At 48.3% G+C, this 60375-nt stretch overlaps 2 protein-coding genes across 2 annotated transcripts; one reads left to right on the top strand and one right to left on the bottom strand.

The window, feature by feature from the left end:
• Positions 1 to 18108: 18108 nt before the first annotated feature.
• LOC133342220 (transcription initiation factor IIA subunit 1-like) lies at positions 18109 to 32682 on the top strand. The gene is made up of 9 exons (XM_061551224.1): positions 18109 to 18425; positions 20183 to 20339; positions 22409 to 22464; positions 22758 to 22836; positions 23293 to 23501; positions 24441 to 24548; positions 25321 to 25485; positions 26739 to 26828; positions 27463 to 32682. The coding sequence occupies exons 1-9, from the start codon at positions 18345 to 18347 to the stop codon at positions 27568 to 27570; spliced, it is 1053 nt and encodes a 350-aa protein (XP_061407208.1). The 5' UTR covers positions 18109 to 18344; the 3' UTR covers positions 27571 to 32682.
• A 6405-nt stretch (positions 32683 to 39087) lies between these two features.
• Positions 39088 to 60064, bottom strand: NOXRED1 (NADP dependent oxidoreductase domain containing 1). The gene is made up of 7 exons (XM_061551225.1): positions 58818 to 60064; positions 58089 to 58345; positions 55568 to 55740; positions 54817 to 55000; positions 43260 to 43414; positions 42090 to 42312; positions 39088 to 40591 (listed from the first exon to the last, which is right to left on the bottom strand). The coding sequence occupies exons 2-7, from the start codon at positions 58289 to 58291 to the stop codon at positions 40453 to 40455; spliced, it is 1077 nt and encodes a 358-aa protein (XP_061407209.1). The 5' UTR covers positions 58292 to 58345; positions 58818 to 60064; the 3' UTR covers positions 39088 to 40452.
• Positions 60065 to 60375: the final 311 nt, after the last annotated feature.

Raw genomic sequence — 60375 nt, forward strand, 5'->3', positions numbered from 1 at the left:
ACACAGTGACACTACAATTCACTACACACAGTGACTCTACAGTTCACTACACAAAGTGACACTACAGTTCACTACACACAGTGACACTACAGTTCACTACACAGTGACACTACAGTTCACTACACACAGTGACACTACAGTTCACTACACACAGTGACACTACAGTTCACTACACACAGTGACACTACAGTTCACTACACACAGTGACACTACAGTTCACTACACACTGTGACACTACAGTTCACTACACACAGTGACACTACAGTTCACTACACACAGTGACACTACAGTTCACTACACACTGTGACACTACAGTCACCACACACACAGTGATACTACAGTTCACTACACAGTGACACTACAGTTCACTACACACAGTGACACTACAGTTCACCACACACAGTGAAACTACAGTTCACTACACAGTGACACTACAATTCACCACACACAGTGCCACTACAGTTCACTACACACAGTGACACTACAGTTCACTACACACAGTGACACTACAGTTCACTACACACAGTGACACTGCAGTTCACTACACACAGTGACACTACAGTTCACCACACACAGTGACACTACAGTTCACTACACACAGTGACACTACAGTTCACTACACACAGTGACACTACAGTTCACTACACACAGTGACACTACAGTTCACTACACACAGTGACACTACAGTTCACTACACACAGTGACACTACAGTTCACTACACAAAGTGACACTACAGTTCACCACACACAGTGACACTACAGTTCACCACACACAGTGACACTACAGTTCACCACACAGTGACACTACAGTTCACTACACACAGTGACACTACAGTTCACTACACACAGTGACACTACAGTTCACTACACACAGTGACACTACAGTTCACTACACACAGTGACACTACAGTTCACTACACACAGTGACACTACAGTTCACTACACACAGTGACACTACAGTTCACTACACACAGTGACACTACAGTTCACCACACACAGTGACACTACAGTTCACCACACAGTGACACTACAGTTCACTACACACAGTGACACTACAGTTCACCACACAGTGACACTACAGTTCACTACACACAGTGACACTACAGTTCACTACACACAGTGACACTACAGTTCACTACACACAGTGACACTATAGTTCACCACACACAGTGACACTACAGTTCACTACACACAGTGACACTACAGTTCACTACACAGTGACACTACAGTTCACTACACACAGTGACACTACAGTTCACCACACAGTGACACTACAGTTCACTACACACAGTGACACTACAGTTCACTACACACTGTGACACTACAGTTCACTACACACAGTGACACTACAGTTCACTACACACAGTGACACTACAGTTCACCACACAGTGACACTACAGTTCACCACACACAGTGACACTACAGTTCACCACACACAGTGACACTACAGTTCACTACACAGTGACACTACAGTTCACTACACACAGTGACACTACAGTTCACCACACAGTGACACTACAGTTCACTACACACAGTGACACTACAGTTCACTACACACAGTGACACTACAGTTCACTACACACAGTGACACTACAGTTCAAACAGTGACACTACAGTTCACTACACACAGTGACACTACAGTTCACACAGTGACACTACAGTTCACTACACAGTGACACTACAGTTCACTACACAGTGACACTACAGTTCACTACACACAGTGACACTACAGTTCACCACACAGTGACACTACAGTTCACTACACACAGTGACACTACAGTTCACTACACACAGTGACACTACAGTTCACTACACACAGTGACACTACAGTTCACTACACACAGTGACACTACAGTTCACTACACACAGTGACACTACAGTTCACTACACACAGTGACACTACAGTTCACTACACACTGTGACACTACTGTCACCACACACAGTGATACTATAGTTCACTACACACAGTGACACTACAGTTCACTACACACAGTGACACTACAGTTCACTACACACAGTGACACTACAGTTCACCACACAGTGACACTACAGTTCACTACACACAGTGACACTACAGTTCACTACACACAGTGACACTACAGTTCACTACACACTGTGACACTACAGTCACCACACACAGTGATACTACAGTTCACTACACAGTGACACTACAGTTCACTACACACAGTGACACTACAGTTCACCACACACAGTGACACTACAGTTCACTACACACAGTGACACTACAATTCACCACACACAGTGACACTACAGTTCACTACACACAGTGACACTACAGTTCACTACACACAGTGACACTACAGTTCACTACACACAGTGACACTGCAGTTCACTACACACAGTGACACTACAGTTCACCACACACAGTGACACTACAGTTCACTACACACAGTGACACTACAGTTCACTACACACAGTGACACTACAGTTCACTACACACAGTGACACTACAGTTCACTACACACAGTGACACTACAGTTCACTACACACAGTGACACTACAGTTCACTACACACAGTGACACTACAGTTCACCACACACAGTGACACTACAGTTCACCACACACAGTGACACTACAGTTCACCACACACAGTGACACGACAGTTCACTACACAGTGACACTACAGTTCACCACACACAGTGACACGACAGTTCACTACACACAGTGACACTACAGTTCACTACACACAGTGACACTACAGTTCACTACACAGTGACACTACAGTTCACCACACACAGTGACACTACAGTTCACCACACACAGTGACACCACAGTTCACTACACAGTGACACTACAGTTCACCACACACAGTGACACGACAGTTCACTACACACAGTGACACTACAGTTCACTACACACAGTGACACTACAGTTCACTACACACAGTGACACTACAGTTTACTACACACAGTGACACTACAGTTCACTACACACAGTGACACTACAGTTCACTACACACAGTGACACTACAGTTCACCACACAGTGACACTACAGTTCACTACACACAGTGACACTACAGTTCACTACACAGTGACACTACAGTTCACTACACACAGTGACACTACAGTTCACTACACACAGTGACACTACAGTTCACTACACACAGTGACACTACAGTTCACTACACACAGTGACACTACAGTTCACTACACACAGTGACACTACAGTTCACTACACACAGTGACACTACAGTTCACTACACACAGTGACACTACAGTTCACTACACACAGTGACACTACAGTTGACCACACACAGTGACACTACAGTTCACCACACACAGTGACACTACAGTTCACCACACAGTGACACTACAGTTCACTACACAGTGACACTACAGTTCACTACACACAGTGACACTACAGTTCACTACACACAGTGACACTACAGTTCACTACACACAGTGACACTACATTTCACTAAGCACAGTGACACTACAGTTCACTACACACAGTGACACTACAGTTCACCACACACAGTGACACTACAGTTCACCACACACAGTGACACTACAGTTCACCACACAGTGACACTACAGTTCACTACACAGTGACACTACAGTTCACTACACACAGTGACACTACAGTTCACTACACACAGTGACACTACATTTCACTAAGCACAGTGACACTACAGTTCACTACGCACAGTGACACTACAGTTCACTACGCACAGTGACACTACAGTTCACTACACACAGTGACACTACAGTTCACTACACACAGTGACACTACAGTTCACCACACATAGTGACACTACAGTTCACCACACACAGTGACACTACAGTTCACCACACACAGTGACACTACAGTTCACTACACACAGTGACACTACAGTTCACCACACACAGTGACACTACAGTTCACCACACACAGTGACACTACAGTTCACTACACACAGTGACACTACAGTTCACTACACACAGTGACACTACAGTTCACTACACACAGTGACACTACAGTTCACTACACACAGTGACACTACAGTTCACTACACACAGTGACACTATAGTTCACCACACACAGTGACACTACAGTTCACTACACAGTGACACTACAGTTCACCACACAGTGACACTACAGTTCACTACACACAGTGACACTACAGTTCACTACACACAGTGACACTACAGTTCACTACACACTGTGACACTACAGTTCACTACACACTGTGACACTACAGTTCACTACACACAGTGACACTACAGTTCACTACACACAGTGACACTACAGTTCACTACACACAGTGACACTACAGTTCACTACACACAGTGACACTACAGTTCACCACACAGTGACACTACAGTTCACTACACACAGTGACACTACAGTTCACCACACAGTGACACTACAGTTCACTACACACAGTGACACTACAGTTCACTACACACAGTGACACTACAGTTCACTACACACAGTGACACTACAGTTCACTACACAGTGACACTACAGTTCACTACACAGTGACACTACAGTTCACTACACACAGTGACACTACAGTTCACCACACAGTGACACTACAGTTCACTACACACAGTGACACTACAGTTCACTACACACAGTGACACTACAGTTCACTACACACAGTGACACTACAGTTCACTACACACAGTGACACTACAGTTCAAACAGTGACACTACAGTTCACTACACACAGTGACACTACAGTTCACACAGTGACACTACAGTTCACTACACACAGTGACACTACAGTTCACTACACACAGTGACACTACAGTTCACTACACACAGTGACACTACAGTTCACTACACACAGTGACACTACAGTTCACACAGTGACACTACAGTTCACTACACAGTGACACTACAGTTCACTACACAGTGACACTACAGTTCACTACACACAGTGACACTACAGTTCACTACACACAGTGACACTACAGTTCACTACACACAGTGACACTACAGTTCACTACACACAGTGACACTACAGTTCAAACAGTGACACTACAGTTCACTACACACAGTGACACTACAGTTCACACAGTGACACTACAGTTCACTACACACAGTGACACTACAGTTCACTACACACAGTGACACTACAGTTCACCACACAGTGACACTACAGTTCACTACACACAGTGACACTACAGTTCACTACACACACCACACAGTGACAATGACTCGAGAGCAGCAGTCGCAGAAGTGTTCTGTATTGCCAGCACGCCTGCATTGTAAACTGTACACGCATGTGTATGTCCACATGACCGTGTGGGTGGTAATCTGATCACCATGGCATCCAAAGCAGCTACCTTGAGGTCTGAGCCGCAGCAGCGGAAGTTGTAGCGGTGACGCGTGAGTGTTCGACACCCACCCCAGGTGTTTCATTCGCCTCGCACTCGTGCGAGTCAGTGGCACTCACGTGGATAGAGGACTAGCCCGTACTGTAGTTGTTTAAATAAATTACTAGCCCGTACCGTAGTTGGTTAAATAATGGAATGACTGGTACTGTAGTTGGTTAAATAAGACATGGCTGTTACTGTAATTGGTTAAATAATGGGCTGGCTGGTACTGTCGTTGGTTAAATAATGGAATGACTGGTATTGTAGTTGGTTAAATAAAGGGATGGCTGGTACTGTAGTTGGTAATAATGGGCTGGCTGGAATTCTAGTTGGTAAAATAAAGGACTGGCTGGTACTGTAGTTGGTTAAATGAAGGTGTTGCTTTGGCTCTTATGTAGTGTGAGGTGCTGGGTAACGGGAATTAGAGTTCACTTTGAATTCCGCATGGAGGCTTCGAGGATAACCTAGTACAGTAATTGCACCTTGTGATGTTTCTATGTATCCATTGTGTTACTTTGGCAAATTCAGCGAAATGCTTCACCGGGAAAAGCAGTCGAGTGGAAATTCAGTGGAAATTCTTCAATGTCAATTCATTGGAAATTATTTATTGGAAAATCCATTGCAACTTCAGTGTCATTGGTGCTGTACTTTTAGTCTAAGTTCTCTGTTGGTCAGTGGCAGTGCTGTTATATTTTTTGGTGGGCGAGGCATTTGCCGTTGGGGGGTTGAGCCCAAATTTCCAGCATATCAGAGGGGTTATGGGTTCCCTTACAGGCACAGATCAGCGGTGGCTAGGAAATGTTAACTCCCTCTCCTGGTATGCAGGAGGTCGTTGGTTCGATTCCGACCTGATGCCTGTTGTATATTTAGAGTTTGCGGTGTGTTTCTCCCCGTGGTTGCTTGGATTTTTCTCTGGGTACTCCGTTTTCCCCCCTCCGCAATTGGAATCAGCCTCACGCGTTTAAAGTATTTGGCTGCTATAAATTTCCACATGATGATAAGCTACTTGGTTGAGGCTAGCATTTGTGATGGCCAAGTCGCTTCTGAAAAAGAGTTATGCAGCTCAGTGGGCCCTTACTTGGCAAACTAAATAAAAAATAGAGTCTCCGTAGAGAGACGCCTTATTCAAGATCTCTCTGCCTTCATTCACCTGGCCCGGCATAAATGGTGATTGCGTCGGTGATAAGAAGTTGTGATGACTCCACACATGGATTATGTTGACGTGTTTTAAATATTGTTGTTTTTTTAACACCGAGTTTGAAAGTCTAATTTCAACCTGTTTTACTCAAGCAGTACTGTGTGTGTTTTGTTCAGTTCGTGTCAATGACTGTGAAGTGAATGTTAAAAAACCCCTCTGGCTCATCTGCAAGAGTGGACGATTGTGAGCCTCTGGTATCAGCTATGAATCGTACATGTTGAAAACAAGCAACTAAGTTATGTACCCTTTAGTTCAAAGACATAATGTCTTGACGATGACATGATAAGAGATTGGTGCTAAAAAGACGTGGCACTACTTGAGCATATTGGCACAAGACAGAGGAAAGTGAAATCAAATGATGAAATGTGCATTGGACACCTACGAGATATCAACCCATGGATCATGATGATGAGTTCAAAGACAGTGCTCTGGAAGCAGGGTTAGTGGATTGAGATTGTTGTGTGAGATTCGTCTGGGCACTCCAGATTTTTCTAATTCGATGTGCCGCGGCTCAAGCAACCATTGGTGCAGTCCAAGTCTCCATTAATGATGCCAGTGGACCAGTGATGGAAAGTCAGTTTTCTCGCCAGGGAAAGCAGTATGTGCGCCGAGGATGGTCTCGTCAACTTTACGGAGCATTGTAACTGCACTAATTACACCGTAACTAGCTACAACGGACCGGACCACAGCTTGGGTCCAGGTTCACGTGTTGGTGACTTCGTGTTGGACGTAGAACGCATATTCTTGAGGATGAACAACAGCAGCCAGTCCCTCTGGGGGACCTGGCTTATATCCTCAGCGGCGTGGCTGGCTCCTCCCTTGGCCACGACCACCTTCGAGAATCCTCGAGCAGGCCCTGACACGTGACCACCCCTAGCCCCCACTTGGGGGCCCCGTGTAGACTTCACCGGTCACGTGTCCTCTGGCGTCAACAAGAGTGCCACGGCCTATAGTCACTCCATTCCCGTGGCCGGCACTCTCACACCCTATCCTGTAGGGGCCGGCACTGCACGCAGAGCGTGGTGCCATCCAGCACTGTCAGTCGGCGCTCACCAAGCCCCTCCAGGGCTGGTACTGCACTCACATATAAGTGATGTCCTCGATGTCAATACATTGCACGCCGTGCCTCTCGGTCCGGCATTACACAGTGATATCCGCGATGTCACTACACTTGTAAAAAACATGGGCTTAAACTCAATGAGTTTCAAGTTTATTTAGTTGAACAAAGTGACAAACTCAAGATGCCAGGAGAGTCCCATTGGCAAGAGTGTCTGGGACATTAGTCTACCAACATACGGTGAGAAAGACGTTCAACGTGCATACTGTTGTATACTAACCCTTCTTCCAAAATTGAGATTAATAATATTTGATGATATTTTTATATATTATCTTTTTACTTGTTTTTTTAATGAATGAAACACCAAAGCGCAGCAAACTGCAAAACACCAGGTGTTGTTAAGTAATGAACTGGAGGAGGGCTAGGATGGCAGAATTTGCAACCTTGCTTCAAGGAAAGATAAGGCCTGATGAACGGGCACATGTCACCCGTGCAGGCGGCAGAGACAGTGGGAGTGTCAGCCAGACATAGTTAAGGCAAAAAGCCCAACCATCCTGCATGGTTTTAAAGTAACGTCAAAATTCGAAATTCAACAACAGAGTAGGCTAAATTATCGATCCTCGCGCTCGCTCAAATTGGAGACCAGGCTGCGAGCTACATCAATGAACCATTGCCCATTTGCTAATCCAATACTGAATGTTAATATTACTGAAGTCAAAACGAATTCTATGACCTCAGCACATGGGCAAATAATAGGGCAGTGTCGACTCAAAGGCAATGGAAGAAAGCAGAGGCGCCTTTGTCTAAATCACAACCACAGAAAGCCAGGAATCATCACTGATTGTGTGTTTAGGGATTCCGAGCTAGTTGGAACACGTGCACAGGGGAGGGAGCTGATTTAAACAACCCTGCACGTCTGAACGTGAGGGGGCCTTTGACCTGAAATTAAGAATAACACTCCCAGAGCAGAAGGTTGGATGGCCACAGTGAGAGGAGAATAAGAGTGGTGTATATCTCTCAAGGAGGCAGACCCAGCTGAACAACAAGGCTGCGGGGGTCACCAGAAGTTCGCGTTCGCCTAGTTAAGACAAAAAGCTAAATTATTCTGTATTGCTATTAAAGTAACGTTAAAGTCGGAATTTAACAACAGGGTAGGCTAAAGTTATTGATATTCACACCCACTCCAATTAAACCAGGCCACAAGTTACGCCTACTGAACCATCACCATCATTAAGTCAATATGAAATGTTATTTCCATACTTTAATACTTTCTATACAACTCGACCCGAAGCATATGACAATCAGAACCTTCCTAAGTCAGAATTGAATCGCACCCAGACAGGAGCGAATAGTCGATATAAGGTTGAAGAGGGAAGGAAATTAAGAGCACGGCGAACTGCAAACGTAAGCAAAAAGCCGGGAACGACACCAGCCCAGCAACAGCGAGTCGGGCTTCGACAGGCCATAAAAGTAGAAATAATAACTCCCGGGGTCAGGGGACACAAGAAGAAGCAGGCAGACAAAAACCAGAACTGACTCCAAGGTTCAACCGCCCTCACACACAAGGAGTGACGGAAATTAATGAGGCCTTGAGTTAACGGCGTCAGCTGGACAGCAACAACCACGGCGAGCAGAGATAGGGTGGGGCAAAGACTGCGGGGCTATGGAATGCAACTTCGTGTCAGTAAAGCCCTGACAAACAAGTTAAGTTAAAGACATCACAATACATAATATCGTACATAACATCAATGTTAACGCTATTCACCGTAAACTATATTCCGCTTATATAACCATGCAGACACCAAGGAATACGAATTCCTAGGATCAAGAAACTTACCCCTTAACCTAAGATATCGGAAATAAATTAATAGTAATAAGCATATGCATGAAAAGACAAAAGTAAAACTTATGGAAAAGCCAGGATAACGGGATGAATCACCACCAGGTCGAATATAAATACATAATAAAAAAAAAACGATGTTAAACCCAGGGTCGGAGAGAAAGGGAGATCCCGGCCGTCTTTGTATCCCCGCAGCGCGGGATAGGAGTGTGTATACGCTCGGGGAAACACCTCCACTTGAGTCAAGCACCACGATGGGAAACGACAGACCTTAGGTTACATACAGAATCATAACTGTGAAATAGTAAGGGACAAATGTTAACTTAAAACTTCTTAACCATTTCTTTGTGCGCCGGGTCGGAGAGAGTGTTGCCCCTCCCTCCAGGTTGTGCAACACGAACAAAGACGCCTATGAGACGATTTGTAACGTCTGTGTTTTGGGTTCATGAAGAAGGCCAGACAAGAGATAATATTGCACCCAGACAGAGAGACGACTTCGAGGCAATTTGTAACATCTGATTGTTTGCTCGTGGGTTTTATGGAGGGAGTGTGACAACGGAAATACCGTGGGTGATGCACACAAGGACATACGGACGTACGGACACACACATGGACACACCTGCCTACGGACAGATCCTGACACAGCAAAAATCGAAAGAAGCCCCGCCTTGTGGGCGGGATCCAGGGGGATTTTTCGGCATAAAGGAAAGGATCCTGAGCATTGGAAACTAGTGCGACCAGCGGGTCGGCTCACGTGGGGGGTGCGACCAGCGGGTCGGCTCAGGAGCGAGCTCGACCGGGAGGGTCGGCTCAGGAGCGAGTGCGACCAGCGGGTCGGCTCGACTCATCTTCAGCTCGTCTGGGACTCAGCCGAGTTCGATCGGCTTACCAAAGCCGGCTCTCGGGGCTCGACTCAAGCGGCTCCCCATCTCCTCTGCAGGCGGGCAAGACCCGCTTGACAGCTCAACTCGGCCTGCGTGGGTCAACCTCTGCCGAGTCGGAGGTCTCTGCTGCCGCCGGAGTGGTGAGGGTCGCGGTTTGGCGACGAGGCTCCGTGCACACAACGACCCAACACTGCACGCTGCGAGCGAGTTGTGGGCGCCACCTACCGACCGGGTTCCGAACTGCGACAGCGTATCAACGGGCATCCGAACCAGTTCACCACGGTGACAGGGGAGCGACTGATACGTATGACGCGCACCGCCCCCTCACCACACGACCACCAGGCGTCTGTTTGACATAAAGAATCGACTCCGAACACTGACTATTCAAGACAACTCTTACCACTCAAACACACTCGAACCCATAAGCCATCTGTGGCTGGGAAGGCATCACAACGAGACCGAGTGATGGCCATCCGTCGTTTATAAAAGTATTCGTAATTTTTATCTTTAATATTTAGTGGGCTGTACTCTTAATCGCATAAATTCCCAACAGATCCATCAATACGAACTGATTCTTGGCACCTCCTTCCGCCGAGCCACGCTCACGTGGGGAGTGGTGGCCCACCGGATCCTTATCAGGTGATCTGGTCCCCAATTAGTAAACTTGGTATAAGATAACGATCTTCGGAAAAGGAGCACCGTCGCAGGCCTTACTCCGAGCCGTTCTGTTGTCAGATAACCTGCCGATGTATCTGTTGAGATTGATGCCTTTAAGAATAATAACTGTTTTTGATTGTGTTTTGTTTATCGCCGTATAATCTTTCAAGTATCTTTCAGTCATAATCGCCGCACGTACTCGCATCCTCTACAGAATATTCAACTGTCCCGTGACCCAAGGTGCTAACAACGTCATAAGGGTTGCGTATGATCAATAAGGAGTGCGGTACTGCGTGAACAATATTGAGTATAATCATTCATTAACGTTAAGGTTTTCTTAGCATAGTATTTGCATATTTTAACGACTCTCTCACTAACAACCATCGCGTTATGCGGGATCCATGTGCCGTTGTCAAAGTGAAATCAGACAATCGTTGATGATACTGTATTGATGCCGTGTTGACGTTCCGGGATTGAGAGTTCGCATACTATATCATAGTTAAGGTTGAATTAGTAATAAATTGATCAATACAGAAGTGGTTGTGTGATTCTTTCCTGAAATCTATGCATAAGATCTGCTTCTGCGTTGAGATCTGAACTTGGTGACCTTAATAAACACACTAATACATACTCAGTAAATGTTAAAGCGATAACGGGGTGAACCGGGGACCTAAAATATAACCACGAATACACACTCTGGGAATGTTAAAGCGAGAATGAGACGAACCTAGACAACGATGCCGAGTTAATCTAAGTTAATCTTGCATACTTACACCACACCTGCATAACTGCATACGATTAATTGCCTTATTCCGATCGATAACCCACCCTCGTCACCGAGGCGGGGTCTGGTTATCATAACGACTTGCATTATCATAATTACACCCACTCGCATAATTAATACGATTACCTCTCGAATTGGCATAATTAAAATGTGCATAATTACATAAATTAACATATTTCCGGATAATTACACATTTGGCCAAATTTCATTTAATTATTATTATTTTCACTGAATATTCATAACCCACATATACAACATAATAATTTCACCCACGCACGCATACAACATAACAAATTTTGATAACCAACATATACAACAATACACATACAATAGGGCGCATTGATTGTTATGTATAACCCGCATTGATACATTTTTAGGTTATATTCGAATTTGGTAAATTTACATCCAGTCGTCGGCACACAAATTGCCGACAATTGGGGATCACGTCAGAGGATCTGTAAGGTCCACTGTGAAGCAGATTGCGCATGTTATTGTTATTATACTCGCAATAATAATAATTGGGCTGGCCACTGAATTTGAACCGCAAAAGCTGTGAAGGTGCTATCGCTGTGTCATGTCACTGCCTGTCATCTGAGGCCATCTTGCGTAAATAATTTCTGTACTTCCCTTTTGTACAAATGGTTTCAAGCTCTTTTGTAAAATCTCATGAATTACATTGAGCTCCCACTTGGTTAAATACAGGTCTAAGAGCCAAAAGTAAAGTCTCTTTGAAACCCAAATTAATGCTTGTTCTTGAATGGGTATCGTGAGTGTATTTATCCAGCCAGCAGCACTGGCAGAGAGCACCACACCCTCAGGTGTCAATAGTAAAAATCTGAGACATGTACTATGTTGAACTTTTTTCGCACCGTACGTAGCCAACTGATTTGACCGACCTTCCCTAGTAAGTTGAGAAAATGAGCACAGCTGTGTAGGAATTAAACAGTGTCTATTATCTCTACTTGTGGCAATATGTTCAGGAGCTTAATGGCAACATCAAGGTTTGCTAACCATGGCTTCAGGAGAGAGTTTGTGTGGTTTTGTCTATTTGTAATAAAGGACTCTTTCACTGGGTTTGTCTCCGTTGTCCTTTATTGTGGTTCGTACAACTTTGCCCGCACGTAGTCTCGCTCAGAGTCTCCTCCGTCTCCCGCTCGGCAGCCCCACTGCTGCCGTCGCTCTTGCAGACTTGCTGCTTGCTCACTATGCAGCCCCGCTGCTGGCTCTTCCCTCAGCCTCTCTGTCCCCGACCTGCAGCCCCACGGCTGCTCTCTATGCAGCCCCGCTGCTGGCTCTCCGCCTCCTCCGCGCCCGGACACCGCTGGCCAACAGTGCCGAGTCCCGACCTGTGGCGATCACGCCACTTTCCACCTCCTGCCCTGCGTGGCCTCCTCCTGTCTTTATCCCACACTTTCCTCCAGCCCTTCCGGTTCCTGCCCTTAAAAGCTCTCCTCTCCCCCCACGTGACCCAACTCCTCCCCCCTGTTACGTCATATCCGCGAAGCCGTTTACGCTTGCATTACATATTCAATTGAAGGAGCACAGAAGAGTACGGAGGATTACGATGTGATCCATAGTTGGGCTTGTATGGCCACAATTTCACTGCAGCTTGTTAACTTTCCATTCATGAAGGAGATGTGCCCATTGGCCTGTTGATGTTCTGATGCTGTTACATCGGTGTCTTTAAGAAATGTCAAAGCCAGGAGATGTGATGTTAGGGTCTCGAATGAGGTTTATTCTGGATGTGCGCATTTGTTCCACTGTTCGCCGGTAGTTTTCCAGATCTGGGTGAGATTCTAGGATGGTGACAGCGGGATCCCAGAAAGGGGAATCGGGACTTGAGTCGGAGGTGGTGATGTCCATTGTTGAGTTCTTGGTTGATGAGTAGGTTGTCAAGAAAACATGTAATCTCCCTTGCAGTTTGCATCTCTCTTCGGATGTTTGGTGGCAAAATGTTTGCGAGAACAGGGAGCCATGGGATTGGTGTAGGTTTCCTTGTTCCAGTTATGATGCACATTGCATTTACTGTATTTAACTGTGCATCTAGCAGTGTTGTGTCCCAGCTCACGAACCAGGCTGGAGCGTCGTACTCTTCCAGTGGCTGCACTTTTCAGGAATGTGACAATGACATTATTCTCATTGGCTGAAGAGCACCAATGAAAGATGAGTAATATGCATACTTGTTTGACCATGAAGACGTGTTTAAGTTGTTCGTGATATTTACGCAAGTAATGTGCATTTATTTTGGGATTTTCCTCTTATAAGGACTGAAAGAAACATCCCCATTAAAAAAATGGTTTAAGCCTACGTGTTAAACTATGCCAAAGCTGATGCTAAGGTCATCCTTATGGAACAAAGTTGTGTGTACCACCCCTCCCTTGATGTAGTGGAACGCTCCACTTTTAACAGGTGCCAGACATTGATTTTAACGCAGTCTCTTGAGTGTTCTCTGCACTGCACTGCACATGCTGTGCTTTCATTTGCAGTTTATAGACTGGTGCTACTGTCGGTGAAACAATGAGGTGGCAGGCGGACACTAGAAGCTCATTATGGTAAAATAAGAGCCACTAAGCTAATTTTGCAGATGTGTGTATAAGCAAATGACATCAACCATGGACTCTGAACTCTTACCTGGTTATAAAAAAAAAAATCTGCCTGTCAAACTTAAGCCCAATCACTCACACAATCCAATTCAACCAGGTTTACATATTTATATTTAATTTGATGGTTACAACCAGGTGGCTAACATTGGATCTTAATGTGATTTAAGATTTTTTCCCTTCATAATTTGGTCTATCCCAGTTTGTGAAGGATTATATTATTATACAATGTTTCTATATATGTAGCTTTCAGAGGCAGTCTGGTGGATAGCGACGTGCTGAAGTGACTCCGACCGAAGTGGTTCTATGGTGACATGCTGTGATGTCATGACATGAGGTGTTACTGCCTGTATGGCATTACAGCCACCCATGGGATTGGCATTATATTGTGTACATTTTGTCAAGGGACATTCGCTATTATTTTATAATTCTAACCAGCCGTGCAATTTTCCCGAGCCCTTCTTTTACTGGGGAAAGCTGTAGTTTAAGAAAATTATTTGCATATATTTTAGCTCCATTTGAAAAAAAAATCAACAAGATTTTGCTTAAATATCCTCACAATATCCAAATTACACGCGATTTTCTGTTTGCGATTATCTATATTTACGACGTTTGTGTAATACCACTATGGATAGATTTACGATGCAGACACTTGATTTACGACACATTTTCGCACATGGCTCCAAACATTTGAACAGAGGCAGCCTGGTTTCCGATGTGACTTGGCATGGAGCTTTTGTTATTCACAAGTGTTTTTGTGAAATTTTACCTATTAAACCCTGTTAAATATAGCTGATACCTATTAAATCCTGTTAAATATAGCTGATACCTATTAAACCCTGTTAAATATAGCTGATACCTATTAAACCCTGTTAAATATAGCTGATACCTATTAAACCCTGTTAAATATAGCTGATACCTTTAAACCCTGTTAAATATAGCTGATACCTATTAAACCCTGTTAAATATAGCTGATACCTATTAAACCCTGTTAAATATAGCTGATACCTATTAAACCCTGTTAAATATAGCTGATACCTATTAAACCCTGTTAAATATAGCTGATACCTATTAAACCCTGTTAAATATAGCTGATACCTATTAAACCCTGTTAAATATAGCTGATACCTATTAAACCCTGTTAAATATAGCTGATACCTATTAAACCCTGTTAAATATAGCTGATACCTATTAAACCCTGTTAAATATAGCTGATACCTATTAAACCCTGTTAAATATAGCTGATACCTATTAAACCCTGTTAAATATAGCTGATACCTATTAAACCCTGTTAAATATAGCTGATACCTATTAAACCCTGTTAAATATAGCTGATACCTATTAAACCCTGTTAAATATAGCTGATACCTATTAAACCCTGTTAAATATAGCTGATAAAAGGAAAACACCGGCCGGCAAGTGATATGTTTAATGCTTCTACTTTCTGGGAAAATCGGGTAAGATTTACGAAGATTTTTGACGGGGTTTCCAGGAATGCATTGTGTTGTAAAAGGGTCTGTATTTTGCTTCGTAATTTACATATTTTGTGCTATTATTTGTGATTGGGCTGAAATTGTTAAACCAAACCGGAGCACCATTTTAGTTTCACTGTGGTGTTAATTGGGCAAGAATAGTGCTTCAGGGTGCCCTCAGACACAGCCATGAGTTAGTGGCTCTGACTCAGCTGCAATGAGCCTCGTGCTGATGAAGCATGAGAAATAACTTGTTTTGTCTGGGCAGCAGTGATGCTTTATCTCTCAAATCATAGCTCTCCGCTTCATGCAAGCCAACATGACACACCTCGAGTCCATTCACATTGTGTCTAGAGGTCCCACTATGCACCGGGTGCCGTGTCCTCTACAATGCAAGTCGCTCTGACTTGTGGCCCACGGAATGACGTCAAGTGCGGATGAGACTCGGCTGCGTGCACGTCACGCTTGCTGTGCGGCTGTGGGGCATGTGAATGGGGGAGCAGTGGTGCTGTTGCGCTATGATCCTCGTAATCCGGGTTCCATCCCTGGCACTAACTCGATTCCTGTGCTCGTGGCTGTGTTTACATGCCTGTCATCCAGCTCTTTGGAGGGAAGGGTGGGTGGATAACACAAATTCGTGAAAGTCCCTGCCCTCAAGGGTACCGAGGTTCCCATCTGGCTTTTCCTGGATATGGTAATGCTGCACGTGGTTTTATTTCCATTCGTATTCTGTCTGTACGTGGATTGAGTGTTACCCCCCTCCCTTCGCAATCGTGTGTTTTCCCTCGGTACTCTGGTTTCCTCCCAGATGTTTTAACTCATTAATGGAGTTGGCCAAACATCCCAAAATATAGGACGACAGAACTTTGGCGATTGTTGGCGCTGGTCCCGGCTGCCTTACTCCTCGTCTGGTTTCCCGTGCCTGCGTGCAAAACTGTACATGTTTACATTCTACGAATGCGTTTTGAGATGAAATTCTCACGAATGATAGAACATTAAAAAACAATCATCTTGCTGGTGGAAATTACCTAAATCAGGCCTGCCTTAACCATAGATGTACTGAGGCTAAAGTGACAACATGCTGCAGTGTGAATATTATCATTGGCATGACAAATGTGGTCAGTCAAAAGTGTGTTGCTGACTCTACCACTCCCTTGTGTGCTATACCAATGTTGATAAGTGCTTGTCAGCAGAACTTACCACCAATAGTCTGTTCATGTTAATACGAACCCTGCGACCCGAGTTCGACTCCCGCTCACGGCCAACACCAGTGACAATTACCTGAACTGGTCCTGGGCCCTCCCGTAGGTCGACTCAGTCTCAAATGAGTACCTGGTGCGGTGTATAAACATCGCCGCTGGGGAGACAAAGGCGACCGGGCGTGGTGTTGGCCACCCACCCCCTCGTGTGCCGTTCCAGCCTTCATAGGTGCTCACTAATAGCACTTGCCCCAACAAGTCTGTTAAGGCTATATGGGGAATCTTTGTATTTGTGTGTACAGTGTAGACGTTTCCGTACCTGGGTAGTGTGCTTAGGAACAACTCTGGTTTGGCAGCAGAGGTCCCACTCCGAATCTCCAGAGAGACATCTTTTCGTCAGCTGCATAATGCTGTGTGGAAGCTACCTGGTCTGTCGCTCCACACAAAGCCCCGAATCTTCTCGGTCACAGTCATGCCCTCCCTTCTCTTTGCTTGCAAAACGTGGACCCCTCGAATAGACTTTGCGCCGGTTTTAAATTTTCAGGTTTGCGTGCCTATGATCCGTCAGGCTGGATTGTGTGAGGAGCTCACAAATCGTTGAAAGATCCTGACACATGGCACCTGGGTCTGTCCCGTGACCTCTGTCAGCTAGCCTTCGACACTGCACGTGGCGTTGGAGTGCACGTGGCATGGTATAAGTGCCGTTGTGACGTCACCGTCACTTAGTGGTGAATGTTGTTATGTGTACAATAATGGTGTGGAATTGTGTTTGTATAACTGTTCATTAGTCTCATAAGCAGATGTAGAAAATTCCTTGGTGATGAGGGAAAATTGGTATTTCATTTATATTTCCCAAAGAAAATACGTTGAATGTTTTATTAATAAGAGTGATGTAGGGCTCTATTTAATAAGCTTGAAATGTTAGGACCCTTGCCCACCTTGTTTGGATTTGCTACTGATGTGTGTATATCCGTTTATGTAGTGTAGCGTAGTGTAGTGGTTAGCGCACTGCGTTACGAACCCAGCGACCAGAGTTCGATTCCCGCTCACGGCCAATACCAGTGAAGATGATCTAAACCTTCCCTGGGCCGCTCCTGGGTTGACTCAACCTCAAATGAGTACCTGGTGCGGTATTTAAAAATATCGCCACTGGGCAGACAAAGGCGGTCGGGCGTGGTGTTGGCCACCCACCCCGTGTACCGTACCGGCCTTTATACGTGCACGTTAATAGCACTTTCCCCAACAGTCGGTGAAGGCTATACGGGGGTTCTTTGTCTTTGATCTTTTGTGTGCGTGTTTGTCCTCAGCCCAAGCTGTACCGCTCGGTGATGGAGGACGTGATTAACAACGTTCGGGAGGTGTTTCTAGACGAGGGAGTGGAGGAGCAGGTGCTGCAGGAGCTCAAACAGGTGCTCCACTGCCCTCGTCACCCACAGGCTCCTAGTGGGGACTGTGGACAGGGGATAGATAAGTCGATGTTAAACTGTGGCTTATGGCTCCCATAAGCTTAGTCGCCTCACTATCTTTCACTTCGGCACATTTCTAACAACACTAGGGGGCAGCCTGTCCTATGGATGGGGTGAACCTTCCTCGCTGGCCATACCCACTAATCGTACGACACTCACCAGACACCCACCACTCACATGACACATTGCAGTCACCAGGCACTCACGTGTGAATTACAAATGAAGTGTAATACATCATTTGGGCGTATTGGCGGTACACCGGTGCAGTATAACAACACACTGGTGCAGCATGACAACAGACCGGTGCAGCATGACAACACACCGGTGCAGCATAACAACACATCGGTCCTCATAACACAGTCTGACGATGTCGCTGTTGCCCTTGAGTGAGCTGCAGATTCTCTCCATCAGAAGTTTCCTTAGATTCAGCAGCCGCTTTCCCATTTGAACATATGGTGACACCACGAGTCGTAATCTTTTGATGCCACCGTCCACTAAGAAATGATTCCGGAAATGAATCGAGGAGTAAAATCTGCCGTTGGAACACGGAACATCGCTTTAAATATATCCTTGGTTCCTCTCCTAACTTAAACTATCTTAATCAAAATTTGATGCTAAACTGTCAATTCTTTATAACCTCACTTGCAATTGCATTTGATACATGTCCTCTTTGTTTAAATATATGTACTATAGTCAAGCTATACCTGTTTCTGTCGCGTAGTTGTGTAAGTTTTGCTGTGTTCAATCTGGAGGTAATCTGCACCGAGCCCATTTGCACTGTAGATAATTAGTTTGCAGTCTTTGCAATCCTCATGTGGTCCAGTTATTTTTGTTATTGTGCTGATTTTTCATTTCCTCTCATCACTTTAGTGACCCAGGGCAATCTTGAAAATGAGACTATCCTGGTTTCTTAACGAGTTTCACCTCGTGAAACAAAATAAACTCGTCTTGTTTTTAGGCCCTAAAAGATGCTTGTTAATATTACTTGTCCCTCCAGTCTATAAAACGAAATGGGAGTTGTATTTTTGTATGTGCATGCGTATGTGTGTACATGTTATTCTAGTACACTTATGTGTAGACACATAAGTGTACTAGAATAACATCTGGCTTGACCATACGAAAGAAGGTTTCTACGCATTCACTGCATTTATATGTGTATTTGTTTTCGTACTTGTGGGGAGCAGTGGTGCAGCGGTTATCGTGCTGCGCTATGAACCTGGCAACCCAAGTTCGATTCCCGCTGACAACCAACACCAGTGACAATTATCTGAACCGGTCCTGGCGTCCCCTAGGTAGACTTAGCTGTAAATGAGTACCTAGTGCAGAGTATAAACCTCAGCACTGGGGAGACAAAGGCGGCCAGGTGTGGTGTTGGCCATGCACCCCGTCGTGTGCCGTGCCGACCTTCATAGGCGTTCGCTAACCACTTTCCCTTGCGGTCTGCTAAGGCTTAGTCGGGGATCTTTGTGTGTAGGGAGTGGTTTTATAGAAGTTTGCATTCTATGTTATGATTCGCTTGATTTATGACTAGATTCACAGTACCTGTGCCAATTGGTATCTGAACCTGGCCTCCCGTAGCTGAGGCTCCTGACAGTCCCCATCATCATCGTGATCCGTGGGTAGATAGCCCCGTAGTAGGCGTCCACTGCACATTTTGTTACTTGTTTCCAATTTGCTCAAGAAGACCTTTGTGTGCGCAGATCTGGGAGAGCAAACTGCAGCAGGCGAAGACGGTGGACGGCTTCCACTCGGAGGAGCAGCAGCTGCTGCTGCAGGCGGCCCAGGGTCAGCAGGGGAAGGGCATGGCCCTGCAGAAACAACCCCACGTCATCCAGATCCCAAACATCCCAGCTGGAGGTAATGCACATGCACCGCAGCAGTATGCTGCACTTACTGCACACGACTTGTAGTTATTATGACGACGCTCGTTTACCCAGGAAGGCTTCACTGAAGCCTCAAGACTATCTGTCGAGAGAGCCCTGCCAAGTTTTCAGAGTAGGGGGTGATGTTGCTGCTGTATGATCCTAATCGAGTCCTTTTCAAGGTAATCTTTCAGCATTGGGATGTTTTGACTCGGGCCATTTATATTCTGTGGGGGTGGGTGGGGGGCAGAGTTTGCAAAGAGAGCAAACCAGATAACCCTGAGGAAACTCATGCACAATCAGAGAACATAATAACAACAACACAGCAATATGCCCAAGTCGTGAATCGACCCCTGGCCCTTCTTGCTGTGAGGCGTGAGAGTTACCACTCCGAGAGTTACCACTCCGCTGCCACCCTGCCGCCCTACTTCACACATTTCTGATCTTGTGTTACATACGACTATTTGACTTATATTATGGTGTTATCAGTATTTTTGTTCATCTATGGGACCTTTTTGCCACTATCAAAGTTATGAATTTTTTTTAATATGCTTCACCCTTTCTAGCAATAAAACAGGAGGTGTTAAGATGTTTGAACACCAAATAGATAGCTATTACAAGGCATCAGGTGTGCATTAACCACACATACTTGTGGAAAAACATGCAAACAAACATACTCTGATAATAGTATTTTTTATTTCATATTTAGAATCTATACATAAATGAGTATTTATACATAGGCACCCACTGCATGTAAATGTGTATAAGCTGTACATGTATGCATCATGTGTCGCGATAACGCAGCGCTGAACTAAAGATCCATAAGGTTCAGTGTTACTGCTCGATGCTTGCAGTCAGTGGCACCGCTAGGGTTATCAGTGGGTAAAGTTGTAGTGTCTGAAACGAAGAAAGCCTGTCAGGTGTGGCATAGCTAGGAAACCACCTAGGACTGCACAATGTCCACGCTCACTAGACATGCCACTACCAGTCTACTACACGACACACTCCACACACACACTATGTACTACACACACACTGAATATTATACACATGCATAGTGTATCACACACTACATACTACACATACTGCATACTATACACACTACCAGTGTAGTACACATGTACTGCACGTAAATACTGAACACTATACACTACAAATGTACCACATGTTGCACACATACTGAAAACTATCCACATGCACATTACCATTATGCTACACCCTAATTTCTACATGCTATATACAAAAAATGAAAGATCCCCGATTCAGACTACTGGGTCAAGTGCTGTTTGTGAATGCCTATTCAGGCTGGAATGGCACACCAGGTGGTGGTCTGGTCAGCAGATGTCCCCAGCACCAAGTACTCATGACCTAGGGCATGCCTTGGACTGTTTCAAATATCAATTGTCGCAGATAATAGCCGTGGCTGGGAATCGAACTCGGGTTGCCAGGTTTTGTAGCACATTGTGCTAACCACTGTGCCACTGCTCCCCACAACACACCACACTACAGTGCACACACCACCGCTATGCCACGCACTCTACACAAGCCACAGGATGGATGCACACTGCGTGCAGCACACGACCACCGCACAACAGTTGATGTACACTGTGTGGTGCTTGGTGTCTAGTGGAGCACCGTCAAGTAGCTATGTTTTCCCCAGTGTCTATCATGAGCAAGATTAATTTAGACCCATTTGTTCGCCAAGCGAGCAAAATGTTCGCTTATCGAGCGGGGACTGGTCAAATTTTGGTTGGGTGTTAACTCAGCCCATAATGCCTCTATTGTTGCTAAAAATGAGTACCACTATGTGAGGAAGTTAGTGGTTAATTTATGGTGTGGCTTATTCCCACCAGATGAATGTGGAATTTTTACCACTGGCTCAGGGCTGCAAACAGGAGATGATCTCCACCTCAATATAGGAATTCACTTTTACTTTTTTTGGCGAGCTTTACTGACTGTAAAAGCTGCCTGTCTCAAGCCTGTCTGTAGCCTGTCCCTCGGAGAGATACCGTACTGACTGAAGATGGGCGTGTGCCTCCCTATCTCCTCTCGTCGCCGCTGCAGCTCAGATCGTGGTACAAGATGGACGCTCCATTCAGCACATCTCAACAACGAACATGGTGAGCAGTGAGACCACATGCATACGAAGACAAATGTCTCTTGTATAGCCTGCACAGGTTGTCAGGGCAAGTGCGGTTATCCAGTACCTATGAAGGCCGACACGGCACACGAGGGGGTGGGTGGCCAAAATCACTTTTGACCACCTTAGTCTCTCGACTGGCGATGTTTACACAGCATCAGGCACTCATTCGATGCCGAGTCGACCATATTCAACAATAACAACCGTCATTTGCCACTAAGTGGCAGGGCAACACGTGATGTTGATGGTGATTTTTATATTGATGTGATACAGACGGCATCCGCAACAGCAGCAACCATGGCTCTGCCGCAGGGCGTGGTTCCGCCTTACCAGATTACAGGGGGACTGCCCGGTAAGACACGGACACACACACACACGAGCGCGTGTGCGCATGCACATAGATGCATATGCACAGACGCAGGGACACACCTGCCCACATATACGCACATTACCATCCCGAGTATAAACATGCATGAAGATTATTTAGATTACTATAAATTTCCAGATGATAAGCCACTTGGTTGAGATATCATTTGTGGTCAGGTTGCTTCTGAGAAATAAGCGAATACCTCAGTGGGCTTTGCCTGGTAGGGTAGGGGTGGTTTTGTTTTGTTTGTATGTTTTTGGGTGATTTGTTTGCCTTTCCTGTACTTTGCACGACTATCATTTTTTTATACTGTTTGCTGTTGTAACATTCTTACCCACCCCTACTGGACATCTGTAAAAACAAGAACTTTATAGCTCATTGGATTCCTCCAGGATAAATAAATATTCCGATTGATTCTGATTTGGGTCCGTGCTTGTGCAGGCCAAATGATCCAGACATACAAGCACGTGATGGTGACGCCGCAGGGCCAGCAGATCATCCTGCAGCAGCCGACCACCATGCTGGCGTCAGTTGGAGGGCAGCAGCTGCTGGTGCAGACGAGCCAGGCCGGGGCGAGTGGCACCGTCGGCCAGCCTGGCGGGGCGGCCAGCCAGGGCACGGTCATCCAGCAGGGCCAGGGCACGCAACACGTGAGGGCGGCAGCGGCGGCGCCGGTGGTCTGCGTACACACAGACATGTACAACTAAGGGCCTCCCCCCCCCACCCCGTGTAGCCCACACAGGCTGTTGGGGCAAATGCTGTTGGCGAGGAACTCTTGAGGGCAGCCTATGGTGCAACCTGCGAGAGGACAGATGTTGCCAGAAGCGGATAGAGTTCTGGCTGTCTCCCTGGGGGTGATGTTTACACACCGCACCAGGTGCTTGTTTTAAGGCCGGGTTGATCTAGGGGACGCACAGGAACATTTCAGGTATTGGTCACTTATATTGGCTGTGAGCGGGAATCGATCTCCGGTCGCTGGGTTAACAGCACAGTGCTTTAATCACTACACTACACTATCACTCACATAAACTTGCATATATACAAAGATAAAGATCCCCCGTATAGTATTAACATACTGTTGTGGCAAGAGCTGTCAGTGAGCACCTAGGGAGGCCAGTAAAGTACACGAGGGGGTGGGTGACCAGTACCACGCCCGACCGTCTTTGTCTTCTCAGCGGCGATGTTTACACACCACACCAGGTACTCATTTAAGGCTGAATCGCCCTAGGGGAGGCCCAGGACCGGTTCAAATTATCGTCACTAGTGTTGGCCGTGAGTGAGAATCAAACTGGTGAACCGGATTCGCAGCGCAGCGCGTTAACCACATCACTACTTCCCCCCTCACTACATGTTTGCATATCTACAAAGACAAAAGATCCGCCGTATAGCCTTAACAGACTGTGGGGGAAATTTCTGCATATATATACACACACATGCGTACACACGCACACATACATGTACGGGCATCTAATTTATGCAGCTCCATAAATAGGAAGGTAACATTTTCTTCATCATTTTTATTAAGTGAGGCTCACGGGATTGTGGACCTGGGGTTTGTGCAGGGTGCTGAACTAAAACTTATCGTGCAGGTGCTGACCCAGCTGGGCACGGGGACGCTTCCCTCGGGCGTGGTGCTGCAGCACGCCGCACCACAGCACCAGGTGGTGCTGGGAAAGCCGCCCTCCTCAACCGCCTCGGTGAGTCCCAGCAACCCCGCTACCTCTGCTACCCCCCCGCCATGACCCCCACGGCTGCTGCGACCCCGTGACCCGAAGCGGCTCGAGATGAAGTTGGTGGCGTTTGAGTGTCACTGTCCGTAACGGACAGTGGTGGGGAGCGGTAGTGCAACGGTTGGTGCGTTGCGCTACGAACCTGGTGACCAGAGTTAAATTCCCGCTCACGGGCCAACACCAGTGATTATCTGAATTGGTTTTGGGCCTCCCCTAGGTCGACTCGGCCCTAAATGAGTACATGACATGATGTGTAAAGATTGCTACTGGGGAGGAAAAGAGAGCATGGCGCGATGCTGGCCTTCATAGGTGCTCACTAACAGCACTTGCCCCAAAAGTCTTTGTGACGGACAGAATGAATTCCATGGAAAAGCAGGATGAGCAACAAAATAAGTGCGGAAGAGAACGTGGCAGGTGTTGTAGATGTGATGAGACGTGAATGTGCACACTGGCTTAGCCGTGTTTGCAGGATGGGGGGCGAGGCCAATTGCCGAGACGGGCACTGGAGTGGTCTCCACGAGTCCGGCGACCAAGGGGAAGACCTGAGAACAGACGGTGGGAGACTGTCAACGCAGTGCTTAGAGGTAGTTCGTCGACTGTGCAGCAGCTGTGAGATCTAGAAGGGAGGGGGCGGAAATGTGTTGGCAATGAGACGTGGGATGGTATCGGTGGTTTTGGGCATGGTGACACCTTCACCCGAGGACCCCCACGTGACCTGTTGTGTGACCTCCGCCCCGAGGCTGCGACGACGAGTGGGGGCTCGGGGTCGACGGGGCCGTCACCGCTCGTCATCCAGGTGGATGGCGCCGGGGACACGTCGTCGGACGAGGACGAGGATGACGCCAACGACGACGACAAGGACAAGGACGACGAGCTTGGGGACGAGGACGACGCCGTCGAGGAGGTGCGGCCACCCCCGGGGAGGGCTAACGTGGTGACCACGGGGGAGAAACATGCAAATTCCAAATATACAGCAAGTGTTAGGGTCAGGATCGAACCCACGACCTCCTGTATATCGGGCGAGATAGTTAACATCTCGTTACCGTGACTTTGTACGTTTCTACTGAGGCGGATACCTCTTCATCATCTAGAGAGGCCTGGCACAATGGGGCAAGGATCGGGAGAGATGGTGGCGGCTTGGGAAGAATTTTCATCCAGCGGTGGATAGATCATGGCTGATGTTGAGGTTGGATTTAGGGTGGAAGCAGAATGGTGTTGGGGCTATTAGGGGCAGCAGTGGGCCGGTGTACGATGGGATGGTGCTATGCGGGCTGATGCTGTGAAACAGTGCTGCTCAGGCGGATGCTGAGAGGATGTACTGTTGAGGTATTGCTGTAGGGAGGGATACTGTATGGAAAGGTTATATCAGGGGCAGTACTGGGCTATGCAGTCCAATGAGGGGTGGTACTATCGGAGACGGTACTATCAGTTTAATGAGGGGATTCTCCATGTTGGGTGGGACGAGGAGCCGGTGTCCTTTGTGGGAGACTACTTTTGGAGTAGGTACTGAGGGAATATAGGATGGGGTTAACACTATGGGGATCAGCACTCTGAGGGATGTACTTTGGAGGATGGTATTATTGTTGGTGGTACAATGACAGACAGTAGTATGATTGGATGTACTATAGATGTTCAACTAATAGGATGGTACTAAGGAGGCCAGTACCATGTGGTGGACGACTAAAGATAGTTGCACGTTATGAGTGGAGACGCCAAGGGCGGTGCAAATGTTGGAGGCAGTACTCCAGGGTACTGTCATGGGGATAAGGGCAGTACTAATGGGGGCAGCGTACTATGGGTGGCAATGCTATCGGGTGGCAGAGCTGTGGAATGAGAGGCGTAGGGATGGATGTAGATCTATGGTGGGGGGTGCTACTGCTGGTTGGGATGCCACCATTGTGGGGCAGAACTGTAAGTGGCATGCTTGCGGACTTACGGGGGTGGTGGGCCTGTAGGAGCCCCCGCTTTGAGCCCGTGTCGGCATGAGCGCACCGACCACAGCTACAGGCGGCGCTGCAGCAGCCCACACAAGCAGAGAGCGCCTCTGTCGTGGGGGACAGCTTGCACGTTGGGGCTGCGAGGCTCTGGGTTAAACGAGTGAAATCCTCACGGGAGCCTCCATGTGCCCCCCCCCTCTCCCCACCCACCACCGATCAGGACCCCTTGAACTCGGAGGACGACGTGAGCGAGGACGACCCCTCGGACCTCTTCGACACCGACAACGTGGTGGTGTGTCAGTACGACAAGGTGGGCTGCTGAAGCGTGGTCGGGCGACTTGGCCGGGGGGGAGAGGATCGTGGGGGGCTGATGCCCCCATGTCAGCATGGCGGTGCCACTGAGCCGGCACCGCCAAGGTCCGCGGCTTAGGATCCTGGGCTCCCCACCCATGATGTGAAGGATGAATCAGGTCCTCTATAAATATTACCATTTTGTTCACCAATTATATATAGTTTGGGGTGGCATAGTGGTTATCGCACTGTACTAAGAACCTGGTGATCTGAGTGAGATCTGAACCAGTCTTGGGCACGCACTCCTTTAAATCTGCACCGACCAGCGTGGTGAAGTGGGGTTATGAAAAATACGCGCAGCCAGTGTGGCAAGGGGAGGCCTTCAACTTGCTGGACGTGTGTAAAAAAGAGCTTCTTTGCTCATCGGATTCGTCCAGTCTGAATAAATATTCTTATTTTGATTCAATCACCAGTGGATTAAGGGATGTAAATACCGAAAGAACCAAAGAGTATGCATGTAAATAAAGTTATTTTACATCCTATTTGTGCTTTTATCAGTTTTAGCAAGAGACATTTACACGTCTGTTTATATCTCTCTGTCTGTTCCCTCAATCTCTCTCCGTTTATGTCTCCGTCTCGCTCCCTCCCACCAGATTCACAGAAGCAAAAACCGATGGAAGTTCCACCTCAAGGATGGCATCATGAACCTCAACGGCAAGGATTACGTTTTCTCCAAAGCGGTCGGAGACGCCGAGTGGTAGGGCGGGATTTGGAGCTGCGTGCGGTGCGTTTGTGTCAAGTGACCGGGTTCGGCAGCGGGGGAACAGAGGGACGGAGGGATGAGGGAGGCCCAAGGGGCGTGTGCTTTGATGCCGCCCATGGGCTCAGTGCAGCAGCAGTGGCATCGACAGCAGCGGCAGCAGCAGCAGCGGCGGTGGTGGCGAGGGCTCGTGGAGCTTCGAGTCACCGTGTCTCTGATACACGGGCCTCCCCGACGCTTTCGTGTGCGACACTGCCAGCTGCGTGGACGCTGGAAGGTGGGGCTGAGAGGCACGAGTTTTTTTCCACGAGGCCTCATTGATCGAGAGCCCGAAATCGACCAAACGAGAGGTGGGGGGGTGGGGGGGAGTGTGACGTGGGAAAACGGGGGTAGGGGGAGAGGGTGCCGGTTTTACTCTCGGTAGCCGAGGAGGCAGCGTGCACAGACGCGGCTTTGTATATTGTGTCCGGTCACTGTTCAGTCATGTTCATTATTGTAATGTTTCTTTATTTATGTATATATTTGGCTTCAGTTTTAATTTGGGTAGCTAGTCAGTGCAGTGCTTAGAGAAAAGACAAAGCATCTCTTTTTTCAGTCAGTTGGTGGTTCTTAGCCACTCATGGAAATTATTTCCTATACTGGGAGCCAGGCTTCTGTACCACAACTACTGTCGTTTGTATCACAGTGGTTCTGAAGGGAGCCAGGTTTCCGTAACACAACTACTGTCGTTTGTATCAGTGGTTCTGAAGGGAGCCAGGCTTCCGTAACACAACTACGGTCATTTCGCCACAGTGGTTCTGATGGGAGCCAGGCTTCCCTACCACAATTATTGTCATTTTGCCACCGTGGTTTCTGATGGGAGCCAAACTTCTGTAACACAACTACTGTCGTTTTTGTCACAGTGGTTCTGATTTTATTGGTTATGGGAGGCGCACAAATGCCGAGTTGCTTACCGAGTGACATTTTAATTGATATTTTCTGATTGTTAGCCCCCTGACCACTGCACCACCTGGTTGAGTAAAGTAAGTGCACATTCACATTATATGTTCATGCCAAATGGGATAGATGAAGTCAGTGTGTTTGAAAATAAAAGATGTTTTTACTCCGTATTAAAACTCCTGGCTTCCGTGCATTTGTCTGCCAAAGACCAGTCTGTTCCAAGAACAGTCACTGATGACTTGCCACAGAGCAATACTCATTGTATCCGTGCCTGAGGGGAGATTATTTATTTTGACCCCGACCTGGATTAGATCTCGCTACCTTTTGATCGTAATAAACCTCAATCACAGCCAGACAAAACGAGATAAATTAGCCTCTAAATTAACACTGAACTCAGCTGATTGGACAAATGTCTCTGTCAGGTCACAATTGAGAATGGCCGTGTGTAACCTGTTATTTAAGAATAATATGCTTCTGAAATTAAGGCATCAAGGCACCGATGGGAGATGTGCATGTTTAGCATGGGGGATACGTTGAGAAGAGGGCTATTGCCACTTCATTTTGCTTTCAAAGTTTTCCAGAACTAAAAGTGGGTGAATACTGAACCACCCTCATAGTCGGTTCACTCCATGGAGAAGCATAATTTCAAACCCAAAAGTGTGAAGACGGACGCAGTTTGTGAGCTGAGTTTTTGACGAGTCAAGAACCTCCCCTAGTTCTTCAAAGGTTTACAATGGCGTCATCTCTGACTGGGATGGAACACAGTCACGGGTCCACACGATTCCACTTGCCGGGCCCTGAAAACCCCAGCCTCCACACAAGGAAACTCGTGCTTTCAAGACGCAGAGTGCCTCCTTGTTGTCATTGGCAACCACTCGCATTTTAAGATCAGCTGATGTGGATCACGAGACTCATAATGGCCATGTTAGAACACCGAGCCACCACTTTGGAAATCCTGGGTATGAATCTAGGTAGCCAGCCATGATGAATAAAAATGGATTAAAAATTTCAGAGGGGTTTGGTTTTTAACCCTTTCCCGTTCCGATGACATACATGCACGTCATAAGTTTCTCTTCCGATTCTGTTCCGATGACGTACGTGTACGACAAAATAACTTTATCGGTACCGAGGTTCCCGCAACGCCATGCAGGAGGGCGTGTGGCACAGTTTGGCGGCAGCTATTGTAGAATGCAGTCGTGTTGTATCGGTTCTCTGCGGTGAGTGCAATATCTTTCAAAACAATGGCGCTACTACGCCTCTAAAAGTAAAGTTAACGCTCAGTCGCTTGCGCGTTCCGAGATTCAACGGTGGCCAGGGACCCCCCCCCCCAACCCTGCAACTTGCAGTCATCTTGGAACGGGAAAGGTGTTAACTTAATGTGGCCCAGCTTTGAGGGATAAAGTATAAAAACCAAATGGACTAACCCTGGAAGAACCCGTGTATTCACTCGAGGTAGATTTCCACTGAAGCCGTCCAGTGTAGATGTTATTTCAAGTGACTCGTCGAAGTGGTTCTGTGGTGTCTGGGACTTCACTGATGTGGCGGCGTGTGGCTCCGCCACCTGTGGGAGTTCTTTCCTGGACGTTTCCTCGCTCCGCTGCTTAACGACATTGACAGCACAGTCGGTATTTGGGTGGTGATAACAATTCAACATGTACGGTAATGTAATTGCAAGCGAGTTAATTATGCCCGCTTGTAAATTTCCCTTCATGCCGTAGCGTTGATGGTCTTAAATTGGTGAAATATTTGAGTATTTTATCATTTCAATGGCTTGAGTGTTGCAGGAGCAAGTGAGTTGAAACAAATATAGCAGAGCATTTGTTATTTCTAGCTTCTATTAATATACGTAACATGTTACCCGTATACCATATAATTGTGTGAGGGATGTAAAGACAAGTGTGCCTTAGACATGATTGGCATTCCTGCCATCGTTTGTGATGTACACTTTGCTTCCCCTGTATGTACAACACATGGTCACGCCACGTCTGTCCTTCAAAACACTGCCTGGTCATTTCAGTTGTTAAGATACGGTGTGCAGAGTTTAGATGCAGTTACATCTGAAAGTGCTTGGCAGTTGTATGTGTTCAGCATGGTGGGGGGGGGGGGGATCGGAGCTAATTTAACCCACACCCGCAAACTTACAGAACCGATCTACAACCTTCAAAGGTTCATAGCCTTCGCTATTCCTGATGGGGTGAGTGTTGTCAGACGGCAACGTTGTTACTCTGGGGGTGATGGGACCACAGTTGTCTGTCCATTGCTGATGTTTTCAGCTGGTGCATCTGCTATTAATTTTTGAGGCTGAGTCCACGTAGAGGAGACCCACGGTGGTGGATTTAGATGTCAAGTGACCACTGATGTTTTGTGCACAACTGTCACAAATCGAGGTTCTACGGCTGGGATTATAGCACAGTGCACAAGCCCCTCCAAACGCGCACAATGCGTTGTCCATACAGAGTAGAGGCTGTCATTGCAATGTTGTTAGCGAGCACCTGTTAAGCACATACAACATGCACGCGCGAGCAAGCTTGCTAGATAAGTTATTTATTTTTCATGTTAAATAAATTACCAAAATTTGTAACGAGTCATAAAGAAACGTTGTCCCGGTTGGGCTCGTGTTGTATTCATCAATTCATTTATAAATCAAACTATACTCGTTATATTACAAAAATGTAGTTTTATTCAAGTCTCCATGTCAACTTGATAGAAACTGGAGTGGGCCTAATCCTACATGGGGCCAAGAAAAATCAGTAATAGGGAGAGGGATGTAAAACGTGACAGTAGAGACGACCACTGCGTACACGGGTTTTGTCTCCCTCAGACTCCCATTATCTGCTGTTCTGAAAGGAAGACGAGCAAAATAAAATAATTGGTGGACTTTACCTGAAAACTGTAAAAAAAATGTTTCCATCAAGGTAAAACTAAAATCTTCGAGCTGTGTTGGCCAGGGCAGTGTGCTGCTGCTGCTGGTGCCGGGTTGATTGGTCTCGCTGCACCCGGCTCGTCGACACGCAGGCACCACCCAAGTGTGTGTTGGTGAGATGCTCGCCGTGCGTGTGAGCGAGCCCGAAGTGCTTTTTCTGCACTTCTAATTATTGCAGGGGCAGCTCAAGCTTACGAACGCGGTCACCTGGGGGGGAGAACGTGGGTTCCCCGATTGCTCCTGGAACGCGCTTTCCTGTGAAATTGCATTGGCGACGTTGCACAGTCGTGTCAGCCCAGTCCACACTAAGGCGGTGGCGCTACTCTGCAGAGCGAAGTGACATTCGCGTGAGCATCTCGTGGCGTCACCCCCCCCCCTCCCCAAGCAGTGACGTGCGGTGAGGTCAATAGCTGGGGAGGCACTGGCGAGTGTCAGAACCAGATTCACACACTGAGGGGAGTGTGGCCTTACTGAGGGGGGCGTGTCCTCACTGAGGGGGCATGTTAGACACATCCCCCTCAGTGAGGCAGATGTGATAGCTGCCTCCCCTGGTGCTTTTTCATTGCAGTTTCATGACGAGACCAGCGAGCCTAAATATATTTATACACATACGTGAAATAAGTTACCTGGAGTATGGAAGGCAAGGACATGAAATGAAGGGGTCTACAAACATTACATTCGTGACAGAGATAGTAACAGGCACGCGCTTTATTGCCCGCGCTCAATCCAGTTACTGAGGGGTTGCACAATCAAGAGGGGAGGCTGAGCTCATCGCTGCCTCACCTCTCGTCTTCCTGTATTTGCAGCGGAGCTCCACAAATTTGGCGATTTTGACTTAAAATGATTGGCATCGTACAGAAATTACATTTATAACACAGATCAGTGGAAAATCTTAATATTTATTTAATTTGATTATTCTATTTTTTAACTTTTCGTAACAGCTATTTTCATTGGAGTATGACAGGTGAGGCTCTGCCTCCCCTGACCGCACGTCCCTGCCCCCAAGTGACCTTTACAGCTTCAGACTCGTGTTTGGATGGGTGCCCATGATTAACGAACCGCACTCTACAGACGATAACCAAGCTGTGCTATGGGCTCCGCCTTCCTTGACGGTCGATACACGTGGCCCATGTCGGTTATGGATTCCTTTGATTATGTTCAGGATACTTCTAAAATGTGTAAATTATTTTGTTGTGGTTACATCAATACCAAGCAGCATTATTACTCGTCAATTGTCTTGCTTGAAGCTTGCGTTATACTGGTAGGAACGAAGTGAACCAGCCTACAATAGATTATATCGTCCGTCCGTCCGTCCGTGTAGCAACATCGCCCCCTACTGCAAACACTTGGCAGGACCCTACAAAAACCTTTAGACTCAGTGACAGTTTCCTGGCTAAACAAGAGTAACATTCCCTTATAATTCCCTGAGATAGCTTTTAATTAAAACATTTAAATTAAAAATTAACTCACAGCCGCCTCAAGCCTACAGCTAGGCCTAAAGCCTAGAACTAGGCCTCAAACTCTCCCTTCGTATCGTACCCCCGCGTGTGTGAAAGGGAGTTAATGTTTAACAATGTTACATTCCCTGATATTTTTAAATAGAAACATTTAAATTTAAAGCTTTTACATAAATAATAAAAACATTTAAATTAAAAATTAACTCACAGCGGCCTAAAGCCTACAGCTAGGCCTAAAGCCTAGAACTAGGCCTCAAACTCTCCCTTCGTATCGTACCCCTGCGTGTGTGAAAGGGAGTTAATGTTTAACAATGTTACATTCCCTGATGTTTTTAAATAGAAACATTTACATTTAAAGCTTTTACATAAATAATTAAAACATTTAAATTAAACATTCACTCACAGCTAGGCCTAAAGCCTAGAACTAGGCCTCAAACTCTCCCTTCGTATCGTCCGATTAGGTGTAGCAACATCGCCCCCTACTGCAAACACTTGGCAGGACCCTACAAAAACCTTTAGACTTGGTGGGGCTTTCCTGGCTAAACAAGTGTAATAATACATTATGTTTATATTCTTTGGTTATTCGTTCCTACCAGCCCACCCCGCAGGGTCCTGTTTGTCATACGTATTGCAGTTGTGCTCCATTGCAATAGAAACCGATTCGAGGCAGTTAGTTAGCAGAGCAAAAACAGGATCCTGCGGGGTGGGCTGGTAGGAACGAATAACCAAAGAATATAAACATAATGTATTATTACACTTGTTTAGCCAGGAAAGCCCCACTGAGTGTTTGCAGTAGGGGGCGATGTTGCTACACCTAATCGGACGATACGAAGGGAGAGTTTGAGGCCTAGTTCTAGGCTTTAGGCCTAGCTGTAAGCTTTAGGCCGCTGTGCGTTAATTTTTAATTTAAATGTTTTTATTATTTATGTAAAAGCTTTAAATTTAAATGTTTCTATTTAAAAACATCAGGGAATGTAACATTGTTAAACATTAACTCCCTTTCACACACGCGGGGGTACGATACGAAGGGAGAGTTTGAGGCCTAGTTCTAGGCTTTAGGCCGAGCTGTAGGCTTGAGGCCGCTGTGAGTAAATGTTTCATTTAAATGTTTTAATTAAAAGCTATCTCAGGGAATTATAAGGGAATGTTACACTTGTTTAGCCAGGAAAGCGTCACTGAGTCTAAAGGTTTTTGTAGGGTCCTGCCAAGTGTTTGCAGTAGGGGGCGATGTTGCTACACGGACGGACGGACTGACGATATAATCTATTGTAGGCTGGTTCACTTCGTTCCTACCAGTATTAGAATTCTTTTTAAAGAATGGCCCTGCAAGGTGATGCCACAGAACCACTTTTTTGGGTCACTTCATGAGAATCTGATGGTTTACTGGAGGAATCCGATGAGCTACGTTGACTCTTTTTCAAAAGTGATTTTCCCGCGAGTCAATTGTCAATATCCACGTTTGAATTTGCAAAAACGGGTTCTTTAAATAAGGCTCTAAATCAAGATCTCAGCAGTACCGACTGAGTGGTTTTCATAGAGGTATCAGTGTTGGCGCCCAACTAACCCAGATATACACACAACCAGCTCGCCCACTTGTGGCTAATCGGATAACTTAAGTTGGATAAATGTTTCCAAAAAACGCAATCCATGTTCACTTTAGGATGCCGTAAACTTTTCTTTGGTTGCAAGGTTCACAAGCTTAACGTTGTAGCTCGTAATTGATTGAAGTCCAGCAGAGCGTATCAGCTGTTGCTTTTTTGCCTTGGCCGTGTCAGCATAGGGAAACCACTTTGAGACTTTGAGTCTCATGCGACAGGTCGAGATACCCGTCTCCAGCTGTTACACATTTAATATTCTTGCGGATTTAACATTCTTGTAACTGTACATAGTGACCAATTAAACTTCCTTCTCCAAACCCTGATTTTATTCCTGAAAGTATTTTGGCACTTCTTGACTTCTCCAAATGATCAACTCTCATCCATTTGTAAATAGTCTGACACAAAAAACTAAAAGATTTCAACAAAAAGGTAGCCATGCAGGTCAACCTGGAACATTGTACTCTGCTTTGCCTAAATTTTGGCTCTTTTTGAGTCTCAGGCATTTTCTACTGAATCATAGGAATCACAAACTCGGTGCAGTCTGTGGGCAATCAACGGCTCTCGTTTAATCGGCAACTGACGGCAATCTCTTTAATCTTTTGTAAAGATATTCTCGCGCGTACCGGGAATGCGCCGCGTGCTGCGTGATTACGAGTGAGCTCAGTTGGGAGGTCGTGTTCGTGACGGCCAGCTCGTCACCCCCACTTCTTTTGTACAATGGGTGCTCTGTATGGAGAATATTTAGTAGACAGCTGTGTGTCCCTTGAAAGATGAGAAGCGCGAGTGATCTGATTTTCTGAGAGGCACAACTCGACGTCATTATCTGCTACTTGGTGCCAAATTCGTAGCGGGCTTGTGGTTTGCTAAACTGGTGCAGATGCGTGTAATATATGCGATTGAATGTAAGTAGCTAAATCAGTCGTAAAATATGTTTTTGTATAGCTAGTTGCCTGATCCCAAATGAAAGCACTGCATTTAGGCGTTGGTGACAGTAGTACGTGTGTTTTTGAGGACCGGTAGTGTCGCGATTAGCTCGCTGCGCTACGAACCTGGCGATCCGGGTTCGATTCCCGCTCACGGCCAACACCATTAACGATTATCTTAACCGGTCCTGGGCCTCCTCTAGGTCGACTCAGCCTCAAAACGAGTACCTGGTGCGGTGTGTAAACATCGCCACTGGGGAGGCAAAGGCGGTCGGGCGTGGTGCTGGCCACCCACCCCCTCGTGTGCCGTGCCGGCCTTCATAGGTGCTCGCTAACAGCACTTGCCCCTACAGTCTGTTAAGGCTATACAGGGGATATTTGTCTTTATCTTTGGGTTCTTCTCCACACAATCTTAACACACGAGCATGGGGTTTGGTTATAATATAAATTCTGATCCCCATTGGGCCATATTAATGTATATTGAAATAAGGGAAGCCCCGGATTAGTTTCGACCTCCCTGGGCCTCAAAAGCACGTCATGGCATTCATAGGTATGCTGCTGCTTTACCTTGTTCTGACAAACACGAGGGGGATGCACTGAAACGGTAATTTGATGATGAACTAAATCTGTATATACGTATGTTGAACTTCTTTTGCACCGTACGTAGCCCGTGCTAATCAGAGGTGTGGGGTGTGGTGACGCGCCTGAGGTCCAGCACGGTGGAGGCAAGGGTTGGTGGACCACACAGACTATGTGTCGAGGCTCCCAGCTTTACAATACGGTATATTCCAAAGCTCGAATATTTTTTCACCAAGAATTCCACATGTGACCTTGCTTGCCTATCTGTGCAGAAGTATGGTTTGGTGATGGCGTAAATGCTCTTCGCTCATTTTTTGTCCTTATGTATTTACAACAATTCCTAAAATTGGGAACGTCTGTAAAAAGAAATCCACAGTGCCGTTCGCCGCTCTCCGTCTCAAACAGCGACAGCCCGGAGGCGTTCCTCCGTGCCCTCCCGACCTCCCACCCCCCCCCCCCCCCACGCCTCTTCGTGCACTCGGAGCCTGGTTTTCTCTCGCCAATTTTTGTACTCGAAATTGTTTTCCCATTTCCACCGTCGCCACCCTCGGGTCACTTTTTTAGGGAGAACGTGGTGGTGTGAGCGCGACTTTTAAAACGCGAGACATTTAGTACCCTTCCTGGGGGTTTCCTTGCGCTCCGTGTGGCGCATCGCGGGGGAGTCGCTGTGTCGAGTGCTGGTCGGCTGAGAGGGTTTTAAGCGGTCGCCGCGGTCGCGTGCCATTCCACAAGTACACCGGAGCCGTGTTAGTGTCCTTGAACTGTCAATAAAAGTTGTTTTGCTTTTAAAAGAACCTCTTTTTTTTAAAAAGAGTTTTGCTTAAAATGTACATCTGCTCTATTTTTGGCGGCGCCCGTATCGCGCTTTTGGCGGCCTCTGCTCAGTTGGGGGCAGCAACGCAGCCCAGCGGTTGCACATCGCCGCAGAGGTTCGCGGTTTGCATCCAGCAGGCCGCCCCAGCTATTGCTGGGGGTTTATGGACTAGAATGCTACCACGCGCCGTCTGCTTCGTGGCAGACGTTAAAGATCCCCTGGCATCATGGGAAATGAGTGGGGCCCATAGTGTGCCGGAATTGTCCAAATTTGAAAAATTTCCTGGAAATTACACGTTTGGCACGAGACTAACCAACGTCGCCCCCTGCTGTGATAGCATTGCGCTATAAAAATGGCCTAGGGTCGTGCTATCGTTACCGAGATGTATTTCTGTTGGCAGGGTTCGGTTTTCCACCCGCCAGCTGAACCGTGCCCCGATTCGGACACGCAGGCATCTGCCACTGCACCTGCTCAGGCACGCGTCATCTGATGCTCCAGCACTTGACGTGGTGCGGAGTGCCATCGGCGGGAGGGGGAACTCGCAGAGTGGTTGTGCTGCACGCGCAGACGGCATTCCCCCCCTCCGGAGCTGATCCGAGGCCGTGGGTAGTTTGACCCTCCTTGAACTATCCCTCAAGGTCTCTGGACATCAGGGAGTGGCACCTGCAGTATAGCACTCCACTGGATAAGATTTAAAGGCCACATGGTGGAGCTGAGACTGTGAAGGGCGGTTCGGCAGGTTGGGTGTTGCGGGATCCGGCAGGAGGAAAGAAGCGATGGCCAAGTCCGGTGGCATTCAAAGTATCAGCGGTGATGACCACCCAATCTTCACCCCCTCATTCCTCACACGAGAGGCTACTTAGGACCTGCAGATTCGCAGATTCCATCCATGAGTAAGGTTTGTCAAGTAATCAAAACGTGCTAATTAGTTACTAGCTCAGCACATCGGTGTGTTGGAGAGTAAACCCACAACATTTACAATTCCAAGTACCGTGACGTTTCACTGGTAATTATGTAGTGAGTCCAACTGAGTCGCAAATGTTATCTTGGAAGCAACACTTTATTCACATAACAGTACGTAACATAACACAACCTACGCTCGGGTCTTGAACAGGGGCGGTTTCTTCATTAGGGCGATTGGGCGACGCACCACCAATGTCATTGAACCACAGAGTCACGCTAGCCGTCACTGCAGCCTCTGGATATAGTCCAATCAGCGTCATGTCACGTTCTGTGGAGTACCGCCTCTTTTTGGGCGATTTCACTCCGGCTGAGAATCGCCCCGAGTGGTCCCATAGACTTACATTGAAAGATGTTTTTTTCGAACGGGGGCGCTCCAATGCATTTTCTATGGCTTCCGGGAGGGCGAGCCCTAACGTGCTTACGTCATCATACGTGCTAACGTCATCATACGTGCTTACGTCATCATACGCAAGCACGTTTCATCCAACAATATAATATATCGCCACCTAGTGGAATCTTCTTCTTGGTTCTTTCGGTAAAGTCACGTAGAAGGGAAGTAATAAAATAATAAAAATAAAACATAATAAAATTATTCTCACGACGTTTCGGCCACAACGCAAGTTATTCTCACGACGTTTCGGCCACAACGTTCCACTCACTGGCATGGTGCAGTGTGCAGAGTAATGTATGGTGTCGTAATTGTATAGTAAATATATAGCAGTGTGATACACATTAGGGTGGGTAGAATAATACATAGTGTTATATTAAAATGGATAAGGCAGCAACTGCAGCAGCAGCAGCAACTGCAGCAGCAGCAACTGCAGCAGCAGCAACTGCAGCAGCAGCAACTGCAGCAGCAGCAACTGCAGCAGCAGCAGCAACTGCAGCAGCAGCAGCAACTGCAGCTCCCTTTGATGCTGTTAATCCTGCATAATGCACATGCATATGCAGTACTAATCACATTCCTGCATTTCCCATAAATATGCTAAATTCCTCTTGATATGCAAATTCCTTTGTCAAGGCGCCCAGCTTATATATATGCTCCAAGCTCGTGTGCTGTTTCATTCAGACTCTGTCGCCTCGACGGACCTGGTTTTCACCTGAAGACGGCTGCTTGCGTTGTGGCCGAAACGTCGTGAGAATAATTTTATTATGTTTTATTTTTATTATTTTATTACTTCCCTTCTACGTGACTTTACCGAAAGAACCAAGAAGATGAATCCCTGCAGTCACGAAAGTTTTAAATCAAAATCTAGTGGAATCTTTAATAAAATAAACTTGAGTGGTTTGTTTTAATAGTGAGTATAGAAACAAACAAGATGTATTGTAAGAGTCACTTTATTTTTCATTAATATTAAAGAAGTGAAGTTGCCTTTACATGCTTAAGCTGTTAATTTATCAATTGCATGGGTGGACCTTATCCTTATCAATCATCCAGACATTTGCCCCCCCTGAGAGATTTTGCAGGAGCCGCCACTGGTCTTGAATGACCATCTAACCACGCTACCGCAGAACTAGACACGGGTCGCTATCCCGGTCCGGACCACAAACTGGGTCCCGGACCGCATGGCTAGAGGCTTCTTCTCCCCGACGTGGATCTTCGAACACCAACACATAAAGAACCTCGAGCTCCTCGCATAGCTCTCGTTAGATGCCCCGGGCTGGGGCTGGCTCCGCCCTCAGCTCCGCCCTTAGCCCCGCCCACCTTCCAGGCTTCTCGAGCTCCTTCTCGAATGTTCCCGACAGCCCCTCGGGACCACGTGACCGCGCCTCGGCCCCCGTCCACCGGTGGCCCCCCCCCTCCAGTATCGTCCGGTCACGTGACAACAGGTCAGCCAGAGTGTCGTGCCCCAGAGTAACCCTGGCTGGCTGACACTCCCTCTCGCTCCCTCGCTGGGAGCCGGCACCGCACATTGCTTGCGGTGCCTCTACGCTAACCAGCGCTCACCCAACCACCGCTAGAGTTGGTACTGCAGCCCATAACCCAGGCTGCCCGTAATCACATTACCGGCCGTGACTTCGCAAGCCCGACACCGTACAGTGACAAGTACAGTCGCTACAATTACAAAAACCAGCCTCGTCAAGTGACAGCCAGAAAAAGAAATTTTTTTATGGATAATATTGGTCGCAAAAGCCAATGTGCTAAACATATTCCACCATCCCTAACCTGGACCGCAGAATGTGACGGAGTGTGCTGTGATCTTGCAACGAGACCTCGTTCATACAACATGCACTGTCATGTTATTGCCTGGGCTACGGCCTGCTCTTGTAGAGTCCACTGAGTTTCAGATAAGCGCGTTTGGGCTCTTGATGCCAGTCGCTGAATTGGCCAAACCCGTTCGACCGGGGCTGGCAGCATGGGTCTCATGTGCTTCAGTGACCGAGCGCAGCTGATGGGAATTGTTTATCGAACCTGCACCCCATCCCCTTCCTCATCGTGCGCAACTTCATAGCATCCATAATTATGAGTGCAAATTTCACTGAATCTGCCGAAGCAGCGTGCTGCAGTAGTCCCCCTCATTATGACTGCGTGCCTTACAAAGGAACTCTGTATCGCTTCGCAGCCTGGCCACGCGAGTGCATTTTTATCCACCTACTCCGTTCAGAACCAGTTATATGAGTGCGTGTTTTTATCCACGTGCTCCGCTCCTCCGCACTCTCACCCTCGCCTGCTCTCTCGGCGCACATCAGACCTGACCACCACCACTTCCATCCCCTTGCAGAGCAGAGAGCAGAAGCTCCTGCGCCGATGGGTGCCCACCCAGCCAGAGAGACAGGGGCATCTCTGTCGCCCACGCCACCACCAGATCAGCGTGGGGCAGCTGCCTACAAGGAGACACGCAAAGAGAAGGAGACATACGGAGACAAAGCACAACGTGATTTGTAGCAGAACAGATTCAAACGTCTGCATGCGGTGTGAGGGGACTAGTGGCCACAGGAGGTAATGACAGGGAAGTCAGTTGTGAGTGCGAAGGGACTGGTGGCTACAGGAATGTTCGAGAATTGGAGAATGGGAGCGTGGTCAGGTGACGGAAGAGGACGGTAGAGTTTGCCGGTGGAGCGAGCGTCCAGAGTCAGCGAGAATGATCAAGAAGGGGGGCGTGGCCTCGTGTTGGTATATAAGGGAGATGCGCGGGAGACTCAGGGCTGTTGCAGTGGGGGTCTCCACCTGATGTCAAGTGAACGTGTCTTCAATAAAGTGCCATCTCAAGAGAAGTGTGTCAAGTCGTCATTACACGTGCATTAGGGTTTTGCATTTATTGGCGGCCATGAAGGAGTCTGCTGTGGGAATTTAACTTTACTACGACGGGGTATTTTATACAATTTTGTCAAATACTACGGTCCAATAGGAACATAACTATCTCGAGATGTACGAGATTGGGGAACATAAGTTGTGACAAAAGCAGAATATTTACTTATACTGTAGGAATCCGATGAGCTATAAAGCTCTTTTTCACAGATGTCCAGTAGGGGTGGGTAAGAACGTGGCAACAACAAACAACACAAAAACACGATAGTCCTGCAAAGTACAGGAACTGCCGACTCCCTCCAACTGTCCAAGCCACCGCCCTTCTTCTCTGCGATTGACAACATCCCCCGATGAAAAGCTCTCACTTCACAAAATATCCTTCCTCTGCTGTCAATAGATTATTTTGCTGCTATAAATTTCCACGTGATAAGCCACTTTGTTGAGCTATCATTTGTGGGCAGGTTGCTTCTGAAAAATTAGGTAATACTTCAGTGGGCTTTGCCTGGTAGGATGGGGATGGTTTAGTTTTATTTGTGTTTGGGTGATTTGTTTGACTTTCCTGTACTTTGCACTACTATTGTGTCTTGTATTGTTTGTTGTTGTAACATTCTTACCCTGTGCCCCTCACTGGATATCTGTGAAAAAGAGCTTCATAGCTCATCGGATTCCTGCAGTATGAATACATATTTTTGATTCTGAACTCCATTACGGTAGAGCTTTAACTCATAGGCTTTCGCGACCAATATTATCCATAATCGAGGTTTTTTTGGGTTAGATCGCTTAAGAATAAATGTTGTTAAACCTGCCACCACCAGACAGTCTATTAGTAAGGTTTGTCACGTCAACAAAACATGCCAGTTGGTTACTAGTTCAGCGCACCGGTGTTGGAGAGTAAACCCCCAACATTTACATCACATTTATCCCTCTATTTAAGACCAAAACAGGAGAATTTCTCCACATCACGGTACCCCGCGCGGTGTTGATAAGACCTGGGCTGAGGAAACGTGCATCTGGGTTTAGGTCCGGGCGTCGGGGTCAGGCGGCAGCCCCGTTCGCACGTTTTCGTGAACCCACCGGTCGGGCATGAGGGAGGCTGCGCACGCAGGGCTTGGTGCGGAGTCGCCGCCGCCGCCGTCGCTCCGTCCCGGCCGCACCCTGAAGCCCTGGCCCTCGCCCGCGAAGGCCCGAGCCACGAGGGTGGCGGCCGACGTGGCTGGGAGGCCTCGCGTGGCGCACGCGTCGAGGGCGGCGCAGGCGCAGAGCTCCAGCGTTCTGGGGTTCGGCCTCGCGACGTGGCCTGCATGCAAGCCGTTGCAACGGGGTGGAATTGGCATGCGCTCTTGTTCTTCCGTAACGCGGCGGCCGTGGTCGATGCGTTCCTGAAGAACGCCGCGTTGTGGAAAAATCGCGTTATAATAAATAATATATAATGTAGGATAGAGGGCCAATGGCGGGAAAGTGTAATAAGGGCGGTGATCGGCAGGGCCAGGTGCGGCCGGACCGAGCGCGAGCGGAGGCTTGGGGCTGCTTCGTGTGGGGAGCTGCCGTCGTCGTCGTTGCCTTGGATCGGGTCGTCTCCATCGTCTGCGAGTTGTCTTGAGAATGGAAGCTATGTTCTCTCAGAATAGAGTTGTGTCACTACCCAAGTGTACAGAGTCACTCGCAGTTACGTGTTGAGTTGTCATTGGACTTTATTCTTAATAAATATACAGAAGACAAGACGGTGTCTCTGAGAGCTATATTACACTTGTAGTACAAGTCCATGCAGGAGGGCGTGTGGCACAGTTTGGCGCCAGCTATCATAGAGTGGCCGTGTCGCTATGGTTCTCTGCGGTGAGTACAATGTCTTTAAAAACAATGGCGACACCCGCTTACGCGTCCGAGATTCAGCGGTGAACGGGACACTCACACCCTGCAACTTGCAGACGACTCGGAACAGGAAGGGGTTAATTGAAACCAAACATTATTTTATTTAGTTATATCTTTTACTCAGTAAATTTAGGTTCATAGCACTTGATTTATCCAAAAAATGTTTTTCTTCACTTGGTTAAAATAAGCTTATTTTAAAAGGTGTGCAGCTCGGTTTCCTTGTGGTGCGTCACTGGGAGTGGTTGTGGTGTGTGCGTTTGTAGGTCCCAAATTGATCAGAGCCGTTGTTCAAAAAGCCCTTGCCGAGACAGACCCTCACGTGGCGTGAAATGCGGAGTGCGATGTGTCGTGTCCCTGCGTTTCCCTATAGCTCACCCCACGTGGGAGCCTTAGGTGGCCCGTCTGTGACTCTGGGTGATGGCCTGAGTCCAGGACCTGCTTCCAGCTGTGTGTGGCAGTCATCTTGGCCTACGCAGTCCATCACAAACTCCGGCTTCATCACCCTGCCGTGCCCAAGGAGCTGCTTCAGTCTAAGGGAAACAAAGGTTTGAAGAGATTTCATTTGTCATGTCTTCGGATTCCCATCAACGATTCAAACACAGCTGAGCTGTTGGAGTGTGTTGCTGGCTTAATTAAATGTCCCTACCGCAAATATTGGCAGTTTGTCTAAATAGATGTTGTTCATGTGCCTTTTATAGAAATTTTATGACTGCTAGGTTATTTTTGAGGATACATATGTGAAGATGGGACATCTGCGGACTCACCCCATGTAACCCCTGACAGTTTATTCCTCGTGGAAAGGCAGGTGACCATTAGGTCTGGGCACCTGCTATTTACAACTCTGCGGCAACTTCACGTCTACCAAGTTCATCTCAGGGTTAACGTCTCGAACTGTTACAACCTCACGCCACTATACGCTACACGATAAGCTACACTACACTATACTCTTCATTATTATACACTACACTACTATATACTGCTATACACTACACTATACTGTTACAGCCTCATGTCGGTTCTCTGCAGTCACCCCCTCGGTGTGGAACTCTATCCCTTTGCACATCCGTAACATCAAACGCACTCGGACTACTTTCACGAAACATCTAAAGGCCTCTCTGTGTTGGGTCAGGATTTCGAGCAGCCCTGAGCTTGGCTCCGCACCGCTGAGTTGTTGACTTGTCATCATTATCATTATAAGGGTTATGACCATAAAGGGCTGGTTTTGGGACCAGGGTAGAACAACAGACGAATACATAATTTAATATTCCGGGGGGTGAAATTCGAGAAACCCAATTTGAGCTTTAACCCAGAATGCACAGCTCAGTCGTTTGCCACCCAGCAACCTCCGAGCGTTCCGCTCGTAAAAGTAATTATTACTCTTTATATGCCCTCACACAGCAAGACGGAGGTTGCTGTGGGCAAGACGGGTCGTGAGCTCACCTGGCTGCCATGCAAACTCACGCTGCTGTAAGGGGGAGGACAGGACTGGGTCAGGTTTCACTTGCCCCGGATGTTACAGTGCAGTGTGGTAACAAATGTGCCAACACCCATTATGTTAACACTGGTTCTTTATCCTAAAGGGTCTGAATCTCAAGACTCTTGATGGTCAGTTGCTCTCCGAGTAAGACTTTGACTACAATAACTTTCTGTACTTTGCTTAAGACAACCATTGACCTGCATGCGGGTGTAACGTGTGATCCACAAACCCCAGCTCGAAGCACACAGCCGAGGTGAGCCATTAACTCAAAGGGAAATTCCTGGCCATGAAGTCACCGTTGACAGGAGAAACTAAGTTCAGTTTCTCCGCACTCAAACGATCGCTGGGAAGTGCTCATCTCTAATAGGGGCCAGGAAAATTCTACATTCCGATGATAGAGACCATTCATTCTCTCTGCAAAACACCACTGTTGACTTCCCAATGAGTGGTACTTGTTTCGTTGGCCCCTTTAGAACACTGGGCCAAGGCGACTTAGTACCGAGATTTGAACCCTCACATTACTGACCGGGAGATGGGAGCTCTGCTATGGTCACAGCTGGGCCAATTGGTGGGACTGGAGGGGTAGCGGTGGAACTCCGTGGGTCGATGCCTCTTTTGAGACATCGACAATGGGTATTGCGGTGGTGAGATGTTAACTCCCTCGCCTGGTATGCAGGAGGTCGTGGGTTCGATCCCAACCCAGACGCCTGCTGTTTATTTGGAGTTTGTGCATCTCTCTGCCCGAGGCTGCGTGGATTTTTCTGCGGGTCCTCCGGTTTTTCCCTCCACATTTAGAATCAACATCATGCATTTAGAGCAGGGGTCCTCAAACTACGGCCCGCGGGCCACATGCGGCCCGCCGAGGACATTTATCCGGCCCGCCGGGTGTTTTTGCCGCCGCTGCCTGTCTGTTACTTTTTTTCTGCATGAGAAGGACGGTCATTGGTGGAAGAGTGAGAGGGGGCGGAGTTCCCCCCAATCAGACTGCATTGATGGGCAGTACAGTCTGTACAGTATGTCTCTGTGCGGGCAAAGTTATTGCTGGTATATTGTTTTTGTAGCGCTGTATAAATATTGGTATTTTACTAATATCAATTTTGACTCCCTAGGAAACAATGATGTCAAGAAAGAGAAAAATGCACTCGGAGTGTAGGATATTCAAAGAACAGTGGACTTATGATTACTTTTTCATGCAGTACAAGGAAAGAGCGATGTGTCTGATATGCCAGAATATAGTGTCTGTGTTCAAAGAATACAATTTACGTCGACACTATGAAACTCAACATAAAGATAAATATGATTGTTTGGTCGGAGAAGTGAGAAAAGATAAAATACATTAACAAATCAGCAAAATACTTTTGTGAAGCAGAAGCAGCTAAATATTTCATCACTGCGAGCAAGTTTTCAAGTTGCCAAGCTAATAGCGTGCACTGGCAGACCATTCGTGGAGGGAGAATTTGTTAAAGAATGCCTTCTTTCTGTTGCCAAAGAGATGTATCCAGAGAAGGCCGATTTATTTAGTACAGTGAGTCTTTCAGGACCTACAATTACACGGAGGATTGAAGAAATGGGAGACAATTTGCATCAGCATTTGCAAAACTCCACAAAAAAACTTTCCTATTTTTCGTTGGCACTCGACGAAAGCAATGATGTTCGTGATTCTGCACAACTTTTAATTTTTATTCGTGGGACGAATGACTATTTCGAAGTCACAGAAGAGCTTGCTGCACTGCAAAGCATCAAAGGAACAACTACAGGAGAGGATATCTATGTAATAAAGGACTCGACCACGAAGTCTGGCTTGGTGTCCTTTATTCGGTTCTTCCTCGTAACCCACACGGCTGTCCTTCTATAAGACTTCTATACCGACACTGATACTGCTGTTAACCCCGTCACGCCAACAGTTCCTCTGTTGGTCTCCCGTTGTTCTCGTAGCCTTGCTGGCTGTTACCCTCACGCAGCCCCCACTGGCTGCTCTCCTGCAGTTTCTCCTCTCGTCGCTCTCGCAGCCTCTCTCTCCTCTCGTCGCTCTCGTAGCCTCTCCCACACACAGCCTCGCCGGCTGTGTTCACTGCAGCTCCTCGACCGCCTTCTCTCCAGCAGCCCCACCGCTGTCTTCTCTCGCAGCTCCGCTGGCTGCTCCCTTAGCTGGCCACCGCTGGCCGCCCGTGCCACTCCTCCTGGCTTCGCCCAACGTGGCCTTACTCTGGTCCAGTCTCACTCTCTCCCCCCTCCTCTTCCGGTCTCATCTCTTAAGAACCTTAACCTTGCTCCCACGTCACCTAACTCCACCTCTCCGTGACGTCACATCCGGGAGGTCGCCCGCGCCCGCATTACACCACCCTCCCCCGTGGAGAAAAACCCAGCCGACCTTGGCTGAACAACACCAACAGTAATGCGGGCGAAACCGACCCTGACACACCAAAGGACACCAAGCATGCAATATAACAGTAGGAACAATCAACACAACATAATAATCAAGTAACGTAGCAGAAGCAGGCAATAAATACACAGTAAGAGCAATAATGCAACGTAACAATCAACGAAACACAAGGGATTTAGAACGTGTGCGGGTCGCCGGCCCGTCCCGGACGGTCGGCGGCCCACCCGCGGAACGGGAACGTGATGGAGTTTGAGGAGCGACAGGGTGAAATCCCCCTGTCGCTGTTGGAAGTCCACCAACGTCCCGTGTCCCTGAAGGATCAGTCCCGGGCGTGTCCCGCGGATGTGTCTGCAGCGGGGTCGGAAGGGCTGCAGGGCTCGAAGTTCCCGCAGATCTGGCAGGCACCCTCCGAGCAGGGCGCCTCGTCCCCTCTGGTGTCAAGGCCGGCCTGCCTGGAACAGGTATGACAGGCGCTCTAGCAAGATCAATGGACGCAGGCGGGGGAGAGTCGGCAGCAACAGACCCCGGCAAGGCAACATTGGGAGATGAAGCATCATGTAGGGGAGCAACATACGGTTTCAAGCGCGACGTGTGAACAAACCAGTGGCGAGAACCAATCTGAACACGCGCCGACTGAGGGTTAGGAACCTCAATGAGGCGGACGGGCCCTTGCCAAGGTTTGTGAAATTTAGGAGAGGTACCCGGCCGCACCTGCGGGCAATGGAGCCAGGCCAGGTCCCCAACCTTCCAGGGGCATTCCCCCTTGGAACGCCGTGCATACCTCTCATTCTGGGCTTGAGCTTTGGCCGTAGCCACACGGGCACTCTCCCGCGCCTCCGAGACCCGGCGAACAGTGTCCCGAATGTAATCAGGAAGTGGTTTACAAGGTCCCCTTACACCGGTTCCCATCTGCACATCCATCGGCGGCACGTTTTCCCGACCATACATAAGGTAAAACGGCGAATAACCCGTAGCCGCATGAGGAGTCATCCTGTACGCCGAAAGCACCCCCGGGATGTGCAGGTCCCAATCCGATTGTTGCTCACTCACCGTATGGCACAGCATGGCAGACAATGTCCGGTTTAGCCGCTCAACCATACCATCCGTTTGCGGATGGTATGGGGATGTCCGGACCTTCTAAGTCCCTAGGCCCGCACACACTTCCGCCAATAATTTAGACGAGAAATTTCGGCCCTGGTCCGTGAGGAGTCTCTCCGGCGCACCCTTGTCCATAACGTATCCGAACAAAAAGGCGTCGGTAATGGCCGCGGCCGATTGGTCGGGCAACGGCCAGGCCATTGGCCAACGGGAGAGGTACTCAACCCCGACCAGCAAATATTTATTACCCCTCGCCGATGGTGGGAAAGGTCCCAAAATGTCCAGTGCCACCAATTCATTAACCCGAGACACCTGAATTGACTGTAAGGGCGGCACATAAGGATGTTTAGGTGGCTTACGCCGGGCACAGTCAGGGCACGCGCGGACGTGCCCCACGACATCCGTCGCCATGCCGTGCCAAAAATAATGACGTTGCAACGTCAACAAGGTCTTCTGCACACCCAGATGTAATAGCGTGTCACAATGGAGAGTTCTAATCAACTCGTATCGCAGGGATGCAGGCACCACCAGACGCCAGCGCTCCTGGAGACCTTCCCTCCACATGAGCAGACCATCTCGGATCGCGGTTTCCGGCGCACCCTCCGTAACCGGACCCCCAATCTCCACTTTAGATCGCTTCCGCAAGGACACTAACGACTCATCCATCATCTGCTCCCTTATCCAAACAGACCGTGGCAGATTCAAAACCCCATCAGTCGGCCCCGGTTCCACAGGAGCATCCGACTCCTCAACAGCCAACACCAGCGGCTGAGGGGGGGATAGGCTGGGCGTACATCTATGCGTCCCCGACGCACATTTGCAAGGGGAGCGCTGCGGCAATCTGGAAAGTGCGTCTGCGTTCGCATGGCGCACCCCTTTGCGATGGTGAATTTGAAATGAAAATTCCTGTAGCGTGTCCAACCAACGCGACAGCTGGCCGGAAGGTTGATCCATTTTAAGGGCATATTGTAAGGCCGCATGATCCGTACGTACGATAAAGGAATGGCCGTACAGGTACGGTCGAAACTGACGTAGGAAAAAAACAACGGCTAGGAGTTCCCTGCGAGTGACACAGTAGCGGGTTTCCGCGGGCGACAAGACCCGGCTACCATACGCAACGACGCGCTCTACGCCCCCTTTAGACTGAGATAACACCGCGCCAATACCTGTGTCACTCGCGTCCGTATCAAGAATGAACGGTTGATCGAAATCCGGATAATCCAATGTTGGGGCTGTAGCCAACAGATTACGCAGACTCTGAAAGGCCGCCTCTTCTGGCGGTCCCCACGCAAACTTACGTCCCTTACCCGTAAGGAGGTGCAAGGGCCTCGCGATGGTCGCAAAATTCGGTACAAATCTTCGATAATACGAGGCAAATCCCAGAAAGCGACGTACATCCCCCACGGTGGCCGGAGTTGGCCAATCTCGGACGCACGCCGTTTTTTCCGGGTCCGTAGACACCCCCTCAGCACTCACGATGTGCCCCAAATAACGGACGGACCGTTGCAGTAGGTGACATTTCTTTGGTTTAAATTTCAAGTTCGCGGAGCGCATCCTCGCGAACACCATCTCCAGCCGCCTTAAATGTTCATCAAATGTGCGGCTGAAGACGATAATATCGTCCAAATATATGAGACATGTCTCCCACTGCAACCCCGTCAAAACGAGCTCCATGAGCCTTTGAAATGTGGCAGGGGCCGCATTCAGCCCCATCGGAAGGCAGTTAAATTGAAATATCCCCTGCGGCGTACGGAATGCGGTCTTCTCCCGTGAGGGCTCGTCAAGAGGAAGCTGCCAAAATCCCGAAGAGAGGTCCAGTGTAGAGAAGAACTTAGCCCCCGACAATGCGTCGAGGGAGTCGTCCATACGCGGCAGGGGATACGCATCTGCCACCGATATCTTATTCAATTTTCGAAAGTCAACACAGAATCGCAATTTGCCATCCTTTTTCTTAACCAAAACCACAGGCGCGCCCCATGGGCTGTTTGATGGCGATATAATATCCGCAGCCAACATGTCTTCCACTGCCCCCCGAACGTGTTCTCGCTCGGCGGGACTCATTCGGTGCGAATTCAACCGAATAGGGGCAGCGTCGCCTGTATCAATGTGATGGTGAAGCAACGAGGTGCGTCCCAAATCCAAATCATTGGAGCTGAACACATCCGAATACGTCAATAACAATTTGTGAAGCGCACCCCGTTGATCCACAGACAGGGAAGAATTTCCGTCACATAAGCTAGCAATCCAGCGATCATCCGAAGCCACAGGCTCGGAAACACCAGCAACCACTTCCTGGCTATGCGAACAATCGTGAGCCGTAAATGCCGTGGTGGCATGTGCCACAACCGTGCCGGCCGGGACGCAAACATTTTCAGTACCCGCATTGAGCACCTGCAAAAACGGTAATTGATCTGGCCGGACGATGGTCTGCGCCCCAACCAGCGCCAACCCGGCCGTTATCGAGGCTGAAGGTGACAACAAGATCCCAACCGCTCCTAGCTGACTAGGCAGGGGCTTCCGATACCGCAGGGGAATAAGCATCTGTGAACCAGGTGGAATGTCAACAGATGCCACGGATAGCGCCTGCACTTGTACGGCCGAAGCAGGTCGCCCCCAGGGCGACGGCAGAAACGAAATTTGACGGCCACCCGGCAGTTCAATACAATTCTCATTAATTTTGATCAAAATAGGCATCTTAGCCAGGAAATCAGTGCCCAATAAACAAGGAACTGCCAAGGATCTTGAAATCAACACAACGCTCGAGGCCGACACATCCCCGATAGATATTTTAGCGTCCACCTGGCCCACGATGCCCATACTACCCCCGTTCGCAGCGACGCACGACCCGTAAACCGGACGCACGGCCCCGGGTGGGATGCCTAACAGATGAAAAATGACATCCGAAATAATAGTCGCGGACGCCCCGGAATCGACCAAAATGCGCACGTCCACCCCTTGTATAGACCCCGGCACGGTGGACGAACCCGTAGCGGCCGCGACAACCCTCCGTGCCAATTTGCGCCACTGCGTCACAGAGCGACAAGGCCCCGTCGAAGGTCTCTCTTTAGCAACAACACTATGACCGCACAACGAAGGTGATGGGTGAGGTGTAAAGCCTTGCCGGGTGTCTGGTGCGTGCCGACTTGCCTGGTTCGGTGGTTCCTTGGTCGGCTTGGCCGGTGATGAGGCCTCCTGTTGTGGCGGACCCGGGATGCGGGCCCAGCAGTCCTTCGCGTAGTGGCCCCTCCGTCCGCAGCGGAAACAATCGGCGTCGTTGCGCCGAAGCGCAGGCCTTGCATCGCGCCGGCCTCGTATCGGTGGTGCAGCACGAGAGGCCGGTCCACCGCGGCTTGACCATGGCCCCGAGGCGGCCGTCAGCTCCTGAGGGCCCCCCCCATCCGGCACGCATACCGACTTCGTAGGGTCCCAACCCAGAGTGCCACCCTCTGCGACGGGCCCCCCTGTCCACGCCGCGACTTGTTTCCATCGTCGTAGGTTGAATTGTGCATCCAGACATTTCGCCGCCGCCCGGGAGGTGAGCTTCTCATGCCCGCACACCGGCATGGGAATCCCAAGATCCCGCGACAGCTCGAGCATCTTGCCCAAGATGAGAGGCTCGAGCAGGTCAGGTGTTGTATCTGGATACGCGGCCATAGCCAAATCAAGCACTGCACCCCTGTACGCCACAGGCGACTCCTCGGGCGCTCGTTGTCGTTGAGCGAATCGCCGATGCGCGTCGTCAGGTGGCTCGTAGGCGTCGGCCATTTCTTGAAAAACTCCGTATAATGTCCTCTTCTTCTCGGCCTTAATGGAGCGAAACAAACGAACAGATTCGTCGTCCAGAAGAGTCGGCAACACTTCTAAGGCCTCAGCATCGGTCCATCTCGCAGAACGGACCGCCGCCAAAAATCTGCAGGCGAAAGCGCTCCAGTCGCCCCCAATGGCGAATTCTTTGACCGTGGTGAGATGGCGACTCCGACTTCGCTTTACTCCGCCCTCCGCCGATGGCTCCTCCGGTGGCAAATTCAAAATGGCGTCGAACCGCGGCGTGGTCAAGATGGCGGTTTCCCGCCGCAGAACGCGCAAGATGGCGGCCTCCTGCCGCGTGGCCGATGGCGCCGGGAGTGAAGATACCGTGGCGGCCTGTGGAGCACTCTCCGCTCTCTCCGTCGCCGTCCTTGGGGTGACGAGATGACACAATTGGCCCAGGACGTCCTTGAGAGTCTCCAGTTGCTCCGCCACCTGCAGCCATCGCAGATCAGCGTCTGATGTTGTCGGCGGCCCTGACACTGCGGCTACATCTTCAACTCCCGTCCCCGCACTCGTTTCAGCAGGGCTCTCCTCCACCACCCCGGCAGGATCCATGTTTGGAGGGAAGTCTTCGTCTTCGGACGAAGAAGCCGATGCTGGCGCTGGAACATTTTTCTTTCTCACTTGTTTCGACATGCCGTTGCACTTCCGACACCAATGTAATAAAGGACTCGACCACGAAGTCTGGCTTGGTGTCCTTTATTCGGTTCTTCCTCGTAACCCACACGGCTGTCCTTCTATAAGACTTCTATACCGACACTGATACTGCTGTTAACCCCGTCACGCCAACAGTTCCTCTGTTGGTCTCCTGTTGTTCTCGTAGCCTTGCTGGCTGTTACCCTCACGCAGCCCCCACTGGCTGCTCTCCTGCAGTTTCTCCTCTCGTCGCTCTCGCAGCCTCTCTCTCCTCTCGTCGCTCTCGTAGCCTCTCCCACACACAGCCTCGCCGGCTGTGTTCACTGCAGCTCCTCGACCGCCTTCTCTCCAGCAGCCCCACCGCTGTCTTCTCTCGCAGCTCCGCTGGCTGCTCCCTTAGCTGGCCACCGCTGGCCGCCCGTGCCACTCCTCCTGGCTTCGCCCAACGTGGCCTTACTCTGGTCCAGTCTCACTCTCTCCCCCCTCCTCTTCCGGTCTCATCTCTTAAGAACCTTAACCTTGCTCCCACGTCACCTAACTCCACCTCTCCGTGACGTCACATCCGGGAGGTCGCCCGCGCCCGCATTACATCTATGAAAAGGTTTGCCAAACTGTGAATGGTTTGGAGCTGAACTGGGCTAAACTAGCCTGTGTGACAACTGATGGTGCTCCTAGCATGGTGGGGTCTAAGAAAGGAGTAATTGCTCGCATTAACCAAGAGATGGACAAACATAACCATTCTCATCCAATAGCCATACACTGCCTCATCCACCAACACGCGCTGTGTAGTAAATCACTGAAGTGGGACTCTGTTATGAAAATTGTGGTATCTTGTGTTAACTTCATTAGAGCTCATGCACTAAACCACAGACAATTTCAGGAATTTCTGTCTGAGCTAAATGTTGACTATGAAGATGTTCTGTACCACACAGAAGTCCGTTGGCTGAGTCGAGGGAGAGTTTTGAAACGTTTCTATGACTTACTTCCACAGATTACAGCTTTTCTGCTTTCAAAAAACAAAGAAGTACCAGAGCTCAATGATGCAGAATGGAAATGGCACCTTGCCTTTATGACAGATGTAACAGAGCTACTCAACAGTTTCAATGTGCAACTTCAAGAAAAGGGGAAGCTCATCTGTGATATGCAATCACATGTCAAAGCATTTGAAGTAAAATTAGGCCTCCTCATCAAACAAGTGAAGGAGGAAAACTTCTGCCATCTCCCCACAACTCAAAATCTGTTAGCAGAAAAACCATTGGTTGCATTCCCAAACAAAACATGTGTGGATTCATTGGAAAAATTGCAAAAGGAGTTCCAATTTAGATTTAAAGAGCTTCATCTCCATGAACAGGACATACAGCTTTTCCGTAACCCATTTTCTATTGACATTGAAAATGTGGATACAATTTACCAAATGGAACTGGCTGAACTGCAGAATTGTGACTCTCTGAAAGACGCATTCAAGTCAAGCAGCCTTCATAATTTCTATGCATCTCTCCCCTCTGAGACATATCCTCATCTCAGGAACCATGCACTCAAAATGGCAACCATCTTTGGCAGCACTTATGTCTGTGAACAGACTTGTACCAGAATGAAACATTTGAAATCTCCAACCAGATCTAGACTTTAACGGATACACACTTGCATCACTTGTTACGACTAGCAGTGACAAATATGGAACTGGACATTGACCATCTCATTAGCCAAAAGCAGGCCCATAGTTCCCATTGAAATACTGGAAAGTTTGTTGATTTAACTTTACTTGTTCTTCATTTTCAATATTGTATTTGTTCCCGTTTTGTTTCTTCACTTCAAAATAAGATATATGCAGTGTGCATAGGAATTTGTTCATAGTTTTTTTAACTATAGTCCGGCCCTCCAACGGTCTGAGGGACAGTGAACTGGCCCCCTGTTTAAAAAGTTTGAGGACCCCTGATTTAGAGTATTCGACTCCTGCTATACATTTCCACGTGATGACGATAATCCAGTTCGTTGAGCCGTCATTTGTGATAGCCAGGTCACTTCCGAAAAAGAGCTACATAGCTCGGTGGGCCTTACCTGGTAAAATAAAAAATACAAAAAATATACTTCCAAAACCTCACACGACTATCGTCGTATATGCTGAAACAAGCTCTCATCTCTGTGAACAAGGGCAGAATAGATCTCTGTTAGGACAATGCTCAATGAGCTGTCTACCAATGCTGGAATTTGGGTCACAAGCACCACGTTGCAGCTACTGGCTCTTCTCCAGACGGCTTTGGTTGGACAAAAATGTACAAGTCATGGGTGCCAATTTGGATAACAATTCCCAGAGGTGTTTTATGCATGTTCAGAGCCGATCAGGTGTTCCTGCAAAGGACATTGTTTGAACTGTAAATGTGGGAAAGCCAACCTGGATTTTACACCACTTTACAAATGTAAGGAATCTGTCAAAGCAGCCTCGGTGGGCCTTACCTGGTAACAGAAAAAGTTTAGTTTAAGTTTAGAGACTCTTGGCCAGGGGCCAGCTGTCCCCCAGCAGGCCACACCTGGGCGGGGGGACGGCGCTCGTGAACGACAGCACGAGGCTGCGCGAGTGCAGGAGGCCCTGCATGTCGGCCGCCACCGCGTCCAGCTGCGAGGGCAGCACGCACAGGAGCAGCAGGGGTGGCCGGGACGAGGCCGCGAGGGCGTTGTCGTAGCAGCAGTGCACGCCGCGCGCTCCCAGATCTCCTGTGTGGACGCCACAGCCCCACGGCAGCTGCTACGTCAAGAGAACCGAGGTCGCTAAACCCTGGCATTACGTTCGCACCCCACGGTTCCGCCAGGGCCGTGTCGTTTTGTGATGCCACGAAAAAAGACATGAAAATCGGATGTATCCCAAAAGCATGGCGGGAGGCCAGGGGCCCAACTATGGGGGGTTCGGGGGGGGGGGCTATGTGGCAGTGTTACGCAACGCAGAGGGGCCCAGTCAGCAACGAGGGGGCCCTGAATCAACAGATAAACAAATACAAACGTTAAGAAAAATTTATACGAAATTTTCTGCAGTCTACCATGGACCAAGCCCGATTAACGGCGTCTGGCTATTATATCAATAGAACAGCATAATTTGCGCGATCCACCCCCTTTGAGGACATCTTAGACCCATGGGCCGACATGAAAGCAAGACGCATGATACCTTAATTGTGAGTAGTATTGTATCATTGGTGATCACGAGGTCGCTTTTGAAAAAGAGCTAAATAGCTCAGTGAGGAGCCCTGGAGCGCCTGTGATGGAGTTGCTCATGGTTGAGATTCTCACTGAGCAGGTGTGGGCGGCGCGTGGACACGAGCAGCTGCGTGGGGTCCAGACAACCCTCGTCCAGGAGGGCCCGGGCCAGCACGCGGCCCAAGCGACCGCAGCCCAAGATGGACACCAGGGGCCCGGGGTTCGAAGAGGGGGCACTCCCCTTCACGTGGCTCCCGGGCACGGCCCTAGTCACGGGAAGCCACAGGGCAGAGGTGCCGTCAATACGCTCACTGACCGCCCTGGTTTCCACTCACCTTTGCATTTCATAATAATGATAACAACGGAGTACATAAGAGGTTTATTTTTATTTTTTGGTTTAGATCGCGTAAACATCTCAATGTTATTTATTTTATTATTATCTTTCTATCTACGTGACTTTACTGAAAGACCCAAAGAGTATGAATTCCTGCAGTCACTAAAGCTTTAATTCAAGATGTTAAAACACCAAACTGAAATCTTTTACAAGGAATCATGTCTGTATTAACCACAATACTTGTGGTCAGAATGCAAACGTGTCGTTAAAACCCACCACCACCCGACACAGCCAACTAGTCAGGGTTGTCACGTAAACAGAACAATGCCAATTCGTCACGAGTACAGCAACACCGGTGTGTTGGAGAGCAAAGCCACAACATTTACAATCTGTTTCGATTTAAAGCTTTCGTGACTGCAGAGATTCATCTTCTTGGTTCTTTCGGTAAAGTCACGTAGAAGGGAAATAATAAAATAATAATTGTTTTTTATTATGTTTTATTATTAATTTCCCTTCTACGTGACTTTACCAGGCGACAGCCAGATTTGTGAAGAAGTCAACCTGTTTCGTTCCTTTCTAGAGGCGTAGATGTGGTGACCATACTTCTGCGCTCTTGCGCAAAGTGGGGGGGGGGGGGGGGGGGATTAATGAGCCAACGTACATTATGCATGTGCATTATGCGAGCCCTTTGATCTTGTCCTTCCTGTCCATTGTGTGTATTAAAATAGCCGCACCAACAGTAATCCCTATTGAAGTATGGTGGCCTGTATAGGAATGCATTTAAACAATGTAGTATTTGATTATTTGCTTCCACGCAGCACTAAGTCGGTAGCTATCTGAACGGTTAAAATTATTTGTATTTATTTAAATTTCGATATATTCTCTAATTAGTCTTGGCCAGTAGTAGCTAGTTTTGCACAGCTTCAACATTATCAAAATCAATTGAGTGTCCTTGTTGGCACGCGTGTTCTGCTACTGCTCTCTGATGTTCTTTTAGTCTCGTGCTGATCATTCGTCTTGTTTGCCCAATATAGCATTTGTCACAAGTGCAGTACCAGATATTAATTTCTGTATTTTATGTACCGTGCCAAATCTAACTTGGATGTTTTGTTTTTCCAAACATTTGGCTAGTTTATCAATTACTCCCGCAATGTACGGTATTTTGATCGTTTTAATTACAGTTTCAATGCTCGTGTTATTTGATTTGGTTTTGGCATTCAATGCCCTGTTAATTTGTGCATCATTGTAACCGTTCATTTTCAGCACCTCTTTAACATGTTGAATTTCACTTCTCAGACTGTCACCATCTGACACTTTCTTAGCTCGATGAATGGCCGTCTTGATAAGAGCAGATTTCTGTGTGGGGTGATGGTGTGACTCTGCATTCAGATAGGCGTCAGTATGCGTTTTCTTTCGGTAAATACTGTTTTAAAAATGTTTTTGTTTTAAACCTTTATTATGGATTGTATTGGTCGCGAAAGCCTACGTGTTAAACTAAAGGAGTACATGTTGTATTCGCTCTGTTGCAATCCCAACTGAGTAACATGATGCCAGCACACAATGGCCTAAATAAAGATCGACAGGGGATCTTTATGATCCACTGTGAAGCAGACGTAAAGTACGTACCATTCAAATGTGAAACCTTGCAACAGAAGACCTGGTTCTTTTCTTTGCATTTTGCCTAAAGTAAGAACGTAGCTGTATGGAATGATAGTGGATCTTCAACACGTCCTTATGTTTAACATATTTGCATTCGTGCCATGTCACGGTGGTGAGATGTTAACGACCTCGCCTGGTTGAGGGAAGTTGTGGGTTTGATCTCGATCCTGATGCCTGTATATTTGGAGTTTGAATATTTTCCGCATGGTCGCGTGGAATTTTCTCCGGGACCTCTGGTTTTCCCCCCTCCACATTTAGAGACAGACAGACACACTTGTAGGTGAGAGATGTTAAAATATGGAGGGATTATCCAGCTAAAATATATATTTTTTAAAGTCTTCTATCCAACTGTGTTCTCTGCCAATGAGGTGCAGAATTGAGTTCAGTAAGGTCACCGATGAGCAGACATGCAGGACATTGCCGTTGTTTGCTGATGTAAATGTAACTGCCGCACTTTGTGTTGTTTCACTTGCGCATCGTGCCGATCCCCCCAGGTCTTGTTACAAATGTGGCCATAACCGCACGAGTAGCGAGAGGCTCGCATGCCGAGATGTCGGCACCCCGGTGTGAGTCGGGGTTTTGACCGCACGTGCACACGGCGCACGAGGTGCTGATGCTCACGTGCGCTCGATGGACCCCAGCGTCCGGCTGAGCCACGCGGCCAGGCGCCCGGCGGCCACGCAGAGGGCAGCGGCGTGGCCCTGCAGCCTGCGGGCCTCCCCGGGGGCCTCCCCGTCCCCTTCTGCGGTCCCCGCGGCCGCCTCCCAGCCCAGACCCGCGAGGCCAGATGTGACGTCTTCCTCGGCGTCGCCTGGGCTTGACATCGCGATGACCTCAGCTCAGGAATTCCCCGTGCTGCTGTCCACCCTGCAGTGCTTCTGCACACACAAAGACAAATACATTTACACGTGATTTGGCTGCTATACATTTCCACGTGATAAGCCACTTCATCGAGCTATCATCTGTGATAGCCAGGTTGCTTCTGATAACAAAAAAAAGCTAATAGCTCAGTGGGCCTTACGTAGTAAGATGAAAATTGTTTAGTTTTAGTTGCATTTATTAAAGTCATTTTTTTAAATTTGCACTCCTATCGTGCTTTTGTATTGTTTGTTGTTGTAACGCTCTGACCTGCCCCGACTGGACATCTGTGAGAAAGAGCTTTGCAGCTCATCGGATTCCTCCTGCAGTATATAAATACATATTCTGATTCTGACAAAGATGCCCCCTATAGCCATAACATACTTTTGGGGTAAGTGCTGTTAGCGAATCAACATCACGTGACTCCAGTGTGTGTATGGTGTGTAGACACGAGTGACCAGTGTAGGGTTTGTAGACACTAGTGACGGTCACCGGTTCGATCTCCCGGCGCGGCTGACGACTTTGAGAGCGCGGCGCGAGTTGAGCCCCCGTCACCCGCACGGCACCTGACAGGGCCAGCAACGTTCCCGACGGCCACGTCTGAGTGGCGGGTCGCGAGCGGAGAGGTCAAGCGCGTGGGGGCGTCAAAACTCGTGTGGTCCAACGTGCAGCAGGGGAAGTGGATAAACCACCACCACAACCTCGACCACCACTATACAACCACTACCACCACAACCACCACAACCTCGTAAACCACCACTACAACCACAACCTCGACCACCACTACCACCACAACCTCGTAAATCACCACTACAACCACTACCACCACAACCTCGACCACCACTACTATCACCACCACAACCACCACTACAACCAACACCACTATCACCACGACAACCACTATCACCACTACAACCACAACCACCACTATCACCACAACCACCACTACAACCACCACCACTACAACCACCACCACCACTATCACCACAACCACCACTACAACCACCACTACAACCACCACCACTATCACCACAACCACCACCGCCCTCTGAGCCCTCGAGCGGCGGCGTGCGGGCGGGCGGGGCGAGTCGCCACGCGGTCGCCTGGCAACGGTGACGCCACGGGCCGTGACCGCCGGCAGGAAGGAGGCCGCTCTTCTCAACACATCCGCCAACAGCAGTGTTGTGTGGCCTCATTATAAAACAAAATAGGCGACGTTTCGGGCAATGGCCCTTCTTCATAGCACACCACACACCACGTGCTGTGATGAACCAAGTGAACGTTGCGGCGACGTTGGTCGAACGGCACGTTTACTGGAAATGGTGACTTCCCGAAACGTCGCATATATTTATGTTTTTAAGGCCACAGTGTTTCGCAAAAACGAATTATATAATTTTTTAAACGGTCGCACGGGTCACAAGGTCCAAGACGCCAAGCTGTCAGCAACACACAGCACGGTGAAAGTTGTAATACTGTGTCATGGAGAGCGTGGGTTCAAGGGACGATGACGACGATGATGGGAGAGGGAATGGCAGTGACCTGGAGTGTGTGGTGAGTGAAGTGGGTGGTTGAATGTGAGAGTGGGTGAGTGAGTGGGTGAGTAGGTGAGTGGGTGGATGAGTGTTTGAGTGGGTGGATGAGTGGGTGAGTTGTTGTGACCAGGTCACTCTGGCAGAGAAGACTCCGCCTTAGCCTCTCGACGTCTCGCCTGGTCGCAGCAACTCGCCTCGAACTCCCCTCGCTGTCCTCCCACTCTCGTTATTGTCAATATCGCTGTTGAACTAAACAAGATGGCGACCCCCTCTAAGGATTCGGACTAAACAAAATGGCGTCACTTAGACGCTGAACAAGATGGCGGCACGCGCCCATCGTTTGAGCTAAGCAAAATGGCGGTGCTCGTACACCGTTTGAACTAAGCAAGATGGCGGTGCTCGTACACCGTTTGAACTAAGCAAGATTGCGGCGCTTGCACAGATTTGTGTGAACTAAACAAGATGGCGACAACCTCCGGACCTCTCTCGCCCTCTAACGTGCTTCGAAAAAGGGCCAT

This window comes from Lethenteron reissneri, chromosome 14 (genome assembly GCF_015708825.2).
Source record: "Lethenteron reissneri isolate LAM-NWPU_2019-01 chromosome 14, ASM1570882v1, whole genome shotgun sequence".
In the NCBI taxonomy this organism is placed as follows: Eukaryota; Metazoa; Chordata; class Hyperoartia; order Petromyzontiformes; family Petromyzontidae; genus Lethenteron; species Lethenteron reissneri.

What these genes read in the sequence shown, in the direction of transcription:
- LOC133342220 (XM_061551224.1), top strand. Translation starts at nt 18,345, where the DNA reads ATGGAGGACGTGATTAACAACGTTCGGGAGGTGTTTCTAGACGAGGGA. An exon ending in AGGACGACGCCGTCGAGGAG is followed by an intron (nt 25,486 to 26,738) that starts GTGCGGCCACCC and finishes ACCACCGATCAG; the next exon opens with GACCCCTTGAACTCGGAGGA. An exon ending in TGGTGTGTCAGTACGACAAG is followed by an intron (nt 26,829 to 27,462) that starts GTGGGCTGCTGA and finishes CCCTCCCACCAG; the next exon opens with ATTCACAGAAGCAAAAACCG.
- NOXRED1 (XM_061551225.1), bottom strand. Translation starts at nt 58,291, where the DNA reads ATGTCAAGCCCAGGCGACGCCGAGGAAGACGTCACATCTGGCCTCGCG. An exon ending in ACCTAAGGCTCCCACGTGGG is followed by an intron (nt 42,313 to 43,259) that starts GTGAGCTATAGG and finishes GCTTGCATGCAG; the next exon opens with GCCACGTCGCGAGGCCGAAC. An exon ending in GCCTCCCTCATGCCCGACCG is followed by an intron (nt 40,592 to 42,089) that starts GTGGGTTCACGA and finishes GTCTCCTTGTAG; the next exon opens with GCAGCTGCCCCACGCTGATC.